We start from the raw sequence: 72,089 nt of genomic DNA on the forward strand, positions 1-72,089 counted from the left end.
TTTTTTTCATTCTTAGCGTATGGTGACGCATATTTTACTCACAACGAGACACGAAGTTCCTTTGAGACCCATGTGAATAACGTTTCAGTGTTCAAAGTAATTGCCCAATTACGTGCTTCTAGAGGAGCCCATCTGCTTCGAGCAAGAAAGTTAGTACACTATATCCCAAAATGGGCAAATCATTTTCTTATATCAAGAAGTACAAAAGCGGCGCATTCAGCCTCTACAGTGGAAATCAACGCCGCTTTCTCCACTAGCGCTACACTTACACCCTACCGTGATGTATTTCTACAGTTGGTCACGGATTTCGTGGACACAATGTAACGAGAAGAAAATATTTATGCAAAGAGTGGTAGCTTAACTCAGTTGCAACTTCTTTATTGAGGCGTCGCAGCTAAATCCTCTGACTTGATAGCCAGAAAAGCTGCACTGCTTTTCTTTTTTGAGGAACGGACATGCCATATTATAAACCTGACGGTTTAACACATGAATTTCCGAATTCAACAGCGTACGTCAATCCTGTGAAAACAACAACCTAGAACAATCAAACCGTGACCTCTCCTACTAACCGTCCTCCCTCTGAAAGCTCGGATGCTCACTTTGACGGCAAAATTTTTGTCAATAAATCAATGAAACAATCGAGGTATTCTATGTACAGTCGAATCATGAACTGTTCTCGCGAGCAGGCACGCTTCGAAATGGAGCTGCACATCAGGCACCGGCTATAGGCTACTCCTACTGCAATTTCCGCTACCCAAAGTACGAACAATCACAGTAGCCAACGAGCTGAATACGGTTGTTTTTCACAGGAAACCCTACGCGACGATGAGTTGAAAGATAAACCAATCGGACGCGTCATCACTCTGGGTCCAACCGCTTGCTCTTTTACGTGTTTCCCCGGAGAAGGCCGCTCCCCGGGCCACATGCTCGGAGGCAAACAAGCAAACCCCGATTCGCTCCGTTGCTCGCGGCCGTCCCTCGGCGAAATCAAGATAAAGGATTGGTGTAGAGCAAGCCCGGAACGGTGCCGGCCGCGGGCCGGTGGCTTCGTCTATGAAGACAAACGGGACGCCAGGCCCGAGCACGTGTCCTCTCCACGCCTGGTCTGCGCAGCCGCCTCCTCGTCCTGACGCCTCTGCACCGTTGTAAAGGGAGCGCGCCGTCGGCCCCAGCCACATGCGTCCTCCACCGCCCGCTGAGAGCTTGGGGATGCTTCCCGAATGCACAGCGGTGCTCCCCTGACGTACCTGATATCATGTGATATGTGAGATATCTTATGTGACTGCTATCATTTTTTGCATTATCTACATTGGTACAAATTCACCATCATATGAACAAAAATGCACAAAAGGAACGAATGATTGTGCGCTACTGAGCGAGAAGCTACATCAAGTGGAGAGGTAAATGACGACGAAATCATTGTCAGTCTATTTCCTTACACGTATGCGCACAACAAAATATGATACTATATGAGGCAAGTTGAAAGAAAAATCTGACGAACTCGCCTCACGACGACAGTCGATGGTATTGCGATTTTCATTCGTGCAATCGCGCGACACGCGGTATTTCTGAAGTAACATTTACTTAGCATCTATAGTGGTCGTTCCCACAATTCACTTGCCTCGGCTGCATGCGACATACTCTGCTAACGTCCCCCTCTGCCTATCGCACTAGCTCTCCAAGGTCGTCCATGATTATAGGATATGACAACTGCATAACGCCGACGCTGTGAAGACGATGGAAAGACGAATAAGGAATGACATCTATGGAACAGCAAAAACTATAATTACGATAGTGTGATGACGACGACATGATGACGACGACTTTACGACGACTATCTGACGACAACCCGATAAAGAAGCTGGAATGACGATGAGATGAGGTCGACGGCATGACACCGGACGCATGGTAGCGACTGTCTGACAACACAATGACGACCATGGCATGACAAAGGCCGCATAATCACGTTTGAATGACGACAGCATGATCATGATATGATGACGTCGATGGAATGACGTCGATATATGGATGAAGGCAGTATGGCGACTACGGCATGATGGCATCCGGATGACGTTACCAAGGTGATGACGATGATAAAATGACATGGCGATGACGACGGCATGACACCGATGGTATGGCGACCACTACGTAACGGCGATGGCTGACGATGACGCCATAACGACATTCGCATGCCGAAGTTAAAGACGACGACTGAACGACCACGGTGACATCGCGGCGACGTTATGACAACGACTGTATGACGACAATGGCATGGAAACAGTAAGAGGACAATGGGATAACGACGATGTCGTGGCGGCGATGGCATGACGCGAGTTTGATGACGAAGCTGGAGTAATGACAGTGGCACGACTATGACGACATGAAGACGATGGTCTGACAGAGGATGCACGATAGCGACTGTCTCACGACGACGCAATGACGATGACGATATGACGAGGACAACAACGACAGCAATCATTCCTTAAGGTCAGTGACAACAGTAACGGCATACCGGTGACGACTATAAATGGCTAAACACAGTCCGACGTAGCGTGAGCGCGCGGGCGATCGTGCCTCGCCCGCGCGCCGATAACGTCGGACTTAAAGAACGCCTTAACGATCACAGCACGACCACAATGACAACACCGACGACGGCATGATGGCACAAACATCGTGGACCCGGGATCGAGTTCCCAATTGTGACAAATGAGATTTCCTAACGTGGCGATTTCTTTTAAGGAAGCACAATGATTACAGATGAGGTAATTACAGAAGCTACAAAGCAGGATAATGCACATTGTTACGCAATTCTTAATTTAAGTGTGGGTTTGCCTCAAGGCTCTCCCCCTCCACCTTCGTGATGTACAATAAGTGACAAAATAATAAAATGGCCGTTTCTTTTTGCAGCGTAGAAAAAAAATTATTTTGTGGCCGATTACTTTGATCATTGGTTATTGGCATTGGTAATACACTTATCGGCTGACGCCTTGCTCGCAGGCTGGTTTGTTTCTGTTTCTATAGTCGTTGCATTTAACACGCCTCTTTCGCTGTTCCACAGGTTGCTTCTCAGGCTGGTGGTCTTTTCGCACGTCTTCATGTATCATTTTCGCAACAACTGTTCGCTTTGGCTAGGCTGGCTGGTACAAACCCCGGGCAACCTAAACGCAAATCTCCCAAATATAAGGTAAGTATCTCCACACTCGCTTCACTTCTGTATACTGCTGCACAGAGAATAAAATAAATAAGAAACAACGACTTAGTTCACGACGATAAACAACAAACAGCCTTACTGGTAAAACCTGCTCGGAAAGGTAGCAAATGTACGGAATAAGCAAAGCTCTTAAAGACTCTAGGTGGTTCCTTTTCACTGTTCACAGACAAAATTCCTCCAATTCGGACATTAGCCTCAATGAATACTTCAACATGTAGCTTGGTAGTGTTTCCGAAAGAGGAGAGTTCGGCGACCCGGAAACGACATTAGCGGTGAGCGGAACTACTGCTTAAGCTACGCGCGACTGGGTTGCAAAATTCACAGCAACGAGAGCGCTTGTTCTTCGTGCGTGACCGGTGGTTTGTGTTCGAATTATCGACGCTGTATTCTTGCCTGGTGAGTTCTCACTTACCAATGCATCTAAGATAGGCATCCAAAAGCGGCTATTTCAACAAACTAAAGAAGATCAAGGCGAGGCGCTGCTGCAGCTGCTTAGGACACAACACACTGCTTCTCTGCGCTGTAGGTTTTCAAGCGAAGCTGTTAGCCGCTAGTTAGTCTGGATTTTTCGCGGCGCGTTTCCCTGGAAATATATACCTTCAGGACTAAAAAAATAAACCTTCACTGATTTAAGCGAAAAGTGCATACATTCTTTGGTATCGCGCATACAACATACAACACAGCATTTTTTTCAATAAAGAGCAAGCACAAAACGAGCATCAAAACCACATCATTGATACTAAGACCCACCAAATCGCAGCGCAGAGCCCGTAGCGCTTCCCGAATATGTTTCCCGGTAAAGATCACTATAGTCTCTGATATATAAATGAACAAAGCTAGCAACTGATTTCATTGTTGTTGTAGCACTGATGTGGGTAGGCAATGCATAACTTAGGGCTCGCGAGAAGCAACTCAAATATGAGAAGCAGCAAACGGAAAAGAAACGGCAATACGACCAGTGGCGGCTTGCTGCCAAAATTACCATTAGACCCATAACTATACCATTAGACTAAATTACCATTACTACCGTTACCCTAAAGCAATAAAGCATTGCATACTCCTCTCAGAAGCATTAGTGATAGTTTTCAACAACATCGCTATAATTCCACTTTCGCAGGGCCGGGATGGCCAGTCAAATCTTCTGCTTGTCTTCTTGGATGCAGCATGCTTAACCATTGTACGTAATGTGAGTAGCATTCTTTGTTGTCTTAGATGAAATTGAATATATTGGCGACATTTAAAAATGTATAAGAAAAATAACAGAAATGCTGATTTAAAAAAGCCCCCCGATAGGAAACAAAATCAAAATGTGAGCGTTGTCTGATCGAGCACAAAACCACACTACAAAATTTTCGTGTAGTTATTAACCTCACAATGCAAACGTAGGCATCAAATAGTTATATACAGGGTGTCGCAGCTAACTTTAGCCAGAGTTTAAAGATATGCGAATGCCACGTAGCTGGACAGAATCAAGACAATATTGTTTGCTGTCTCTTGGAGATACTGAAATTATTTTTTCTCATTCCTCCTTTACTTCATTAATGTTTTGCGTCCATCCATCCATCCACCCATCCATTCCTCCTAAATGGATAATTATTCTTAATTAATCAATCAACTTCTCAAATATCATAATTAGATGAAAAGTGTCAATTAATATTGTAGAGCAACATGAAAAACTCCTGACGCAGCTTTTTTTTTTGTTGCTCAATACGGGCTACATAAAAGTGTTTTTCTGAGCCTGAAGGAAGCCCACAAATGCACGAAAAATTGCCGCGCGACTGGCCGCTCGAGGCCCTTTGCGTGTATTCGCAGGCTTCTTCGCATGCATCAAGTCGTCGCCATGCCATCGAGTCCTGATCATACCCCTGATTTCGAGCAAACAACCGCATTTTCAAAAGGAAGTCCTGGAAGCATTACAGCCATCCCCATACGCCAGAGCACTTCGTACCTTTTGTATCCCCATGGCGCTCTGCGTTTCATTATGGCTGCATTTCTCTTCCCCTTTACTGTTATTGTTTTTTCCTTGCGTTTCCACAAATCTATTGCTTTCGTTTATCCATATCTCAAAATATTTATATTCTTTTACCCGAGGTATTTCCTGGCCCTGTATTGCCACTGTCTGTTCACTGTTTTCATTGAATATCACACCTGATTTTCTAACGCTAAATTTCAAACCTAAATTCCCCACCTTCCTGTTCACAGATGTTAGCCAGACGTTGCAAATCACTTTGCTTGCTAGCTAGCAGCACAATATTGCCCGCATAAAATAAACCTGGAAGCTGCTGCTCTACCATTGTAGCCGCCTGTTTGCATAAGAGATTAAACCGCAAGCTAGCTCCGTTTTTACGGTACCGCCGTCTGTCGGGCGCCACTTTACTAGCCCACGGCAGGCAGCGAGGGGTGGTGATGGCGTATGCAACGTCACCTCTCCCCCGGTTGGCGGGAGATTTGAATTTCGAAAAAAGCATTCGGACCCTTCAGCTGCAATTTTCTCGTAAACTAAGTCTTGGCACGAAACAAGCGTTGTGAGGTTTCTGGGATGGTATTTAAACAGTCCACGTTCACTTAGCGTTTGCCTTTAGTGTCCCTTTAAGACAAAAAGAAAAAGACTAAGAAACTGACACGAAACTTCTATCGCACCACGTTGGCCTTTCAGATACAAGCGCATAGCAGCCATACGGCGTTCATTCTAAGCTGAGCCACGTAAACATCCCTGTTTCCACTTTACCGGAACACTTTAAGCACAAAGCTACAAAACTGCCTTCAACCCTCACGCCGCTAATCGCCCAGCAATCGGGCCATCTGCCCTCGCTGCGGTCAGCTCACAGCGGCAGCCTGCAGAGACAAGACATAAATACCGTACATCTCCAAAAGGGGAGAGAAAAAAAAACAGGCGAAGTGCAATCCAGAGTCTTGCTACAGAAGAAGGAAAACAAAACTAGAGAACGCGCGGTAATGGCCGGAAAAGATTATCGCTTGGCGGTGGCTTCCGATAGAAAGCGGATTAGCTCTAAACGTTCGCCCCTCGTCGCTTGACTTCTGGGAATTTACTGGCGCTCGGGCGATGCGTCTCGCACGGTGTTTTTCGCTGCGCGCGACTTTTCTTTGCGTCGGATGTGTACGTATCGGTGCCTCCATTCTCCAGCACTCTGCGCTTGCGTGCCGTGTGTGTATGTTTGCGCTGACGTTCTCACCTTCTCCGGGCTCACGTATACAGCTCAGACTCCGAGTGCAGACGGCTCCGTGGTTTGAGACACTCGGGAGTGTTAAGCTCTCACCAGGCACCGCCGGAATCGCTCACAAACGGACCGAGTATAAGAAGCAGAAGCTTGCGGCAGAAGCGCAGGCCCGAGCTTTGCTCGCTTCGTTTTAGCAGAAAGCGCTAGACCTTGTCGGGAGGAGCTTACGGTAAACGGCTTCTTGCTTTGCCAGCAGACACCTTGCGTCTGCGGATAAACAGGCGGCGGTTGGCCTTTTAGCTCGCCCACGCTCCATTTGCTCTCGCGCGCATCGTGGGAAGCGTTGGATGCCCGTTTTACTTCGCTCGTGGCAAAAACCACTTTGCGGAGCTATCCTGTCACTCGAATTTCCGGCAGCTGCTGTTTCGCTCACACATTTTCTTTTAAAACCCTTCTATGCATCCTCCTTACGATAAGACTTTTCATTCTCTGGTCAGCTCAGCCGGCTTCCTGGCTTCACTGCTGTAGCACTGCGCAATATAATCGAGGGCGTGGCCGTTGTCCATTTCTTCAATATGCAATAATTAGGCCACCGCAAAGTTCTATAGAACTGTTCATATACTGATCAGTAGTCGGGGTTCGAATAGTTTGTGTGAGTGACCAAGTTTCTGGCAATAGTCTCCTCCTGGGAGACGACTTTTGGTTATTCTGTAACGGATATTTCTACTTTCGCGCTATCATTGAGTGTCATAGTAGTCTTTACAATGAAACAGTAGACGGCCTGCATTCAGAAAGCAATTCGTACACTGGTACGGCTTGCAAAAGTAACTGCCGGCCAATAGTATAGTCGAACGTATAATCAGCGAAGGCCGATCACAACTTCTACGAATGTGAAGTTTTGTTAACTGGAGCCCTGAGGATTTTCAACCTGCGATCTTTCCATGCTACCACATTTTTTATGTTGCCACGTTGGCGCTATGGTATCAAAAGAGGTCGCGATACCACATTGTAGCTCCATCGCAAGATTTATAGCAGCTGCTTCGAACATTGATCACCATTCTAATGCGAACAACATTCTTTGCCTACTTCAGCCATTTTGAATCCGTCTGTCCGTCCGTCCATCCATCTGTCTGTCTGTCTATCAGTTTGTCTGTCTGTATAGCTAGCTAGCTGGTAGCCAGCCAGCCAGCCAGCCACTTTAGCCAACCCAGAGGCCCAAGTTGCCTACCTTCTTGGGCCACTAGATAAGTGCTCCTGGTTGTTACGTTACCGCGGGCGCTTCATTCTTATTACTTCTTCGCCATATCTCAATCCCGTCATGCCTTCGTCGTCACGCCTTCTACCGCGACCCAGTGGCCCAAGTTGTCTAATAACTTGGGCCACCAGCTATAGCCTCGTGGTGCCGTCGTGGTCATGATGCCTTCGTGGTCGTTGCGTCACCGTCATTCCAGCTTTGTCACCCGAACATTGTGACAGACCGAACGTACGAAACTTTTGTTCCGTGTGGAACCACTCAAGAGGCTTTCCTTTTGTGTTGCTCAGTGACGCGATATTTCAGTCATGTTTTCACTTGATCAGACGGTATTCCGTCAAGGGCTTGATTTTATCAACGATCTACAATATATTTCAAGAAATGCGGCCGGCAGGAGAGTAAAAAAAAGGAAATAAAAGAGAAATAAAAATCTTGTTGGAAGCGCGAGGGAACAAAAATAAAATTTCCTTTCTCGCATTACCACGTAGGTAAATAAAGTGCCTAAATTCTTTGGATTTGTATGATACAGTCAATACAGGCTACGTATTTCATTTGAATGTTCTACACATGTATAGGTCCTTGGTAAATGGTTTTATGTACCACACGCAGTTGAACGTAGTCAAACTTATTTATATGAGCGTTACAGGGTGAGCAATGTACCATAGATTTCTTGAGGAAATTCTAATTTGCTTTAGGGCAGGCGCAATCACGAACATGGAATGCACACGAGATACTACACACAGCGCTAACTTTCAATAACAAACTTATTTACAGTTTCATCGCCATACTTATACCCCTCGAAATGCTAAAGGAAATGTGTACACTAACAAAACCACAGAAACCATAAGTAAGCATGTCATTTCGCACTTGCTCTTGTCCATAACTGTTTCTTTTTATCTGGATTGACAGTTTCCTCTATGGCATTGCAAAGCATGAAAACCGTCAGATGCCACGTTCTTCACTTTCTTAATGAGCTCCCGTAACATATCATTTACGCCTGTAAAAGTTTCGCCAATGTAGTCTTTTATACAAGTAAAGGGAATGAGTTATATGGTAGTATGCAGTGGTATTAAGCCCGTAGTTATGGAAGCTAGAAACATAGCAACTTTTGATGACGCGTGCGTTAGTAAGCCCTCAATACTATTATCACCAAAAGAACTCAAATATCTTCACGTTCCTTAAACGCAACCCCTTCTAATAATCAGTGTAGCTTCAGAAGTGCCTGCCTGCAGTTTCTGTGACTACGTTTGCGCTTTCCTAGCCATAGACACGCGTTCTATGACGTTTGGAGTGGTTAAGTACGGCTAGGAAAACTGAACAATAATCTGTTGTTGGAAGTTGGCGTTATGTGTCGCCTCGTGCGCCTTCTATGTGCGTGTCGTTTTGCTTGCGCTAAAGCAAATTAGAATATGAGCTACCTACAAGCCCAAGCGCTACCCCCATCGACATTGTTATGAAGATTTAATGATATCATCCATTTCTTCACGCCTTTCTACGCGGAATTCATTCAATTATCCGCTAAGTACGAATATGCTGGTAGCTTATCGATACCAGATCGGCCTTATTTTATTAACTCCGGTTAACGTCCGTCACCAGTACCTTCTTTCCCCCCGGAGGCGGGTTAGTCCCACATCAGATGTTAACCACAACGCGCCAAGGTTTCGGTTTATCCAGGGGCCCTATTCAATGCAGGTCCTTAATATCTCACGTCGGCCACCAAGCTGGAAGCACTTGAACGTGATAGCCTCATTCCGAGAGCATCTCTCGTCACAATCACGCTGAAACACCCATTTGGCGGTAGCGGACCAAGAGATTTGAGGATGTTACCTGAGCCTGAGAGAGGATAGAAAGGCATTTTTCATTCGGCTCAAATCTTTTAGACCGAAGAACCACAAACTGAATCTCATGAGCGTGCCACAGAGAATGACGGAAAACCATGTACCTAAAGAATGAGGAAGAGGAACAGCCCAGAATAAAGAAGGGTGCCGCAAAACCTGCAAAAATAAAAATAAAACTTCTTTAGCCGCAACCATCGAACCGTAGGGTGCGTTCCCTATCACGCGCCGTGATTCTCTGCGATCGGTGGTGAAGAAACACGAAAACGAAAAAAATAAAGACAACAATATCATCTCATTTTCCATATCTCAACCACAGCACGTCAATTCGAGCTGGATGCCCGGAGTAAACAGCTCGAGGCAAAGTTCTTTTTTGCCCATCTTCTTTCCCACTCCTTCTAACATCCCCCCTTCATCTCTCCAGAGCCGCGAGTCCTCGAGGTATACGCTAGGAGCTCGCATTCATCCCTCCAGCGCTCGCGTTTGTTCGCGCCAAACAGGAAAGCTGCGGCACAACGCTGCGGGGAAAGGCGAAGCACGCGAGGTAAAACAAACGGAAACCAATCAGAACCAGAAGCGAGCTCCGTTTGATCCACTTAGGGCAACGACTACGACGCCGTTGGGTCGAGGGAGGAAGCACCGGGTTTCTCCCGACATTTCCCGCCTGAGGCCGTTGTTTCGCCGCGATCGCAGCACGCGCTGGGCGCGAGTTTGTTCCTCCCGCGTCAGTTTCTGCTGCGAGTTCGTGCATGGCGAACAGTTGTAGGGGAACGAGGAGAAGAAGAAAGGCAACAGGGGTGCATGGCGGGTGCAGCACGCCCAAAGCAAACGGAGTGAATCCGCGGATAAGCCAATGGATGTTTGCGGCCCCGCACCGTCGTCTCCTTTCGCTCCCGAGCAGCTGCTTTCGTATAGCCGGTAAAAGGAGCCGACGACTTGCTGTCTCTCGTGTTCTGAAGTGGACCATTCGCCTGCATCTGAGCAGTTCAGAGATGCAGTGCGTGTGCCACGTACTGTGTGTCCACCCCAATGTGTTAATTCATAGGCTGTATCCAGCGAATATTTGACCTTCTTTCGAGTTCTTTAGAACGACAATCAATCGCAACAAAACGTCTTTCACTGTATAATAAGCAAACGCTAATAAAACAACCAAATTTTTTATTTCTTTCCTTCTGTATTTCCTTCTTTCTTTTTTTCACAGTGCGAAGACGTCGCAGTGCTAGCTTACGCAATGCTGGAGGCCGCCGCTATTATTCTAGCTCTTTCTTATCCTGAGCTTTGATTTGCGCAACAATTGTGCAACAATTTCGATTTGCGCAACAGTGTTCAATAAAAGCGGCTTGGCAAGAGTATTATCTTAAACACAGAACCCTTAGGCGTGCAATCAATGTCGCTCAAGTGGCTACGCAAAGGGCGACACGAACTCATTAGTTTCCGATGATATGATTCCTTCTTTTGTTGTGAATAACTGTTACCCAACAAGGAATGTCGATCACACCAACGCTTCAACAAGAAGCCTTCAAGACGGGTCTGAAAAATGTTCTGTCCTGATGAAGGCAACGCAAGGCATTCGTTTTTCTACCTGAGTTAATCAGCTCATGCCTCCACGGTCCGGTGAGCCGGAACGCGGAGGCATGAGGCATCTCTTTATTTTATTTTTTATTTTATTTTATTTAGAAAGACTTCACAGGCCTGCGAAGAGGCATAGGGTGAGGAGGGGCATATGGCACTGTTTATCACAAGATACAACGGGTAAAAAGATATCAATGCATAAAGGGATTCAAATATTGGCACAAAACGATGAACTTTGCACATTTACAGAAATATGTAAAAAAGAAAGAAAAAAAGGAATGATTAGATAAGCATTGTATAAAAACAGCAAGAACAGCAAGAAGTATCACGTAAAAGGAACAAGATACCTTGCGTCGAAATGTTATACACAGCGTAATGTTTAAAAAAAAATCAGGAAAAATACACACGGCATGACGCGCGGCAAAGCGTAGAAAACGCAAACGTAGTGGGATTGATAAGTACCCGTGTATTAACTCAAACCTATGCACAGTGTGCGAAAACATGTTTGAACGATTTACTGCGAAAGACATCACGATTCCTGAGCGTAGCAATGATATCCGGATGGCTGTTCCAGAGACGGATAGCGCGAGGCCGTGGTGAAAAGTTAAATCCTTGCGTCGCTTCGTATACATGGGCGTAGCTGAAATTATTATGCAATCGGCGCGACGTGAAGAAGTGGTGTCTCAAGCGTGGTAGGGATAATCCGTCAGAGTAGGTGAACTTATGGAATAATGACAGCAATGCCATATCACGGCGAGTACTCAACGATTGTAATGGTAGTTCGGCTTTGATCTGCGTTACGCTAGACTGGACGCTATAATTATGAGTAACGAAACGACTTGCCCTGTTCTGAAAGATTTCCAACGCTTCAGTTAGGTATTGCTGCTGTGGAGACCAAATGGGAGACGCGTGCTCAAGCTAGGGTCGCACGAATGTTATGCAAGCCATTTTACGCAAGGCAGATGGAACACATCGCAAGTTCAAACGCACAAACCCTAATGATTTGGATTGCACTGGTAGAGACACACGTTATGTGCTCAGACCATGATAGGTTAGGGGTGAGGTGCACGCCAAGATACTTATATTGTGCAGTCAGGGATATAATACTATTGTTAATATGGTATATAAACTGCAAATTAACAGATTTACGGGTGAAAGCCATTGTTTTACATTTGGCACGTTTGGTATCATGAGCCATGTAGCACACCAATGGTTCACTATCTCTAGGTCTCGTTGGAGTGCTATATGAATATCACTATTGGTTTCTGGACGGTATATTAGGCGATCATCGGCGAACAATCGTATGCAGGATGATATGTTGTCAAGCAGATCATTTATATAAATTCCTTCCTTTGCTTTATTACCCGTTATTCTGCGCACACGTAGTAAACCATACGCGTTCAGTAAAAGGCAAGTGTACCCCTACTTCTTTGGACATACTCCCATAAACTAAAATGAGCAGCTTTCCTGGTGAAGGAAATCACGCACGGCTATTTCTCAAGCCACCTCATCAAAAACGCCTTTCGTGCAAGCAAATTATCCAGTCTTGTACACTCTCCAGCAAACTCAATGAATACGAAACTGGGCTCTGTAGACAGTGTGTCCGCGCCCACTTTCACTTTGATGGACTGAAGTTCGGACCTTCTATATTTACTAAGCGAGCATAAAATGGTGCCGATTTGGAAAATCAACTCAAATGCAGGGTAGTGTAGTGAAGTGCAAAACATATAGCAACGATGATCATGACATCCATGCATAACAAGGATGCCCAAAACGCTGAGATGGGCAGTGTTCCTCCGAGCGTAGCCAGTGCCTGTCCTTCGGTTCCTCCTTGCTTTCGGGGCAACTGCAGCTAGTCGACGACTGCCTTCGGAATCTCTTCTTCCTTCTAACGCATCGCCAAGCCGCCTCCTCGCCACCTCTAGAATTGGTGGCTGCTGGCTTCGTGCTGAGAGAGAGAGAAGCTGGGTTGGGGGGGGGGGGGGGGGGGCTGACCGTGCCACACACGCACACTCGGCACGGGGCGTTCGCACGACGACGCCCGTGTGCCATCTCGAGACTTTCTTCCATCGCCGGTGGCGAAGGCAGGAGAAGTGCTCCAGCTTGGCCCAAACTTCTGGGCTAGGACTCGGAAGAGCTCTGAAGAAGGGTGAGCCACTGATTCCCTCGGGGCCCACAAGGAACGCCCACCAGCATTCCCTTCCCCATTTCCCCTATCCCTCACCAAAAAGATCGGGAGGCGCGCGCGCGCTTGACTTGAGATCCCCAGCCCCCAGGGGCAAGGCACCGACGACAAGGACAAAAACTTGGAGGGGAAAAGAAGGAAAGGGAAGGCGGAAACAAGTCGAGGAGCACATCGCCAATGAAGAAAACGCGCTCAAGTCTGTCGCTGATGCCGGGCCCTGCGCGTCCCTCACCCTTCTTTCTTCCTTCTTTTTTTTCCCCTGATTTTTTTACTTTTGTTGTTGTTCCTGTTGTTTCGCCTTTCTACGACTTTCTTGCAGCGTCGCAAAACTTCGTCACCACTCCTTATTTTTCGGCTGGTTTGTTTACAGCTCCGTGAACTGCTTGTCTTCGCCTGATGCGCTAAGATCGCGAAGCATTTACAATTATTTACGCCTTCCGGCTACGGTGGCACGTATATGTACATCTACCGTGCTTCTCGCGATGTAATATTAATCGTTAGTTTAGCTTTTCTTTTTTCGTCTCTTACAACGTAGCTCAGAAAACGCATTAACTTGATGCGAATGCCTGTGCGTTAACACATTGCTGCACCTCCAAAGGGTCGATTTCATGGCAAGAGCTGCGCGCATTGAGCTTCGCTTTGTTTACCCCGATGCACAAGAGTCGGAACGTGCTCTGAGAATGTGCTCGAACTACTTGCTGCTTTCGATTGAAAGGCATTTTCAAGTGGGGACAAAAGCTTCCTCGAGGACAAATGACATTATTTTTTATTCTTTCAACTTCAGTTGTTGTTTTTTTTCGCTTTGACTTCTAGGTTCTGAAGTGGCATTGAACAATTCTTTTCCACACAGCCGCCTTATTTGCAGTCAGCTCTATATTCCTACTACTGCCTTCAATGTCTCCTATACAACAATAAGAGCACTGAAAAGCACAACGCTGTCCTTGTTTACTAAGCACAATTGGCACATACGAATCTATCAGTAGTTCTCCTGTTATCGGCTCTAGGTTATCCAAACGCCGTTACTGGTTTATTATCATTTCAGACACTTGTAGCATTCAATTCAATTCAATTCACTTTCAGCATTAGTGTGCGCGTTCCTATTCCCTCACTCGTTTCCGCCCTTCATTTTATGTAACAGATCATGTACTATACCGTGCCAAATTTGTGTCTAGGCAGGCTTCAAGTTATCATCAAAATATATGTCTACTTCTTTCTTTCTTTCACTCTATCTCTCTATCGTCTGCTCAATGTCGCTCTGGCACAAATAGGGTCTAAGAGTAGGGGAAGGGTAGAAGGCATTTATGAAACAGTTTTTTTTTGCATTATATCTTTTGAGATGGTTGCGTAGGAATGAATTTGCGCTTACATGAGGTGGCAATAAAGAACAACGGTTTCATCGGTATTGCCATCAGCGGGAACAAACCTTCTGATAGATGTCATCACAACAAAAAATACCTGTAGGGATAAGCCAGTTAACTTTGAGTAGCACGCTAAGTATGTTTGTGTCCCATACTCTTTTCTGTGTCCTCTGTCGGTAGCGCTGTTTTTAACGTTATGGAGAGTATATATTGCTTGCACGCAATTTTTTTTACTCTCATTCGAGCATGTAATTTCTAAAGCGACATTAATCAAGCGACTTTTAAACTGGGCCACCAAACTTTGACTCTTGTTTATTCCTCTCTCACAGAATATTAAAAGGCTTTAAAGCTGCACGCGATTTTCAGCTTTATGCTGGGTCAGGACTAAGACTTGGCTTATTTCTTGCTGGTTTGGCGTCTCTTTCACTGCCTGGCGCCACCCTCCATTGAGTGAGACGCCATCAAGTGCAATTAGTTTCGTAGATGAGGAGGCACCACCATCCATCAGCGCTTATAACTAAAGTCAAACGCTGCCCCCATTATAAACTCTCGCCCTCTTTTCTCGTTTCTTCCATACTGTTTACAGCGATGTAAGTAATCCATACCATCCGCAGCACAGAGGACGAAGTCCAAGAAGAAGAAAAAAACACGTAAAGAAATGCTCTCCTCCGAAGAACGATAAAGAAAATTCACCCTCGAAGAATTCTTAAGTGCGTACTTCACAAGTCCATTCTTCACAGTGGGTGTTCAAAAGAGGCCTCATCTAATGGCCTTCCCCACACGCCACACAACTTAAAGTTTAGCAAATTGAGGTACTACTTTTTGGAACGACGACGCTTCTTGAGCCGGTGTCCTTAGATTGGAATAGGTATAGCGCTTACTTTCTTTGGCGCATTATCGACGAATTGAGCGCAGGTTTTACAGCGACAGCTATGGTGACGACTTTACACCCACGTCGCGTAAACGTCGAGAAAGTGACGCACATCGAACGCACGTAGCGGAGTCTATATACGTAAAGCCTAGCCATTGTGAAGAGCATAATTGAATGCTTTAAAACTAAGTGTGATGCGCACAATTGCCTTCATTTTCACCCTATGCAATGTGTAATGTCACGTAATGTTTCCGTTTATGCCCTACAGCGTTCAGGCGCCATGCCCAGAGGCAAACACCAGTTCAAGCGTACTCACGCTGTGAGACGTCGACGCGATGGCGTCACCAGGACAATGTTTGATACACGTCTGGCGAATAGCGGTGGTGACAAGTGCACCCAGTGACCATAAAACGGGGTGGCATAATGATACGATATTTAAGAAAATAAAAACACTGTTGATTATCAGGCGTTCTGTCAGTAAGAGGTCTGTATCCTTTATAGAAACATGTGAGCTGACATTTTATGTAGAGGTTTAATGTTGCGATTTATTGGTTGATTACGCAGAACAAAGATGCGCTCACTGGCACTTTGTCGGTCGAAATTTCGCTCTACATAACCTAAGTATACGGCGAAATGCCGGCCCACTCACGCAATATGCAAGCAGGATAAGAAAAAGTGGCTTCAATTTAAAACTATTTTACCTATGCAGAATACAAATGGTGCTAACGTGGACTTTCGAATGCATGTAAGCTCCAGCTTCTCGCTAGTCGCTAGGTTACTTACCGTCGAAATCACTATGAACCTCCAGCATGCGACGACAGTATCACACGAAACATATTTAATTCATGAAAGCCACCAAAGCTCTTATGCCGCAATGAAGCGAATGAGTGAGATTGAAGAACTGCATTCTTCACCAGCAAAAAGTCACAGTTTCGCTAGCAGTGCGAATCCGAAACGTGATAGCTGGTGCGGTAATATGTTTTGCACTGTTTAGCAAAGTATCGGCTGACGTATACTATGTTGCAGATAGGTGCGAACAGTCTCCCTCCTAGAAGAACAATTTATTAAGTGACTACTGTAGCCCCTGTCTTAGTTTGTAAGTTGAGGCTTCGCGGTGGCGGAGAGACTGCTATTTCTTCCGTATCTTTCCTATCCTGCCTTTCGCTTCTCACTGCTGGCTTTGTTTATTTTTTTTCCACGCTGGTTTATGCGTAAGCTCTGCAGAGCCTGGTGTCAGTCAACCATTTTATCGGGCGCTCAAGAGGCAAGCACACTATATTGTAGGCACAGTACCTTTTGCTGTAGCATTGGCAGAGTGCCTTGGAGTATAATCTTTGACTGTCATTCTGTACTTGCGGAGCCTAAATCCTTGCGGAGCACTGTGGCTTTTAATTAAATCAATTACATTTATTTTCTTTCGGGGTGAAAAGGTTTCTTTATAATATTCTCGCAAAGTGAAGACACCGACGACCCAAGTGGACTTCAAAGCGTCAAGAGGAGTGAGCCTGTAGCTGCTATTGTTGTAAAAGACTTCAAGCATTAAGGTGGAATAGCTGATACCCGCAGCCAGCAACAGCAGCAACCTCTGATAAAGAAGAAAGGGCAGACGCAACTGCAGTTTACATCTACGTAATGCGAAGCATTGCGCGTGCTCCACGAGGCGCCGACGCGCGTCGAGCTGGTTATGCTCAAGCGGCCCTATAGACGCGCTTTGTCGTTTTCTTTTTGCCTAGTGTTTTAAGATGATGATGATGACGGACGGACGGACGGACGGACGGACGGACGGACGGACGGACGGACGGACGGACGAACGAACGAACGAACGAACGAACGAACGAACGAACGAACGAACGAACGAACCGACCAAACGAACGAACGAACGAACGAACGAACGAACGAACGAACGAACGAACGAACGAACGAACGAACGAACGAACGAACGAACGAACGAATGAGGGTTATCAGCATGATAGCATTTCCTGTCGGCAATGCTATCATGCTCATAACGCGCGTGCCGTTCGTTAAAGAAAGGAAACGCATCAAGGCAGATGACGATTATTGTTGTGTGGCAGAAGGGGCACTCCAAAGGGTGTAAACTGTTCTTAGAGTGTGGACTTAAAATTGGTTGATGATGATTATGTAAGAGAATAGGCCGCCGCGTCCGCAGTGTATAAAGTGAATCGCCGTCTCTTGCGTCAGCCCTCCTTTACCGAAGAAAGCAGCGCTCGGGACTAAAACTACAGCTGCGAATGACACCTCAAAGTGCGGACTATGGGTTCAGGGGGGCTATATTGAGGCGCTGAAGATAAATAAGTATTGGAAGAAAAACTATAATAAAAGCCGGTTGACTTCTCTCCTTGTGCCAGTGGAAAGAGCATTGACGCATGGTTAGAAATAAAAAGAGACCGGCTCGAGAACTCCAAGTCTATTGTTTCTACTCCTGTTCGCTCTCCGATTGACCATGGTGGTTATTTTTTTTTTATACGCACGAGCTAAGAACTGCGGACAGGCTAGCTCTCAGAGATGACGGCAAACGACGTGCCCTAATCATTTCCTCCTGCTTGTATTTCTTTCTTTCTTTTTCTGTTAGAAATTTGAGTTTGGCGTTGCAGCCAGATGCGCGGAGCAAGGTGTTGTCGGCGGCGCTTTTCTCTACCATCTTGCCTCCGCGTCGCAGCCGTGCTTGCATCTATCGCTCTGCAGTGTTCGGGGCATTCGCTTAGGTGCCCGCATCCCGTGAAGCCAACTTTTCTTTTTCTCGGTTTGCTTTTGTGTCGTGCATCTCTGTTTCCTCTTTTTTTTTTCTCTCTTTCTCTTTGTATCTTGCTGACACGTGTCTACGCTGACGGCTGCCTGCATAAGGTGGTGCCGCATCCATCTTTCATTCTTGCCTCTCTTCTCTTTCTGTGTGTGGCTCTTCTTCCTTGGTTTCCGCCGCGGCCTCTGCTTCGCTCTGCGGAACGTGGGCCTCCTTGTTTCAGCAGGCAGCATCCGCTTCCCCAGCCAACGGTTGGCCGGCGGTAGCCACTAGGGAGATGGATGAAAATAAACGACTTCCCGGAAATGATGGCTCCCGTAAGCAGATAAAAATGGCCGCGCGTTCACACTCGAATGAGAAGAAAGCGTTTCACTAGGCGCGTTTACGCGCTCTGCGGTCTTCCTTCCCTCTTCTGCCTTGTTTGTTTATTATTGCCCGTGTGTTTGTGTGCAAGCATGACTGCGTGCTTCTTGTTGTTTGTACGGGTCTAGCTGCATGGATCGTCTGTTAGTTGCAGCTTCGCATGCCCTCAGCGCTCTCTGGCCTGTTCTTGAATCAATAGATATCTCGCTCGACCTTATTTTTATTTCCTCTTCTTTTTCGTTCCCGGCGAAGTGTAGCGTATAAGAATGAATGCTTCCGCCCTCGGATCGACGCTTATCTCAAACCCAGCGAAAGCGCTCAACCGTAAACATGAGAAGGCCGCTTGCTCAGATGAGGGCAAGAGAAGGATTCTCTCCAAATGCGAACACAGCTTCCCTACGTTGTTTTCCCTGACCAAACTTGTGAACTCCGTTCCGCCATATTTATCTCAATTGAAATATGTATTTGTTTGTTGTCTTGTTCGTTTGTTGCTTGCCTGCGTTTGTTAGGGAAAATGTCATTGGCGTACGTGTCCTAGTATTAAATAAGCGTTAGAGTATCAAAAAGAAATATATACTCTTTTTAATCAAATATGGAGACGTTGGCATGTCTGACGGCATGGCATGCAATTCCAGGTGTGTCTTAAAGACCTCATATACACAGTGAGCATAGAAACACACAAACGGCATGTACATCCACAGGCATGCACATGCACTCAACCTGCCCAAATATCTGATTAGGGTCCGTAGTTATCAGCTGTAGTTCTCGGAGGTCTTGCCAGATACTGGAATGAGTCAAAACTTTCATGTGGTGAAGCCTGTACACGCACAGATCACTGAGCATCTTAACTCACTGCTTCTTTCCAAAGTATTCATTTATTTGCGTTCTTACTGGCATCCACGTCACCCTGTGATTACTGCTCTGGCCCTGTGTTCTTCTGCAATGACTGTTGATGATATCAGGTGCAGTTTCTAAACCCCTGTGTAGCCCATGCGATACATGGCCTCACATTATTGCATGCGTAGCTTATTAAGGTAAGACCAGCGATGATACGTGAAAGGCAGGATAGGACAGGATAATGTAAGAAAGAAGAAGAAGAAAAAGCCAGGTCCCTCAACTTCTCCGCGAAAAGGAAATGTCATCTCCACAGAGGTTGGTCGACTGTAGTTGACAGTGATGAAAGATTCCTTCTTCTTCTCCTCGAAACCAGACTGTTCGCGCGTGTGTATCTTCTTTTGTTTACTCCGAGTCATAATAGACGAAACGGAGAATAGTTTATTACATTTAATATTGAGCAAGCAATCGATTCGAATGCTTCCTTTTATGGTCTAAACTGCCACATTATTTCATTTGCATACAAATCCTACAAGACTCAGCGGTAACTCCCGCTGCGGGAAGATCTTAGCGTGGCCCATGGAGATGTCATTCGCCAATTACCAAGCATGGGGCCAAGCTTTGCGTTTTACAGCGAAGCTGTTTATGGCTAGGAGGAGGAAATAACTTTATTGGGTCCTGAGGAACCCCTCCCCACCCACTCTTGGTTTAGTGGTCGGCAGGGGTCGCGGGCCGCACCCACGTTGGGACTGGAAGCCCGTGAGCCTCCGCCCTTTCGTGAGCCCTCTGCACGGCCCGGAGCTGGGTCTGGTGGTCGTCGCTTCGCAGGGCTTCCATCCAGTCTTCTGGAACCCGCTGGCTAGGGTTCGGTGAAATCTTCATGCGAGCTAGCAAAAACTATCATCACCAGCAATGGCTCATGCCACTGCTCGTGCGTTCATAGCCGTCTTCTTCCACAGCTGGCTTGTTCGCGCCCATCGGCGCAACCACGTGAACGCGCTCGTGCCACTACTCGCGCGTTCGTCGTCGTCGTATTTTTCCACGGCGGGCTCCGTTGCCGCTCATCGTGCCAGAGTTCCCATTCTGCCCCTCCCTCTGCGAAGGCGCTGATGACACTGGCGCACTGCCAGTCGGCGCGGTGATTTCGGCCTCAAATCGTTTGCCTCAATGTATCGCGAAATGAAAACACTAATGCATATAACGAATGTATAAAACTAATGAACGTGGATGTATAAAAATAGATCTGTGTGCGTGCCTTTCGTCACGATGACCACAGATCGACACAATAAATGTGTTCGTACCTTTATTGAAAATTCGGTGTCACCTCTTTGCGATGTGCTACGCAGCTTCGCTGGTCATCTACCTTCACAGAGTGGAATGGCTCACGATTTTTTAAGCGATGCCATTGAACTCGGCGTACACCTGCTAGATCGTTGGCTTGCACGAAGTGACGCCTATAGCACTAATTGATGCCTACGATGTAGTACTTCAACGGACGCAGTTGCAATTCTGTAAGGTACAAAAGAATACTATAGTTGTGATTTAATTACACCTCGCAAACAAATAGCATGACACAGCGGGACGGAACAATCACGGCATGGATCTGACAAACTACGTCAGCTGGCACACGAAAAAAACCACCTGCAAGTTTGCCAAAAAAGAGGAACGCTTGGAAGAAAATGCGAAATTCAGCACGAAAGCGCGCTTGCGGAATTTCACCCAGAAATATTGCCGTATGCAGTGCCATCCCTATACGCAACACCGTATTTTTGCCGGTTTTTTCCCTGCCTCTTTCATATTCACCTCTTCCACACCACACAATATCTCTCATACTGTCCCTACTTTGGAGCAAAGCCCACAGTATATTATTGCACCTGGGAGTGCCTACACCCTACGTGTTACTCTGCTATTCCTTCACCTTCCTCCTGGGAGACTGCGCTGACCAGATTAGACCCGCAAGAGCAGCGACGGCTGATCCGGTGGGCACGCGGAGTGGCGCGAGCCAGTGCGGCTCTGAACTAAGGGTTCCACCCTGCGAGAAAGTCACCCAATCTCATTACAAATAAATGTTCTCTCTCTCTCTCTCTCTCTCTCTCTCTCTCTCTCTCTCTCTCTCTCTCTCCTCCCCTCTCTCTCTCTCTCTCTCTCTCTCTCTCTCGGAGCAGGAACCACGAAGATGAAGTGACTGCGAGCCAGAACGCTATTTTTCTAGCTCAACTATTTTGGCCTCATTTCTCTGTATATCACGGGGTAGCCAGCATGGGCTATGGCCCGGATGCAACTTGACGACCCCGCGCCTCTGTTGGGGATGGCGACTTCAGTCGTGGCTGCGTCTAGGAAGCGCACTGACCTCTAGAGTGACACCGGCCACGACGATACGAGTGTCTACTCGCTTAGCAGTGAGGACTTCTCCGATGACGACTTTCAGCTTGTGAGGAGCCGCAAGGCGAAACGAAGAAACACCAGGGCCTACCTGTCTTCAAGGACGTTGACTGTAGGACCAACTCGGAATACTTCAGTCAATACGATTCTATTTGTACCGGAACTCGCTAAAGACAACCTGAGGCGACTCAACAGAAAGTCTGTCTCAGTGTTCCTTGAAGCAGTGACCACAAATCAAGCCACGAACGTCAGAGCCAACAAACGAAAAAAATGTCTTGGCTATTGAAGTTGTGCATGAGACTGCGCTGCGAACTTTGAGCAAACTTACGGAATTTGGTGGCATGGAGGTCTGCTCGTATATTCCTCTGGACAGTGGCACCACTACTGGTGTCATCGACGACGTGGACGTCTCCATCTCTAGCGCTGACTTGATGATGGCTTTGCCATAACTCACGTGTCGACTCGATTCATCCCGCTGTGTGAAGGTAATTTTCAAGGGCGAATCTCTTCCCTCACACGTCAAGGTGGGCCACATTAGACATCCGGTAGGATCATTCATTCGAAGGCCACTCCAATGCCGAAATTGCATGAGACTGGGGCATGTTGTGTGCGCGAACATGAGAGTTTACTTGCGCTACGCAGAGCCCCACGCTGCAGATTTCTGTGTAGCCACGGTTCTCAAATGCCCCAATCGCATTGGATCCCATGATACTATCTCAAAGTACTGTCCCAACATGAAGAAGGAAATAGTGATCTTGAAGCAGATGGTGAGGAACAGTTCGTCTCGTCGGGAAGCTGTTATGGCCCTTAGAAAGCGACGCTCCCGACACTGCCGACGCCATCGGACTTCAAAGAGCGCAGATGCCTCCGTGAATGGCGCGCTACATCCGACAACTCCTCCTCCTCTGCACCCTAGGCCTGGCGGAGTCGAGTCTAAGGTCGTGCCACGCGACACCAATACTGAAGCTTGGCCCGCGCAACCAAAGCGACAGCCCCTGCCACAGCTGAAGCCACAGCCGAAGCAACCACCGGGGCCACAGCCGAGGGCACAGCTGAAGCCACAGTTGAAGCCACAGCTGGTGCCTCAGCCGAGCCACAGCCGGGGCTACCACCAATGCCACAGCCAATAACACAGCCGATGCCACAGCCAGATCCACAATCACATCAAAGGATACAGCGCACCGCGGCGGAGTCCCCAACGCAGACTCCCGATAATATTTCCAAAGACCGGCAAGTGATTGTGATGTTTCGGTCCCTCGTTACTACTATTCATGCACTTTCCAGCAAGTTGCATACTTCGTCAACGCGAAGTGCAGTCCAAGTGCGTGATGCTCTTAAAACAGTGCTTGCTAGTCTCGAGTAAGCCCCATGGCTCACCCGCAGCCTGCTATTCACGCAATGACCACTGGCTCTTTGGTCGACCCAGATGTCACCAACGCACATCACCAGTTATGGAACTACCCTTTGGTGTCACGGTGCTTCACTGCGCACACAGTGATTATTTTCTTCCTCTTTTCTTCTTTCTATTCCGCCTTTCTCCCACCCCCAGTGTAGGGTAGCAAACCGGACGCTCGTATGGTTGTCCTTGCATTTCCTCTATTTGCTACTGCTCTCTCTCTCTCTTCCCGGTACAAAGGCAAACTCTGCACCCCATACGACAACATTTAGTATGTACATTACAACTGGAGAGAGAGAGAGAGAGAGATAAGTCATAAGGGAAAGGCAGGAAGGTTAACCAGGCTGAGCCCGGTAGGCTACCCTGCACTGGGGAAGGTGGTAAAGCAGATTGGAGGAGGAGAAGGAAGAGGTAAGTTCACACTTGGCACAGTTACATAAGCAAGCGTTCGTCGCTGTGTTAGTGATGAGTATCATGGCAACCTAGTGCTGTGCAATACACTGATACATCACCTTCATATTTTGATTTGCATCTGCAAACGGCATTTTCTATTTTCTTAGTGCCTGTATTTAATGGTTCAATGCATGCTACATAGTCCAAAGTCCCGCACAAGTTGAGGCGCTCGCGTGTGAAATAATTACTTCCCGCCTTCGCCCCTCAACCAATTCTGTATCGGCACATTTTATTTTTTATTCTATACTACTTAATACTCTTTCGAGGGCTATTAGGGGTATAGTGAAATAAATATTTAATTAATTAAATAATTAATACGTCAGCGCGACGTTACTAGTTCCCCCTTACACACGGCGCTTCATAATACAGCCACCTACCAATACCGCGGCGACCAACCGCGGCGAAACGTCGTCGGCCCGAAATTCTCTAACCAATTCGAGCGCTCTGCCATGTGGCTGCACTATATGACGCAAGGCAAGCACCAAAAATGTGCAAACACAATTCTCGGCGTTGCACACGGCGCACTTCTGCAAATTCATATCCCAAAGGAGCCCGGAGACCGCAATTACAAGATGACTTAACCCGCGATGATCGATTTGTCTTCCCATATGGCAAACACGGAAACAACGGCGCAGGTAATTCAATAACGGGAAGGAGAGGACGTAGCTACACGTCGCAGGCGCGCACAGCTCCTAACGAGACCGACTCGCGTCTCTCGGCACGAGGCAAAAAGCCGCGCCGGTCGGTGCCCACCAGAGAGAACCTAACTCGCCGATACCACGTCTTCGGCTAGCAGGCGAAACTCCTTGGCTGTAGCTTCTTCGTATTTTTTTTCCATCTCGCTCGCCCCGCACAGGAAGCGAGAAGGAGACCGCAGGGACGTGAGACAGAAAGCGCGCGCTCTCTTATCACAAAGCCCTGGCACCCTCTCCATTTCAGCTTTCGCTTTACTGACCTGTCCTTTTGCTCTCCCTCGGAGGGCGGCGGGAAAGCAAGAAGCCCCCGCGACTTGAGGAGGAGAAAACGGGAAGAAACGGGACGAGTCGAACGACAAGGGCAACAGCGCTCGGGCGTTTTTCCGCGAGACATGCCGGATCAGCATCTCTGCTCCTGCCTCCCGTTCGTTCACGCGCGCACGCGGGCCGCCTTGCTCCGGTAGCTGCAAAGAGCGGTGTCTCAATGTGCGCGTTGCGGAGGCTCTCCCGAGGGACGCCGTATCCTACCAGCAGGCATTCCGCGGCTTGTCACTCCTGCTGTCTCCCTTGCTTCCTTTCCTTTTTCTTTCTCTCTTGTCTCCCTGTCTCTACCTCCTCTCCTTGTACACACTCCCTGCACACCCTCTTCCCCCAACTCGCCAACAGCCGTCGATGCGGCTCCATGCCCACCGACGCGCTGATAGTGTATCCGAAAGCACAACCGCGTGAGCTTGCCGAAGATATCTCCTCCAGGCGTTTTTCCTTTCTTTCTTTATTTATACCTCTGCACCCGGCTCTCCAAACTCCTGCGATTCCTTTCCCTTCCGTTCTGTATTTCTTTACTTCTTTCATTTTTTTTTCTTTTCCTACTTCTCTCCGTATACCTTTTGCGATCTTGTCTCCCGTACGAGGCGGACACGGTCCGCTGCCCAAAAAGCGTCCCACGCACCCAGAGCCTGCGCTGGCAGCCCGCGGGGCGACTGCTGCTCCTGACGTTTGTGGCGGCTGCGACGCTATCTCTACTACGGGAGAGCATGCACTCACGCACGCACACATATACACAGGCGCGCGCGCACTGACATCCAAGGTGCACGCGCCGCGGCGGCGTTCGTTCCTGGCACCACCGGTCGGTCGGCCGGTCGGTCTGCAGAGAAGAGAACGACGCCTAATTTAATCAGAGGCGCGGTCGCTCAATAGACCAACGCTGGGCACGACAGCATGCTCGCTGGTCGCCTGCTCTGTGTCCACCTTTCCTCTCTATCTCGTGATCTAGCTTGTTGGTCCTCTTGTCTGCACTTGCGTGTTGCTTCTGCGCCATCTTTTTTTTTCTATCTTTCGATGTGTGTCGGGTTCGTGTCCTATGTTGCGCGCGGATTGTCCGCAGAATGCAATGGCTGGCAGATATAGACTTGACCAGTCGTCTACTAAAACAAGGCAGCTGTTTTGTTTTCCATTTCTACCTGTGCGTATTATGCACACGCTCAATGCACGTTCAATGCTTTAACTGTGTTTGACGAAGGTGAGAACAAAGAACTTGGGCCCGTTTCACAAAGCACTTCGTAGGCTAAAGTTGACATAAAAATTGTAACAGCGCAAACACATACAAACACAAAGTACCAAGGACGAGACATAAGCGCTTGTGTCTCGTCCTTGGTACTTTGTGGTTGCATGTTTTTGCGCTGTTACAATTTTTATGCCAAGTATGCACCAACTCGCCCAGAAAGAAGTTTTAATAGGCTAAAGTTGTTCATAAGAACAAGCGCTATCCAGTCGTCATAGCAAACACTCCTTTAACGGAGGCGGTGACACAATGACGAAATGTTCTTACGAAATAAATTCTCTGCGAATTAGGCCCCTAATATCCTGAAACTAAAGCCACTGCAAGTCAAAGGCGAGTCACTAAATCATTTTAATGAAATTTCATACACAAGAAGCGCGAGGAAGTGTGAGACGTTCAGTAGTTCAAAAGCATTATTAAAGACACCCAGTTAAATCAGCGAATTCCATAAGGAGGGGCACTGCTGCAAGCACAAATTTTATTATTATGCACTTGAACAGGGATGACCAAACTCGACAGTGTGCGCATAAAATGAGTAGTGCGTAAAGAAAACTACACTCGCTGATGGTCTCCGCTCGCAGCCTTGCGTTTAAAATTGTTTCTCTTATCATTCCTGAATTATTTGCAAGTCTGCTATCTCTACCGGGAACGATGCCAATAATCACAATAAATGTCCCCGATTATATCGCTCTATATTTTTTTTTCTTTAAGTACAATTTCCCGATATCCGCTTAGTCGGCACTAAGTTTAGTTGGTAACAAAATCTTTCAGCTTATACTGCTACATGAACTCCTGAAAGAGAAACGTTAGAAAAATATGAGTCTAATTAGGATGTGTTCAGATGCAAATAATAGTAAGTTACACACAAGATGCGACATTCAAGGAGTAAAATGTGAACAACGGCAAAAAAAAGGAATTACATCCTAATGGCAGGTCGTTCATGCGGCGAAGTGCTCGTGCAGCGGCCTTCCTTGCCTTTTTTTTCACTTGCTTGTTTCAGGACAAAGCAGTGAAACAAAAATAACTGATATTTGGTGTAGCGTTCCTAACTAGAACGGCAACAGAAATGACATCATCTAAGTGAGACGGGTGTCGTCCGCCATTTTATTCCAACTTCTTCTTTTTCACTTCTCCTCTAGCACCTTCCTTCGTCTTCTTTCATGCGTCCAGCGAAGACCGCTTCACTCTTCCGGATTTCTTTTAATTACACCTCCTGGGGTAATACTTGAATACGTTTCCAATAGCGGCGCACTCCGTTTGGCCCGAGGCTCCGGCGTACCAGACATTCTTCAATATTCCATGCTGGCATGCAGTCTTAATAACTTGAAATGTTCCGCAATATTTTGAACTTGAGGGCACAGCTCCTTTCCTTACAAGGACATAGTCTCCAGGCTGTATGTCCGGTATCTCGCTACTGTGCCTTTTATCAAAGTTTCGCTTCATGCGGCGCTTGTAGATCTCCTGTTCTTTGACAGTTTTCCTTACTTCCGCAAGTTCGAGGTTCTCTAGGAGACCTAGCTCACGATCTGCAGGAAGTATGGGCGCTGTACCTGAAGTTACAAAATGAGGGCTGCAGCCTAAACTCGTGGTGTATGATCTGTTGTGATGCTTCACAGCGGCCTCGAGACAGCACTTCCAGCCACCGGCAAAGTCTGGATACATCTTCAGATACTGTTTGATGTCTCGTATGGCACGTTCCGCTAGGCCGTTTGCTGCCGGGTGGTATGGAGAAGAATACTTTATCATGATGCCGTGCTCCTGGGCCCACTTTGATAATTTGGCACTCCGAAAAGCCGGCCCGTTGTCGCAGACGAGCGTCTTTGTGTGTTTAAAACACTCAGCTTTGAGGAGGTCTATTACGCTGTTTGCGTCTTCTTTGCCAGCTTTAGCCGCAATCGTCCGTGTGCACTCATCTATGGAGAGCAAGAAAGCTTGCGTTCGCTTGACTCCTTCCCCCTTCTTTTTGAGCTCCGCGAAGTCCAAATGAATTACTTCGAACGGGATGCTTGAATATTCAGGGTTTGTCATAACGTCTGTCGGTTGCTTGAATTTAACTTTGTTCACCTGGCAGAGGTGGCATGTGCGGATGTAATGCCTGATGTCGTTTTTCATGCCCGGCCATGTGAATCTCATGAGCAATTTCTTATAAGTGCGCCAGAAGCCATCATGTCCACCCGATTCAGGGGTGTCGTGGTATAGATGAAGAATCCTTGGAATCATAGTTGGTGGTACGTGATACCTTCCATTGATAAACTGGAGCTCTTCTGTACCTTCCCATAGCTTAATATGATTGATTGTATCTGGATTAGTGCTTGATTCCTGTACAAGTAATCTTGATAGTGCGTCAGCGTCAGTGAGGAGTGGGCCAGGACGGTGCGAAATTACGAAATCAAATTGTTGCAGATAGTTCACCCATCTAGCAATGCGGCCTCTTGGCTGGGCCATGCTCAGAAGTTGAGTCAATGCTTGATGGTCCGTGAAAAGTATGAATTTGGCACCTTCCAGGTAAGTACGAAAGTACTGCACAGCTTTTAAGACGGCCAGAGCTTCCTTTTCTGTGGTACAGTAATTGATTTCGGCGGGTTCCAGGGTATAGCTGTAGTACCCCACGACGTAGTGTTTGGTTTGATCAGCTTGTTTGGATGGCTTCTGGTATAGAACTGCACCGGTAGCATAATGTGATGCGTCCGTGTTCAGCACGAAAGGCAAGGAAAAATCCGGTATTCGCAAGATGGGGTCCGACGATATTAGTTTTACAAGCTCACGATAGACAGCTTCGCACTTCTCGTCCCAATGAAAAGGCACGTCTTTCTGAGTTAAACGTGTGAGGCACCTTGTTCTCAGTGCGTAGTCTTTGATAAACGCCCGGAAGTGTCCTGCAAGGCCAAGAAAAACGCGCAGGGAGTGCACATCATAAGGCTTTACCAGCTTGGAGATTCTCTCTACCGATTCTTGCTTGGTGCTTTTAGTCTGTCCATCAAACACCCTGCCAAGAAATACTACGGTATCTTGAAAGAACGCACTTTTCTTGAAGTTGATTTTGAGTTGGGCAAGACGGGTGTCGTCCGCCATTTTATTCCAACTTCTTCTTTTTCACTTCTCCTCTAGCACCTTCCTTCGTCTTCTTTCATGCGTCCAGCGCAGACCGCTTCATTTGGTAGGACACAGGCTTAAAATGTGATCTTGCATCAAATGTGAAAGAACACGAAGTAACTGCAAACTAGAAATATTTTTAGGGTACAGATAGCGTCCAAAATATGCTGGCCACACCATGTTTTCAGCGCCTGCAGTGCATAATATCATGCCATGCTACATGTCTTTCTATTACTCTCAGGGAGCCATGGCTCAGGTGCTCAATGTGGGCTTCACCTGCTGGGTGAAATGAATGAAAAGGCAAATCAATGCATAAACATAAGACGTATATTTTTAAATAAAGAAAAAGAAACGATGTATAAGAAGCTCAGATTCGTAAATAATGCATTTTTCATAGAAAATAAAAAACAAGAAAATACACCAATTGCAGATCATTAGCAGAACAACAGACGACGTCAAAGTTAAATACAGGTTGCGATGCCGTCTTACAATTGTCACACCAGGTTTCTTTGACGTCACAAGCTGCGACAACTTTCTGTCGGTGTGGGTAAGTTGTTTATAACACAAAAAAACGTAACATGCCGCCTTCAGATATGAGTGCGAAGTCACCGTGCCAATATTTGGATATTTTTTGCGCGTAATGAGTACCCGAACGCGCGCGGACATAGCGAGGTGTGTAACGCTACTTTGATATCATTTGTGTAATCATCCCTGCTGCGTACTTCGTAATTACCCAGCTCCATCTTGTTCCTTTTTTTTCTATTTGTGAATGAGTCACCACTGTTCGGAATATCTCTGTCCGTAAAGGAAATCTACGGTCTTTGTCAATTTATTCATTCCAATACTGCCTTCGCAAGATAAAGGTTGAAATACGTTCTGAAATAAACCCCGAAAGAACACAGTCAGTAGAAAGAAAACGGCACTGTTGCTGCTGCTTACTAAAAAAACACCGCCCACTCGTTTTACTGTTGCTATCCTCGTTGCTGAGAGCACATACGGCAGGAATGCCGAGAAGGCACGAAGGAGTCTCGACGCGGGCCAGGAAACGGGAAACCTGGGGCCGAGAACTGAGTGACGAACTGACTCTCCGCCCGGGTACTTATTTATAACTCAATTTCACACCTCGGCATTCCGAAAATCTCAGGCGCGGAGAGATGAAAAACATGCTAAGAAATCGCGGTTAAGAAATGCTTACCGAGGCGAGAGGAGAAAGCAAATACACGCGGAAGTGAAAGGCAAGCGTGCACGTCGTTGGCATCGCATCCCAGGCCGAGGCGGAATACAAATAAACAAACCGACGCACATCACGGCAGGCTGTCCGCTGCGCCAGCGAAAACCCGACGACAAAGCAGAAATGAAAGATTTGCAAACTTTTGCTCTCTTACTTTCGACATTTCGTCTTTCCGTCTCTTCGCGGCGCTCCTTTTTTCATTTCTTTTGTAATGTCGTCTCGAAGAAGAAAGGAAGAAAAGACGCCCGAAAGGGATTTTGCACTTCCCTTCCAATTCGTGGCTTCACCGCAAAAAGTCAACGAAGCGGTCAAATCTTACTTGGGTTTCGGCGCCATTCCCGTTCCGCCACCGCCGCTCCCATTCCTTTGCCCGCTGACCACTCGCTTCAACAGATCCCGTTCTCCGAGGGCTTAGTTCGGCCTCCCTCTTTCTACCTTGCTCGATCGCTCCCATCTCGCTCTCACGTTTCTCTCATCCTCGCCATCAGACCCTCTTTCACGTCGTCTGCGTTTTTATTTCTCTCCAAAAAGGAATATCCATGTTCAGTACTTTACTTACTTTCTTTTTCTCGCGCATGGCTTCTTCTGACTCTACATTCCCATCGCCCTTCTTTTTCTCATTCTTAAGACGAATGAGACTTGTTCTTTGGTGCAGAAAACAAGTTCCTCACTACCTCCTGAAGGGCCATCTTTCTTTACATTTTCTTTTCTTTCTTCATAACCTTCTCTGACTTTTAACTTTTTCTTTATCTTTCTCTCTTTCTCCTAACATCGACACTGTTGATGGTGATTTCTATATTGGTATTAGCCGTGCTGAAATATCTTGGCATTTGCTAGTTGGACGTCTTTCGGCTCTTCATCGCTCATAATGGATCGAAAGGCCATCGGTAATCGCCCCTCGTTTCGAAGTGGGGGCCCAAAAGAAACAATAAGGAAACCGAAGAAAGGTTGGGTCCAGAAATTGGGCATTTTCAGTTACGACAATTCTCGTCTCGCAGCGGCGACAACCTCACTAACATTCAGGTCTCTTTTCTCCCGTTTCCTTGGCAGTAATTGCAGGAACAAATCAGATCGAAAATAAGACAAAAAAGAAGAAGAAAACGTCATTTCTCAGAAGTTTCCGCTAAGAAGCAAGTTCGTGCGGTCAAGCCATTCTGAAAATAACGTGCGCTGCCAGTAAAGAGTGCAATAAAAGGAAAAGAAGCAGAAGCACTCTATAGAGCGCTCAATCACATAGTTTCCGCTCGGGTAACCGAGTCAACGAAATTTGCAGGCCAACAGCAATGAGCCAGTTTTGAAGTTCCAGAGACTTTCTGAACAAGAGTTGCGAGTATTTTTCCTACAACGTTACGCAATCGCTCATGACGGCGTCGGAGCCTTCGCAGTTCTTTACTTATCAAAGGACAACATGACGTGAATGCTACGCAAAGCACCGGAGTGCGGGAAGATAAGTGTGGGGTTAGCGGGAAAATGCACGAACCTCTTTAACTCTTCTTTCTAATAAACACACAACTGCCCAACTTGCGGTCCTTTTCGACAGCCATCTTCCTTCAGTCGGTTGCTTTGCTCTGCATTAACGCCATCAACTTCAACCAAGTCATAAAAATCGTTATGGTAATCCACGGGGAACATATTGTCGTTACATTTTCTCTTGTACATCGTCTGCTGATATGTGCTGATGAGCGTCACAAAACCGCGGTGCTCTGTGCAGCTGGAATCAATGGCACTTTCCAGCGCTTCAACCTCTAGTGTCTCGAGTCTTGGACGCGAATAGACTAAGTTCTTTAATTAATAGCGCACATGCCTCTTATTCACGCGGCGTCCATTTCGCATGTTCCTGAGTCACCGTGTGAAGAAAAATCACTCCGAGAAAAAAAGAGATTTTGGCTCGTACCAGTTCACTTAACTTGAGTGCTCCAAAGCACTCGAGTTTATGGCCAACGCACATTCTTACCATGTGTATACGTGGGTCACTTTTGTGGCACTGCAACTGCACTGCGGTTGAGCTGTTGTGGCACTGACATTGCACTTCTCTGGCATTCTTGTGGAGATCCCGTGGGACGGTTCCGGCACTAGTGCGGCGCGCTTTTACCATGTTTGTTGTCCGGCAGTGGCATGACGCAGCAATGTGGCGCAGCCGGAACCCTGGTCACGCGTGCAAGCGCTCATTTACGACTTGAAGAAAGGACTGTGTGTACGTGAATAGGCTTGGCGTATTAGCAGCAACTTCGACGTTGTTTCACTAAGGTAGTAATCGGCGTGAGGTGCGCAACAACATGGCGCTAGAGTGCATTAAAGGTAAGGCTAAAACAAAAGTGACGCTGATGTATCTTTCAAGTACGTAATTACTACTGCCCATTTTTCTCGTGGTTGCAACACGACCCTTACCGCGAGTGATGGAACGTCAAGACCATAGGCATAGGCGCCGACTATGAAAGGCGGAGGAGGGGGGGGGGGCGGCGCTAGCCTAGCTCTTTCCGAAGATTTTAGGGTGGGGCATAGGCCTCCCCAATAAACAACGTAATGCAAATGCAAACAACGCTTTGCAAGATGAATTTCCTGGCATCGTCAAACTTAGCAACGTAATTACGAAGTCGGGATTACGACGCAAGCAATGAAGCCAATCACCTTTGGAGTCTTTCATGATGTCTGCTGGCCGGTGGCGATAAGTGTAAACCTACATTAACGTCCATCGATACGGGTATGCCTACGTTGTGAGGAAGCCGACATCCGCCGAAACTTCTTCACAATTTCTTATTCCGCTATTACTGAAGTGCACCCGCCTGCGTGACCCTTTACAGACCTCCTGTGCATCCTCCAGCGTGGACAACCTGCTCAGTCTCTCCCTCTTTGCCTCTTTCTGTTCGTTCTTTTTCTTAAATTCTGTATAGAGTAGTAAACGGAACGCTCATCTGGTCGACCTCCTTGTCTTTCCTCTCTCTCTCTCGCTCTCTCTCTCTCTCTCTTTCATATTCTCGTATGTGTAACTATACTCTCCACCTCGTTCATTTAATACCAATACATTACGTCCGGAGCATTGAGGAATATCTCATTCGCCCATTGCATGCAAAGCTGTACAAAGCTGAAGCAGTACAAATAAGTTTGAGAAGGGAAAGAGGACTATATTCAAGGAATCGACAACACTTCTTATCAAGATTAGCTAGCTGCGGCGCAAAGTTTGCTCCGAAAGCTACACAGCGTGCTTCTCGAGCAGATGGCGGGATTTTGGACGTGATTTCTTAGTCAATATTTTTTTTTTGCGATAGGAATTATATGAACATATCACGCGAATTTCCGCCATCACTGTCACCGTCGGCTTCGCCGTGATGTTCCGTATCAAGTTCAAGTGCGATAACATCGCGGCCGCCCGTCGCATGCACTACGTGCGATCGTGCAGCTAGCGAGGGTGAGCCGGTGATGGTAGCTTGATGCGGTGTCCTCTCGTTCTCGCAAGTGGGGAAGGTGGGGAGGGTACGCCGTCTTCCCACGCGCACAAGGCAAGGGGGGAAGGAGGAATGTTAATGCGCATCTACTCCAGCTTCGGCGGCTGGTCGCGGCCGCGTGCGTCCTATATTGACGGCAATCTGCGCGGGTTTAGTGGTTAGTAATGTTAGGTTAGTTAGGCTAGTTAGGCTAGTGGACTTGGGAGATCATGGCTTCGTGTGCGCTATGTTCTGGCGCGCGTAGTTTGCGTTGAAACGAGAGGTAGTTCGAAGGGGAATTCGACGGCCGATGCTGCCAGTGTTCATCACGCCAGCGGTCTGAGAGCGAGTGTCTGCGACCATCGAGTTAATGTGTTAGTTTGTTTTTAGTTAGTAAACAAATGTGTACAGCATTTTATACAGCTAACACAATGAGTGACCTTACTTCGTATAGCTGTCTAATAATTTGCTATCGCAATCAATCGCCTTTCGGGCGAAACTGCGACTTTCATTAACTACATATATAAAGTCTCCTTGTTTTGAGTACGATAATCGCGAGATATCTAGTCACTGCCAAACGAAACAACCAAGAAATTCCCTCTCGTTGACGAAACGAGACATGGCGCATTGCGTTTAGCAGAACACGTAACAATTTTGCTTCATTCCTTATTCGTACATGGATTACTCTAAAGCAAAGAAGGCCTGTTGGGGCTCGTTGTCCAGCTCAATTTTTTTAACATCACCGGCGTCAAGTGATTCGCGCGGCGCCGAAGCTAAACGTGTCAAGCAGGAGCAGGATCCCTGCCCTGATAAATACCTCAAAAAAAGAAGAAAAATAACGAAGAACCGACACTCGAGAAGACATACGCTCTCATAGCAGGGAAGGCAATCTATATCAAAACACAACCTACCATGGCACGCACAAAAAAAATCAATGAACGAAAAGAAAAGCACTTATAAAGAAATTAAAAGTAAAACCTATGCATAAGCAAGCTGGCAAAAAAAAAGAAAGAAGCCGTAAACGGCTTCCATTCGCCAGCAAAAACGCAAAGAGCGCGCGGAATCACTTTAAGAAGGTAAGGCATAGAGCCCACCGGCAAATTAGGTGTATGCGCCCGGAGGCAAAACTTTGCATTCTGCGGAAGACAGGTTCCGTGGCTTTTGAAATTCAAATGAGCCGCACCCACAATGGAAAGTAATAAGAGAGAGAATGGTCGCCACAGGGAGGGACACGCTTGCCTTTTAGGGAGATTAAATTGATTCAAAGCGCATTAGGGGCGAAGCCGAGCTGGACCTATCGCGCGACGTCTCGCGACAGGGCTTCTTTGTTTATTCTCTTTTATGTCCTGGAGCCTCGCCAATTTTCTGGCTATCTCTTTTTATATACATATAGAGCCTGGGCGTTGCGCAGGATAGCCAGAAAGTTCATTTTCACTGAGTTCATAGTGTTATTAACGTCTGGTGCTTTTATCCCTCACTCTCCGGCCTTGCTTTCAATGTTTAGCCATCAATTTAATCAGGGAATATCGCAATATAATTATGCGTTACTTATAAAGCCTGCTTGCTTTCAAATGCTTCCCGCATACTACGCGTTTTCGGATAGAGTACATTATACCTTATGAAACGGAGGTCACAGCATGATTATTACTTATTCTTCCTTTTTTTATATATAAATGAAAACGGTAGCCTTATTATAAACAAAACTTGCTAATTTTGCAGTAAACGGACACATGGCTCCTGTTCTTTGTGTTGCCATTACATCCGCACATTAGAAGCGCATTCGGTAAGCGGCAATCTACTCATCAACAATTTATTATGGAGTTAATCGTTTGCCTGCAATACTTTTGTATTCTACTGACGTATGTGACCTCAGTCAATCAAGGTTTCCCTCCATAGATGAACCCCATTAAGATATGCTTGGTTTAGATTAATTAGGAAGTGAAAACGTACGATTTTAATGTTCAGTAAATGGCCCTGCAAAATTTGTGTGTGCGGGAACAATGCAGAAGCAAGTATTAATACATGATATTCATTCATTCATTCCATAATAACATTTTATATACTTGCGAAAAAAATTCGCACAATGCGTAACTTCGTTCAGTCACTATATTATTGGCCCTCTTTGTATGTAGTAATGATTTCATCTGGTTTAGGTGTTTTCCAACCACCCTTTCCCCGTCTTTAGGGCTCGTCTAACAAATATAAAAGAAGAAAATACGCTTGCATGAGGGATAAGCTTCTGTGATAATAAACGCCCGGAAACCACATTTCATCTGTGAAGGCGCCAACAGAGCGGGTTCGCTGCCTTCAACAACAGCTTCAACATTGTATAGTTCGTAATGTATATGGTAGGTATTATAGTTATTAATGGCTCCCACTGACGCAAAACAAAATTCAACGCAGTAATTGTCCATATCGACGCTGTGCAAACACCCAGGAAATCCATCTTAACGAACCTAGAGAGGTCAAACGACATCAGTGATGCATGTTGTGCTTTTAGTATCTTCCAAATGCCATTTCAAAAGTAAAGTCATTACTAGCACTGCCTTAAGGAAGTTTGCCTTGCCTGCAAATGCATTCACTCTACTCTAACCATGAGTATTAGGCGTTACAGGAATCAACGTTGTTTCAACAAGCAATCATTCGAGAAACCACTTCCTCCCGCGCGCTAATGAGCGTGGCTGGCCTCGTGACACTTTCACACCTAAATTCCTAAACCAGTTATATGAACACATCAGAGATACCTTCATACAATCCACGTTTTGCTCAGCTTTCGGCGGTGCACTTCTACAGCCGGAATAGTAATAATGGCTCGAGACCATTCGGCCACGATGTACGTTATCACCGACAACCTGACAACGCACATTCGCCACATTTGCCGGATGCAGTCAAACCATTTTGTTTGTCTGCCAGAATGATGAACCATGGGTGTCTTTCTCTGCAGTAGTAAACACTCATCGCGCCTACCACCTCAGTTTCACCACCTCAGAAGGTTCACCTTTAGCCATGTGATGCCTACGACAACCCGAAGTGCGTATTTACCTTCTAGCAAGCTACTATAAATTGTTTGCGTGCATTCTAGTTTGACTGAGTCCGTATATGCACTGTCGGTTCTTCCACTCGGATCAGGTACAGCGGCGCAGTGGTTAACTCATCGAGATCAATCAGACTACAGGGTTTATTTCCTCGTCACGATATCGAGGGTTTCGAAGCTTGCTGCCTTCAGAGGCGCCGTTGACTATTTTACCCAACAACTGGCTATTAGGCGCGCAATACTGCGCGACGCAAATGCAGCCTAACAGGGTCTTTTGACAGCTATTAGTCGACGGTACTGAGACCACTTGTATCGGAGATGTGAGAAACGCCTCACCAGGTGATCGAGAAAGGACACAGCATCGTGTTACAGTGGCTGCAGGGTCATTGCGGTATCTCCGGCAACGACCTCGCCGAGAAAGCTCCTAAAAGAAAGCATATGCAGGAACAAACCTTGTTTCAATAACTTCATCAAGGACTGACGCAGCCGAGCACCTAAGCAAGGTAGCGCACGATTTGACATTGCAGAGGTGACACACACTTGACTTTCCTCACCATCGGTAACATTCACTCGACCCTTCTGTGCAACAGCGCCTGTGAGAAAACAGTATTTCGTCGTTTACACGTGAGCGTAGCATTCACCAACGCGTACTCGTTCTTGATTGGAATGATCGAGAACGATGAATGCAATGCCTGTGGTGGCGAAGAAACTGTAGAACACCTTCTGGGCTAGTGCCCGTCCTTCGAAATTGGTAGGCTTGCCTTCCGCACAGCTTTAGATAATTTAACGGAAGATGTCTCTTGTTGGACAAGATATTGGGACCATGGCCTCGCTTATCACCGCTACAGAAGCCACAAAAGCCCTTCTGTGATTTCTGGGTGCTACAGGACTGAGAGACCGCCTGTGATAGAGCGCTGAGAATTTTCGCTACGTCGCCGACATCAAAACTGGACTTCCTATCTTTCTCTTATTCTTTCCCTCCCTCTTTCACCTTCTCCCAGTGCAGGGCCCCAACCATGGTTCATTCCTGGTTAACTTCCCTGCCTTCCATTTCTCTCTCTCTCTCTCTCTCTCTCTCTCTCTCTCTATGAAAGCGTACCTTGCGTTCGAGGAAAGCCTCATCTCTCAGTTTTTAGTGTTTGCAGAAGTCATTTCTGATATATAATTTCCGCGACCAGCGACGTAAGTGAAAACAACAAAATTTGATAACCGAACCCCCGGCTTTTGACCCGTCACCCGCTTTAGGTACTGGCAATATGCTGAACGCTCTTCTTCCCCACTACCATCTTCAACATCAGCAATCATGTAGTGAGCAAGAATGTAATCTACTCTGCATCGCGGCCATTACCAGCGTACATGAAGCCTCGGGCTCGCTCCTTCCCGACGCGGGAAGGATCGGCTGCGTGGGCCGCCGGGGACCTTCTCCGTCGGCGTCGTCGCTGCTGGGAGGCGCAGCTCAAAAGTTCGGAGCTAGAAGACCAGCTCTGCGCCATCCGGCAAGCCGAAGATGCCGCCCGCGAGTCCAACGGCTTCGACCCGCCACCTGAGGCCACCACATCCAAGACTGCCGAACCATTCTTCTTAATGAGGTTTATTTTCTTCTGCATTGTGTGCATGCAGACATCTTTCCCAAAGCCATATTATCCAGCCGTCGATAGGCGGAAAAGGACGCAGCTAAATGCGTAACCCTATTTTTCGCTGAAGAACGTGCGTACGTTTGCCACTTCGGCCCAACTGAACTGCAAGTAATAGCATCGCGTAATTCCTTACTCGCCGTATGACCGTGCGCTCCCGGAGAGATAGCCATCATGACTTTTGTGGATGCTGGAGAGGTTAGCCGATAGCCGTGTGGCTTCACGTGCTACTATAAATGAAATTGGGCAAAATTATGGCTCCAGACATCATGAACACTTAATGGCAACAGGCGAGAGACTTGAACACACTCAGTGCTACGATTACAAAAAAGCACAGTAAGACAACAAATTCCTTGATGAATACGTGTTCATTGCCCATCGCTGCATTTCTAACCCAATATTTTGTTGAAAATGGTCAATTAGCAAGGCCTCAAAGCCGTCTGAAGCCAGAGAGAAGTTTAGACAAAGTCAAGTACTACTCATCCTTGCCATGCTGGCTGACCCGCCATACTTGCAGCTCCAGGAGACACCATATATAGCGCCAGAGTTCCCTCTAGTAATCTTTCTGGAAAACTCGTGCTTCATAGGCCGATCACATCCGCAGCCCTAGACGCGTCCCCGATATTCGCAACGTAGCCGGTCTGGTTTCCCTGTGCGAGACGAAGCAATGTACCGGTGTGCACCGCCCGATGTTTCCGAACCGTCTTATGCTTTGTTAACTTCTGACCGGAGCCCGTAATCAGGTGCGTCCACTTGGCGTGAGCCGCTCCGCTGATCCTCGGTCGAGCGACTTCGGCACCCCGCCGGCGCCACCTGCGACGGTCGCTTTGGCAGGTGTGAATTTTTGATGGCGCGTTCGGTCGGCTGGCGACTCGGCAACGACACGGACCGCACGTCGCCTGCCTCCGCCGCCCGACGAAGAGGACGACGCGCGGACGCACTTTTAGCTGCGAATTATTCATGGCCGCACGGGCCTTTCCGCGAAACCTGATCGAGGGGAAAACGACGCAGATGTGATAGAGGCAGTCGAGGGAGGAGGATTGGCGAAAGCGGCGAGAGGTAGAAAAGGTGGCGCTTGTACGCTCTTTCCCGTGGGACGTGATTCACAACTCTGGGCCTGCTGCCACCACCGCCGACAACGTGTGAACTAGCGTGGTGCCTTGTTTATACTGCACATGATAGACACGCGGAAGACGTTGGCGCATGGATTCTATGACAAACATTACGATGGTCTGCTCAATGTTAGCTGTTTTTGTCAGTTTCTATGTTGTTAAAACCTTGATATTTTTTATCTCCTACACACACGCGCACGCACGCACGCACCCACAAACCCGTAGGATGTCATTGCGCATTTGTGCCAGCTACGAGGCGTTCCAACATTTAAATTATTCACATCCATATATTAATCTTGTCGACGTCATTAAAGCAACGATGCAAAGAGAAAGAAGAAGGTCTGATAATATCACATCAAATGCAGAACAGTGCAACAGAATCATTTGTTGCTAACACTAAACATCGATTCAGACACTTCTAATTCTCACTGTCTTTATAGATTTTCTTTTCGCTTTCACCTGCTTTAATACTCATGCCGAGTTGTTTTTAGTATGCTACAAGAGCGATGATGTGGTGCAGAATTATTTTGTACCTTTTCACGACTCTATGCAAGGTCCCTAAAGCTGTTTTTTTTAATTAGAGACAACAATGAAAGCTTTTATTGGCCAGCACCATGCAATGTTAACGTTACAACGCGTAAAAAAACACGAAGCAAAAGAAAAAAATTAGCAGACTTTCGGCAACATCGGCAGATTTTGAACATTGCACTTCGTTAAAAAGGTGCCTTCTCAGCTGAAAGCCATTACGTGAAGTGAAGTCTGCTCAGGCAAACGAAAGGGGAAAACGGCACTAAATGTTTTGACTGGGACGACGAATGAGAAATGTGTCGTCCTTTGTCACGATCGGTCTTTTGTCCCGCTGTCCTCCAACCAACATCCCCCCTCCTCCCTCTCGCACCTTTTTTTGTAGCGTTCATTGGCATATTCCTTCTTCGCTATGAAAAATGCGCATTGTAAGGAGTGGGCATTAAGATTGTTCAGTTGTTGTTCGCCTACGTGCACCGAAATGTAAACGCGCGTGCGTTTTTGCATTCTGTTCACACTCTAACGTGACATGCACGGCCGGTATAATCCTTTCCTCAACTTCGGACTACAAAGGAGCGTGGCGAGTTCAGTCTTGCACCATTCACAAAAATTAATAGGCCAGCGACCGGTAATGCACCAAAGTGTACAAAGGAACATCTATATAGCACTTAACAAAAAAAACCAGTAGGGCATTGTTAACTTATTGTTGTTCTTCTATATTTCCCGCGAAAACACCTTGCATTTGGCCATTTCTTTCCTTTTTCCTTGAATTTCCCCAACACCGTGCTCTCTTCCTTCATAACGGCGAGCCTATGATGTGGCAAAAAAAAAACGAGAGAAACACCGTCCTCAAGCAGGGATCTTTTATAATCGAATCTCGCCGCCCAGCGCTCAATCTCAGCGTCACGGCTAAAGCGCCGTTCGCTTCGCGACGTGCAGCTTCACCCGGTGGTATATAGTCTTCGAGGGCGGTTTCGCCGCGTGGTACCCTCGAAGAGGAGGACCTGCCCCTCCGCCCTCGTCTCGCGTTCACGCGAGTCAAGCAAGAGGGGCGCGTAGGCCGAAGAGAGATCGATGACGTAATTCGCTCCTCCTCCAAATTGCTTCTTCCCCCTATTCTTCTCCAATTTGTACTCTTTGTACACCACGCTCAATCTTGGCCCATTCGGGGCCCTGACGCCCTACACAAAGGGGCCACGTACGAGAACCTTCGTATACGTTCCCTGTAGTGCGTGCGTGCTCCTATGTACGTGTTTACGTGCGTACGTGTGCGCGCGTGAGCCGTACAGCTCTTCCATTGTGTCCACGGTCTGGGGACCGTACCCGACCAAGCCTGACAAGCTGCACGTACCATATACGCACACTCATCGGCACACAACGCCCGACTATTGGCGTCTCTAGAAAGAGGCCACTGACGAGACAAGATCCCAACGCAATCTTCCCCGGCGCCGCCCAGAGCTGCCTCGATCTTCCTATGTTCTCCCCCGTCGCCTATTGCGAATGTGTCCAAGGCGTCTGTGTGATTAGCGCTTAAACGCGCCACCTCATATGGAATAAATGAAGGTCTGTGGTAGTTGGCCTGATTGTAGAACAGCAAATCTTGGGATTTCAGCCATCGCAAGGGTTCCTAGCTTAAAAGGCCGTAGGCCTTTAGGTTGTTTTGACAATCTGTGTGCTTTGTGCAAGACGCACCTGAAACAAGATCCTTTAACAGCCCTGTCTATAGTGTCTGAAAAATTCCCGCTATTCCGCAGCTTGATGTCTCTGCGCCTTGTTACGTGACTTCGCAAGCGAAGCTTTGTAAGATATACTCAGGCAACGGAGTTTTCGTTGTAAGCTATCATGCTTCTTTTGAATTAACATGTAAAGGATGTTCGGCGAACTGAGCCCGAACTGAGAACATTATAATATTTCAACGCACCATGCAGTGATGGTAACGACAACCGCTAACCGACTATACCGTTCTATAGAGCCTGCCGCTCAACCTTTCGAGCTGACAAAAATGAACATCGAAAAAGAAAAAGGAAGAACCTTCCTAAACTTAAAATGCTGAGCCAGACAACACAGCAAATTTAGATTGACCATTGTTATTCCCACCGTCATCGTCAAGTTTTTTCCCCGCAGAAGGCCTTGCCATCGCAAGCTGGACATTAATGATTACAATCCGTGCATGCCGCGGGCACACGGAGAGCATAAAGTGTATTATAATGCATCCAATACATTGTACAAAGCGCTACATCAAAACAGAATGGAAATACGGAACGCTGAAGCCCTCACCCAACATTGCACGCAACCATTCCAGATCATATATTCTTGAGGTCGTATATTCTTGCGCCAGAGGTATACAGCACGACGGAAGCATCGACGATCAAGGTGCGACCGAGAGTGAGGCGTACAATCAGTGAATGAAGAAAACTGTGAGTGTCTGAGAAATATTGTTCAGTTGTTTCGTAGCAGCGTGTGTGACATTACTCTTTTATTACACATCAAAGATGAACGATGACACGAGGTGCTTTATTCTGCAAGCTCCAGTCCCTAAAGTGATGCCGACGTGGGCATGCCGACGTACTTTACAAAATTGCGATGAAATCTGAGGCATTAAAGGTGTATTCTAGCCCGCTTTGGCGTGCCAAGAAGTAATCATTACGTCACCTCACTGGCGCGACCAGCGCGCCCCCTTGCGTGGCGCTGGAGGAGGCAAGTAGGCCTAAGCCAGTTAGTGTCAGTCCGCTTATTGCGGGCGTCTGGGCGGACACAACCGCCGGCCTGATCGGCAGTCTGGACCACGCCCCCGGATCATTTATCAAGAGACGTTTCGGCGCCCCGACCTGCCGCGTTGTGCGCTTGTTTTCTTCGTTGCTTTCCCGCCTCCTCCTCCATTCTTGCGAACCTCGCAGCTCATTCCAGCGCACCGAATCCGCTATCTAAATGGCCTTTGCGTGCCCTGTTCAATTCACCGTGATCGAACTGACGCAAAGTATAAGTGAGCGAATGGAAAACTGTTCAGGGGGGCTTTCTACAAGAAAGGCACCAGTGCGCACCACCGTCTCACGTTTTTTATGGTATACTAACTCCGCAAGATAACTAAAATGCGAAACTTCGCCACTCCACCTGTATACATCCCACGAGGCCAGTGAGCCAGTAAAGACGCCCGCAAAGTTTGGCGAACACACCACTGTAGCGTCTTCAAGAAATGCAGCACGAATGCTGGTAGAGTAGCACCGGGCTTCGTTGGTATAGCTAGAGAGGCGAGAGATAAGGTGGATAAAGTTTGATACATGAAGATTAGCATCACGGCCAACGGGACGCTCTGTACACAATGTTCGTCAAAGCGGGCATAAAAACAGAGAACAAACGGTCCAATTTTACGAGAACAAAAAAAAAGAAAGAGCAAACATTTTTAATTTTAATAAAGCAGGGACGTTAGCAGGTGGGGTCTTGTCCCTTCGCGGCTACTCTACGCAGTGGAAAATCGTAAAGGGAAGGAAAATAAGAGAGGAAGAGAAAGAGAAAATAAAACTGCCCTTGCTACTATATGCACTACCCCAGAGCAGAATGTACATTCAGACCATGAACTTGACGCAGACAATCAAGTTGATGATTTGTTTTGTATCTAGAGAGGGTCTTAATACTAATATTTGATGCGTAAAAGCGATCTCATTGTATGCCCTGTGCAGCAGCATCTGCATGCAATGGCGGCATACTCCGACAGGCACCCCGTGCCTTTAGTCTTTTTCTCTACTAGAAACATTTCAAAGATCGGGCAGGCTGCATCACGGACGCAACCGAAGTAGGGTACGTCAAACGTCTTGTGCATTCTGCAGACGGCGCATGAGCACTGGGCTACATAAATGACGCAACCAAATGCACGAATTACGCGTATTCCCGGATTAGAAAATTTACATGCCTAACTTGTGTTACAGCCAGTGCGCGTCTGGCGGTATAATTTTGCAACCGGGCTCCCTCCCTACTCGTAATAGGCCTGTTTGTTTTGCAGAGGGTGTCCGGGCTCTAGGATAAAGAAATGACCGCCCTACTGCTGGCACTCGAGACTGCCCTGCGCCGCTCGAACCCGCCGCAGTCGTAGGTAGCTGGGGCACCTGCACTTGCGCTTCTTATGAAGACGAACACGTTCTGCCCTATGCTCAAAGGGGCTGTATTTCCCTAAGTCTCTCTACCTGAGTCTGGCCGCGCTATTTCTGGACCCTGCGCGTCGAATGTAAGGGAAAGGGCATAGCCGAGCAAGCGTTAAATTTCTGTAACAAATCGCACACTTGTAAGCCTTAGAACTCCTGACGAACACCAGTATGAATTTGATAAATCGTACCTAGTATTGCATAGTGAACTCTATCAAACGCGATCATTCCTGCTCGGATGTGCTAATGTACTGCCATGCTACGCCTCTGTCAACGACGTGCGAGAGGTTAAATTTAGCTGCGATTGCGTCATGCGTGGCGGCCGAACGTGGGGCCAAAGGAGCTCGCGACACGTGCATGATCTAATAACGACTTTATTCCTCAAACCAGCGATAACAAAGTGAAGCGTATGACGTCTATTCACGCATTAGAAAGCTACATGCCCAGCTTATGATGAAGCTAGCGGGGGTTATACTATGTGATCTTGGAATCGTGCTCGCTTCCTATTTGCAGTGGACCCGCCGTATAGTAAAAATGTGGTGGGCGCGAATCGGCATCCCTCTGTCTTGCTGCCCACCCCATTTCTGGGCCCTGCGTGTAAAACGTGAGGATTCCATAACCAAGCAAACGTGAGATTTCTGCAACAAGTGCGCACTTGTAGGCTTTATGACTGCTGATGAGCACTGGTTGGAGTTTGTTTGTTTATACCTCCTATGGCTGAGTGAGCTCGCTCTCAAACGTGACCACTCACGCTCAGATCGACAAATTTATTGCCGAGCTATGCCTTTCTGCAATGATGAGCGAGCGGCCAAATTTCGCTCTTATTGCTTCATTTGCGGCGCGACAGCCCCGCCAGCTGTGCATGCGACACATGCATAATCTAATGAGCTTTTCTTTCCCCCACACAACGATGCCAAATTGGGGTGCGTGGGTAGGACGGTTCTGAAGATACAAGCAGTAATGCTATAACATGTTTACGTGGCATATAATTTGAGCAAGCGACCCCCTCTGACCAATTTTCAAGACTTTCACGTCAGAGAGGGAGAGAGACCGAGAAATTTACAGAAAGGCAGAGGTCGGCCTGAGCTATAACTTGCTGGGGCCTGCTACATTGGGGAAAAGGGCCAACGGGACGCTTTTTTTTTTCATGTCAGAACTTTCATGGAAATAAATTCAATTCGATTCGAGCAGCACAACGGCAAGGCCAGGCCAAGGATGCTCACAGTTCACGAAAACGGTTGCCGTCCTTGTTTCTTCGAGTCGCCTGCACCTTCAGCACAGAGCTGCACGTACGAGATTTCTCTTTCTATGAGCTACTTTCGCGTTTAGCACAAGCCTCTGCGTCTCTTCTTCCTAATTTCTGAGTGTTCGAGAATTCAACCACGTTGCTTAATTACATGGTTCCACGCGTAGCGATCAAGAGTGCTGCAGAGCGTTTATGACGCCGTGCAATATGTTAAAAAGCTGTGTACTCCCGCAAAAATTACCTCATCGCGTTTTGAGGTCTTCGACAAAGCACCACTAAGCTTTGCACCATTAAACTCGGTATATCATCATAATTTTCTTTTCTCTTTTGGAGAACAAAGGAAGAGACGGATCAGCTTTTCTTTTTTTTACGCGGACAAAATAACTTGAGGTCGTCAGGCCTACAAGACACACATATTGGAAGTACCCAACATGTGCTGGCATATAATGTCATAGCGTTGAAAGACGCACCTCATTCCTCTTGCATACCGCTATTGTGTCCCTCTCCATCCCACTATGTTTCTACGTAAAGAACCACTTTTTACCACCAAAACTGCCGTATGTTTTTTGAACGATGTGTTCTTGCATGTTAATAGCCCAATAGTTTCGTAGCGCTTCCTCTCTCCATAAGATACCGCTTTGATAATAGTCCTTGTATAGCACATGCCTTCAGGTCCTTGCGCTTCAAGGCCTCTGTTAAGGTAGTAGTGCTGTTTGGAATATTTTTTTTGCCTGTGACCAATTTTAGTAGATTGTAATTATTTCACAATGTATCTTTAGTGTCCTTCGGACGCTTCATACTTATTGCCATAATTTTATTACATGTATCTTTTACGCAATTTAAAGCGACCGTCTTTTGGGCCCCTTTACGGCCCTGCTACATTCATTGCTCGTAATTTATCGCTTCACTTTGAGCTCATTACCACTGCCCTGGCGCTCTTTGCTCATACTTCACTCTTGCGCGACAAAACACCATATTCATCAATTGTAGGATTTTTTCTCGCAGCTGCCCTGTTTGCGTAGTGCAAGAAAAAAAAAGATTATGCCACTCAAGCAATGACAGAACGGAGTAGAAACCAATAGATTTGTGGTCTTATCGACGATGCTGTTGCACTGGTCAACAAAACATTGTGCTTGCTTCAAAAGCGCTGCCATGTGCTGTTGCTCCAACATCGCCGTAGGCTTCCCATCGCGTCATACTGACCACCTATAACAATTAAAAATAGTGCCTATTTGTGATGTGGTTTAGGTGTGCTTGCTCAAAGCAAAGAAAAGAGTGAGGGTATTCTTCCTTACACCTGTATTATTGAACTGTCTGCAAGATAAAAGCTACGCCGAAGCCTCTGCAAGAAGCTAATGGACTTTGGACAAGTCATGGCAGAATATTTTTGCGTATTTGCCACGCTTGTACACAAAACGAAGTTTTCTTAATTTAGAAGTGAATGCGTTCCTGGGTGTCTGAAAAGTACTATGAACTGCGCAATGTTTGCAGCATGATCACACAGAGAGAGAGAGAGAGATAGGAACTTGCTAATAAATCCAAGATAGGTTTGCCTTTCGCCATGTCTAGCAAGCTACTGTAAATGGAATTATTAGGAAAAGTATAATACACACAGTGCACGCCAAAGACACACGAAATGCACCGCAACACGCAAAACACAAAACTAATTAAAGTATCCCATTGAGACCAATGTCTCTGAAGAAGGTATAAGAGGAAGCTTTAGCTCGGGTGCTCCTATTTAAATACATGTAAAAGCAGAATTCGTCTTTCTCGGCAACCACTACACCCAATTTCACCAGGTTTGTTGCATATAAAAGAACAACTTAAGGTCTAGTGACTGTTGGTTTCAAATTTTTTATTTACTTTGTCAATATTTTATTAAAAATTGCCAAAAATATAACATTTTGAGGAAACAAAACTATCAAGTTTACAACATTGTAAGTCAGCAATGAAAAACAATATCCCAATTCTGTGAATTGCATCTCATAGAACATCTAAAGCGGACAAAATTGATGTGTTACGCTTGAATCCTCAAAAATTTAGCATTATGAAAATACAGCTTTCGCAGACCCCTTGTACACAACGTAACGAATTCACGTAACCTATAAACTGACATATCGGATTTGTCCACTTTGAATGATCTAATGGATGCCATCTACAGAACCCCGATTTATGTTCCTGATGCAGAGCTATTAACTTGTAAACTTCGTGCTTCTATTTTTTCAAACTGTCAAATTTTCGAAAATCTTTTTTTTTAATTCAGGCCCTAAATCGAAATTTCGCTTCCAACTGTCACCATAATTTAGATTTCTCTCTCAAATGCAACAAATTTCATTAAAATTGGTCGAGGGGCTATCTCAGAAAAACGTTTTTACGTTTTACATGTATTTGAATAGGCCGCGTCGGAGTTGGGCCCGAGCTAAAGCTTCATCTTAAAGCAGTTTCTCTAACCTAACTTAACCTAACCTAGCCTGACAAAAAAATCAGAGGACAGCTAAGCCCTTCTTATCAGCTGCGAAAGCAGCAATGTCCAATCGAGCGATTTTTGCGCTGCGAGTAATGTGCCATAGCGGTACGTGCTGCCCCAGCCACAAAGCAGCAGTAGCCTGCGGTGCCAACCCCACATGCCACCGACGTTCTGCGCGACGAGAGACAGAGGGAGCAGCAGGCGCCACCAAGGCCGGCAGGAGCGTGTAGAAGCAAGGCCCAGTGGCAGTGAGAGAAAGAGAGAGATACTGACGGCGCGACGACCTCCGAAAGTGAGAGGGAAGGTGACGTGGCGTTGCGGCGATATCCTCTCCCCTTACGCAACACCAAGAGCTATCGCGTCAGCAGGTGTACTCTTTCCCACCTGTGCTCCGTCGACGCGCTCTCGCGACGTGGCGTCACAGCCAATGGGAATTCACATGCCGTTTCACTGTTACAGAAGACAGACGCCGGCTTTTTCGCTCAATGGACCATTTTACACTTCCGCATCGAAAAGCAAAGTTGGGAATTTCATGTCGTACTCTTAAGGTTCCTTCTGAATCGGTGGTGCAGTTTATAGCTGAAAGGCACATGTGGTGCGAACGCACGGATGTACCAGCACAACTCTTGAGTTCCCAAGTGCAGGCATTTTCTGCAAGATAAACATCGTCTCATCCCTGGTTCCTGCGCTCGGTAAGTGTGTGAGATCAACCGACAATCAGGTGAGTGAAGAGCGCTGCTTTCTAAGGCGTTTATCATAAGGAAATTAATACGAGGTGAAGATATCACGTCGGCAGTTGAACGAGTCACGGTTGTTGTTCTTGTTCTTAATGTTTTTGTTCTTGTGCTTTTTGTTGTTCTGCTTATTGTTGTTGTTGTTCTTGTTGCAGAAAACGCCACAAGCAGAAAACGCCACAAGCACAGCTGAAAATCCCACTGAACACTCTCTTGCAGTTAAGGAACGGGGCGCTAAAAGTCATGTATGGAATGGAGCAATCAGAACTCCCAAAAATTTTTTTGTTTTGTTTCTGTATGCTGCACTCACAAACCCAGCTTAACATTCCCTATTGTTTCTCTAAATAGATCTTCATGATGGCTCATCGAAGGGGAGAAAAGAAAAGCTAAGAAGCTAGCGCGAAAATTTTGCTGTTCATCTAATGTAATGCCCACAATAAAAAATGCTTAAGTAACTACAAAATGTAGGACAACTATGAATCTTTACGATGCCCATGGTACTTTATTTAAATATTAACACGACAGCGTTAAGCAGCTCGTGTCGCAGAAAAGCCGGTGTGTCATCGGTGTCGTCGGCGTTGGTCGTGAGCGAAAAATCCCGGAAGACAATTCATACATAAAAACAACTTGCAAGATGGGCTGGGCGGGAATCGAACCAGGGTCCCCGTAGTGTGAGACGGAGACGCAACCACTCAGCCAGGAGTTAGATTGCTCATTGCGGGACAAAAGCACCTCTAGTGAATGCGGTGTTGCCTTAGAAACGCGCCGTAGAAACTTATACTGCGATGTATATCGGTAATTATGAGCATATAAATTAAAGTCGCAGCGAAACGAGTAGCGAAGTACGTTTCCGCTACATTTCTTCTGCGCTTGGCGCACACGCAGAGCCATCTTGCGGCAAACACATAAGACCCCCTCCTCGAAATGTACGGTGCTGCCCTGACAGGTGGCGCACCACTCGCCCGCTTCCCCCTTCGATTCGTCAAGAGCATGTCGAGCGAATGAGTGGGTGGTGCGAACGGGGCGCGATAACGTAATCGCGTTCCACTCTTGAAGGCGAAGCTTAAGCGTCCTCCAATGTTTTTTGCTCCTGTTCCTATACTCACACTCGTCTTTTGAGTGGGACTTGAAAGACTATAATTTTAATGATTAGTTAGGTTTTTTGTTATACAATTCTGTCAGCATCGTAGAGACGCACACAAAAATAATGTGACTACACAGCAAGAGCGTTTACTGTGGTGTGTATAATGAACCGTATAGATTAGCCACTCGTCATAGAAAGTATCAACAACAGGCAGCCAGCATATGCTTCTTTAATCGCACATGTCAACATTTCGAGCCTATCATCGTGGGTTCGCGAAGCCAGGGGATCAACCATTTCCAATTATTGTAAGGTAAAAAAAGAAAACTAAATATAGGCATTGCTATCACTAAATATAACGAAATCAATATATCTGTCGTCTTAAAATCTGATTATGTTAGCAGTGACTGCTTCTGCAAATGCAGTGCTCATGGTAACTGCAACGTTGTTATCACACAGACCACAACAACCAACAGCTGGGCAACCCCGAAATGTCTTTGAGCGTGTGCAAAAATTGAGGTCCGAAAGCTATGTGTTAAGTGCTAGAGAATATGTTTTACTTTCCTGTTGCACGGAGCTAGGCTGGGTCGTGAAGCTAACTGAATGGATGGTAGAAAATGTCGTACAAGCAAATCCTAAAAACTACGAGACTGCCAAGGATATCATAAGGTACCTGCGAGACAAAAGAAAACAGCCGGTTTACTTTTAATAACCTTATTGATTTAGTATTCATTGATCAAATTTTTTACGCCATGAACAAAACTAAACAGCTCCAACGACTTGCCATATGAATACAGCAGTCATGCCAACCGTTAAGCATAACGCTGCGAAGCAGCTGTAAGTAGCAACAGGTCTTTTTCATGCTGAACGGAGATGAATATTTCTGCTTCCAAGTTGCTGCTTCTGGTACTCGTTAATGAACTAATTGTACACGTAAGGGCTGCTGATTGATATTTCAACGTCAAACGCTGGTAAACTACTTAAGCACTCAACAATTTGTGCCTGCTTCTAACCATGAGAGGCATTGTTCTTGCAGCAGCACGCGTTGTCCCGCGGGCAAACTTTGCTTTACCCCGATTGCCATATGGGAAACGTAGTCATGTACTCGTAGCGCAGGGCCATGTTATAGGCAAATGTAAACCGGAAGCCTCTCTCACTGTGCGCAGTACTCCCACATTGATTTTCCAAGCTGTAACAGGTTTCTACGTTATTTCACACGAAAACAACCTAAGTGCACAATGCATTATCGTGATAACGAAGATAGTCTCCTGCTTAGCCTTCCCTGTGGACGCGCAAGAATGACGTCGCGCTTGGACGTGACATCTGACGTTCGGCAACCAATTCACAAACGGGACGTCCAATAGACGCCCGAAAGCTAAGAACTGCCACCAGCGTTTCTTTTGCTTTCCTTCGCGCAGGGTGCCAAACGGGACCCGGTCTTGACGCTGACAAATCAAACTAAGGGAAGACGTGGAATTCGAAAAACCCATTACGAACTTTCCACGAGACCTGGTGCTGTCCACCGCCGTCCTTTTTTGCATTTTCCTGCGCTGTTTGCTCAATCTTTCCTCCCTGGGCAACATTCGGCCTGTCGGGGCCAGCTAGTAGTCAGGTGCGGAAGGCTGATCGCACATTCATGTACGCGCGTCATGGTCGAACCCCCCTGAGGCGCCAGCTTCCGGCCTGTCCATGTCCTGAAAAGGCGACAGCTGCGTTTGCTTCGTGGAAAAGTGAACGTCCTTCTACGTGCTAACGACAGCAGCAGCAACAACGTCACCGGCAACAAACGGGAAAAAGAAATCAGAACAACCGACGCATCGGGAGAGAGGGACGCGGGAAGGAACGACCGCGTTCCAAACATCAGCGTGTAGGACCGCTGGTTGGTCGGCCGGCGTCCGCAACGCGGGGTTCGACCCGGCGTCACGGTCTGAGAATTAGCACGCGGGAAAGCAGAGCCAGAGAGGAAAGAAAAGAGCGCGCCGGCACGTGTTACAGCCGAAAGAAACACGCGCTTCTGCTGGCTGCCTTTTCTTCCGACCGCCATCGTATACCGCTAATAAAAACCGGGAATTCGGGCTCTGGCGGGTTTAAGGGGCGCGAGGCACGTCAAGCCGTGCGTCAGTATACAAGAAATGGAGAAGGATGGAGAGGAGGAAGGAAGGAGGGCAGCCACGAGGCACCGAATCTGCGGCACCATATTCGCGGCGCGCAACCGATTCTATTAACGCCGTCGTCGCGCTGCGACTCGGTATTGGCGATGTGCTCTTTTCCATCCAACCACTACCGCCCACTTCCACGACGCACCTTGCTTATCTCTCCTTTTTTTTCATCTTTCTCTTTTCCTACCTCCCTCCTCAATATTCCCCCACCGAGGCGAGGAGCATTCCCCGGAGATGTCCCCATTTTCCCGCGAATCGCGTTGCTTCCACCCTGTATTTTCCTGTTTTTTCTTTTATTTTTTTTCTTCAGTGCGCGTTAGTGTGGCTCTTTCCTTCATCTCTTTCATCCCATCTCTTTCTCTCTCCCTCTTGCTTGCCGCCGTGTCTTCCTTTGGCGGGCGACACCTTGTTATTGAAATCGACGGACGCTCCTAACAAAAGCCGGCGCGTCCGTTGTCGCCTCAATTCACGGTTCGATGCCATGCTCTTCCTATTTTTTCCCGAAAAAGGGGCTCCGTCTTCCCGGTCTCACTTTTCTTTTTATCTGTCTTTCTCTCTTCTTTCGCTTCTTTATCGTTCTCAGCGTTTTCTTTTTTGACAGATTTCTGTTCTCTTTTGCTTCCTCAAATAATTCCGGCAAGCTGTCATGGCCACTGCTGATGATCAAGGGAGTCGGCTATCGACTCCGCGTATCTATCGAGTCGCAAAATGCGAATAGGTTCCGTTACGCGGGGAACAGAGAAACTATATTGGTGGTCTGGCCGGCACCCACTTCGCGCCGGGACATGTGTGTTGTTCATGAACGTGGCAACGGGAGCGCCCGATGTTTACCCCTTTGATGAAAAGGCAGCTGCATAAACATGCTTCGGGATGAGGCTATAAACAAAGGTGGGTTGACAGACACAACAGCACTACGAAACCATGGCCATCAACTACACGCATCCATGTGGAGGCTACCTTAAAAGGCCCTACCTGGTTCGGGCATTTAAAGCAGGTAAGCGGTCGTGTCTATGAAGTAGCACAGCCACGCACAGTCCGAATCCTCCCTGAACGGTGCTTCATAACTTATAGCGGGGCTAGTAAGGCGCCCATTAAACTTTGGAGAAATAGAAAAGTGAAGTCGGTAGTCATCCGCCAGTGATTTCTTTTGTTATCGTTCCTCCTTTTTTTTTTACTGGAATACGCCTCACGTCAATTTGCATTTCAGCAGGCTAGCACGATCCTTTAAGAAGCGCCCCTTAAACAGCTATCACTGATATATCGAGGCTTGCCTTCGCGTGCTGAGTTCCGTCCACGTCAACTTGTCGCATAGGTTTATACCATGGCCGGTAAAAAGATACAATTTATGCACTTATTGTGATCACATGAACGATTTGGATTGAATGTTAAAACGCTGGTTAAAACACTATATAGATATCTCCGAAATACACTGAGCTCGGTCTCCAGCCCAAAACTACATTGCTCCATCACTTATCCCAGCATTATTGCTGCTTAGAAAATATGGACCAGTGTAGCGTGATCTCTGTTCCACTTCCAGTCTATCATTTTTCTTTCTTATCTTCCCCCTTTCACGACCAGCTGATTTCAGTGATGAAGCAGGCGGATTGTTGTTGAAACTACTAACGAAGCTCAATACGGAAAAGAATTATAACTGAATTGTTGCAATAACTAGTCCAAGCCTTGGTCTCTCTTATTTTCTTGCTTTGAAGATATCAGCTAAACGCGCGTAATCACTGCTGCACGACTGTACGTCATACGTGAAGCCGTCAGTGGCCTTTGCAAGTGATGGCGCGAGAAAATAAATGTCGGAAAAGTTTTCGCCCAAAATAGGCGTGCTTGAGGGCCGTAACAACCAGAATAGTTGTCTAGGGTGGCAGTACCATGTTTGGCACAATGTGCCGGCGTCATCTATTGGTAGCCGCCAAGTCGATTTGCTAATGAGCGAGCCATTGTGTGACTACCAGTGGCCTGAATGCCGGGTCACTGGTAGTCACACTGTCCTACATGCAAGAACTACGACGAACTCAATGAGCGAGAGGTGCGCGAAGCAAGTCATCGCTTTGCATATTAATGATTGCTAAGGGCCCCGCAACGTAGGGAGCAGTCGGTGAGAAAATGAGCGTGATAGCCAATGGCATACCTCGAAGAGTGAGAAGCGGCGATCAGCGTATCGGGCAAATGCATTCCGAAAGCAAATTGCAGGCGCTAACGCACTGCTCAAGCTCCGCTGCTGTCCTCTAGACAAGCGTAGAAGTGCTACATGTCATGAAGCTTGTGCACGGATCGCCGTCAAATGGACGTTAGAATAAAACGTACGTTTTTCATCGAGGGCGACAAATAATTCGGGTCAATCAGCGTAACGTTGATACTCAAGTTGAAGTACCACTTCTGTACGCTTTAAGCTTTGTCTAATATTTCGAAATTTTCTGCTTCTTTTCCAGCTGCAAGTTCACAAGGCCAGCTTTCTACACCAATGGTTATTTCGAATAAGGCTAATGTGTCCTTCACTCCCGCAATTTAAACACGGCAGTTATTCTCAGCGCCTTCGTGTTAGAGTCAGCAGCCATTTCCCACTTTCACCGAAGCTGCCTTAAGAGCAAGCTTTAGCTCGGGTGCTCCTATCTAAATGCATGTAAAAGGAGAATTCATTTTTCTCGGCAACCACTGCACAGATTTGACGTGGTTTGTCGGATTTAAAAGAAAAATTTAAAATCTGGTGTCTCTAGGTTTTGAATTTTTGATTTAGGTCGTAAATTTTAATAAAGATTTGCAAAAATCGAAAATTTTCAGAAAGCGGAATTATCACGTATACAACTCTGTAACTCAGCAAGGAAAAATGATATCCCAATTCTGTAAATTGCGTCTGATAGTACATCAGATTCTTCGGAAGCTTCAGCTGGAACCCAACTCCGACGCGGCGAATTCAAATACATGTAAAACGCAGAAACGTTTTTCTGAGTTAACCCCTGGACCTATTGTAATGAACTCTGTTGCATTTCAGAGAGAAAGATAAATTCTATTGACTGTTGGAAGCGGAATTTCTATTTATGGCCTGAATGTTTTTAAAGATTTTCAAGAATTCGAAAGTTTGAAAAGCATAGAAGCACGAAGTTTACAAATTAATAGCTCTGCATCAACAACAAATATCGTGGTTCTGTAAACGGTGTCCATTAGATCATTTAAAGCAGACTAATTCGATATGACAAATTATGGCTCACATGAATTCATCACTTTGTGTACAAGTGATCTTCAAAAGCTGTATTTTCACATTGCTAATTTTTTTTAGGTTGATGTGTAACATATAAATTTTATACGCATTAATATGTGCTATTAAATGCTATTCACAGAATTGTGATATCATTTTTCGTTGCTGACTTTCAGGGTTGTAAACTTGATAGTTTCGGTTTCTGAAAATTTTCGATCCTTGCCAATTTTTAATAAAAAATTGACGACCTAAATCAAAAATTCAAAAAACAAGTCACTAGATTTGAAGTTTTCTTTTAAATTCAACAGACCTGGCCAAATTTGGTGCAGTGGTTGCCGAAAAAAAACGAATTATCCTTTTAGATGTATTTAGATAAGAGCACCCGAGCTAAAGCTTCCTCTTCAAGCTCCTTCATGAGGGCAAGCTATTTCAACGCGCTCAATGTATCTTCCTGGAACCACATAAAATTTACGATTGAAGGACTCGTGCGCCAAACATATTCTTTTCCTACCTTTGTCTACTTATAGCGCCTAGTTAGTGTCAATGCAGATAAAGTGACAACTGGTGTGATTGACGTAACAAAGTCGCAGCAAAGCTAATGAAAGACGGAGCAGTGGAGAGCTCCAAGTTTTGGCTCTTAACGCGTGTTGAAATCAGGGAATACAGGCATTTCTTTCGTTTCGTGCCAATCAAATCTGGGCCACAATGGCCGGAAATCAAACGCACTGCCTCGTGCTCATTGTCGAAAATTGCATCTTCTGATTGACCACGGTGGGTGCTGGTCACGCAAAAGCACCAACAAGCTACGGCCTATATGTGTTCGTACATACAGTTGCCTAAGCGTGCATTTCATACACGAGACAAACCCATATCGAGATGCCCCTTCACACGCACGGTTTGTCGTTTCAAGCAATGGAACTACGCGACCCTCTTTTATTGCGGATCAGTACACACGCATCCATATGCTGAAGCGCAAAGGTAAAATGAAGCAAGCGAGTGAGAACAAGCACGGGTGTTTTGCCGGACTTCCTCGGCGCTGGGCGAAAGCTCACGGGGAAGCGCTCATCAGGGCCGCGGGAGCAGAAGCTCAGTGCGCAAGGATCGCCTCGGCCTAACGAGCCACCAACAAAGGGGCCGCTTGATTCCATTACGGGACCGGCGCAATTCCCTTTCCTTCCGGGCCTCCACGGATCGGCGGAGATCAGAAACTCGCCCGCCGCACCACCCTTAACTCCCCTGTTTACGTGCACTGACCGCTGCGTTGAGAAGGTCGAAGCACCACGTCTGTACTTACTACAACAAGCTTTTCAGGAATGCCAGAGGCTGCTATTTCTGAAAGTGCGGAACGAAGGCCCCTTACTTTGCGTGGCCTGCTGCGCGGCCGAGTAAACTGGACCGATGACGGAGACAACGTAATAAAAGGCGGCGACTTGGTGCATCCATCCAGTTAACCTGTATTCTTGTGAGTAGTTTGAAACGTGGATAGATCCTTGGATCAGTGTGACGTTACAGCACGCACACGCCTCATTGCATTAACCAATAAAGCTAACTAACAGGGGACCCCTGCAATACATCTGAGAAAATATACCAGGGAGCTATCGTTTGACTCTCACGATCATGCTCCAATCGTTCCCCCCCTCCCAAAAAAAATTTTTTTTCATACATATTTGACTTGCAGGACCGGCCATTCACCGCCAATGCGCGATCGACGCGACCTTCTGCCCTTCCCACTCTTTTTTTTTTTTCAAAAAGCGGCTCTCTCTACCCAGCTAGCTCAAATATTTATTGACAAATCAACCTTCTTCTGACAGTCACACGCTTAAAACATTGAAGAGCTACAATTCTAGCTACAAGATAGTTGTATAAAAACCCAGACGCTCTATATACCACGATTCCTAAGGAGGCTGAAGGATTGCTGTTCAGGATGGCCAGCGTGAGATTGCCATCTTTCGGCACATTTTGACGGCGAGGTTTAGAATACTATGCTTAGTTGATTTTTCCTTAGATTTTCGTAATGTCTCCGCAAGAAATTTACGTTAAGAAATTAGCACGGGAAGCCGGCAACAAACTTAAAGGTCGCTTCGAACCATGTCTTGTTTTCTTCCTCCTCGTCCACCTCTTGTTCGTCGTCTTCGTCTGTTTGTGGCTGTTTTGAAGCAACAACGGCAACAGTCATTTGTCCCCTTGCTTATCTACGAAGACCCATAAGACTGAAACTTCGTGGAATACCCCGACTTTCTCGAAATGCCGTCTCCACCGACTGTGGCCTATGCACTGAAGCTGCAGATTCCATCTCGCTTCTCCCGCCGTGATGCAATTTTTTGTTCGCCGCCTCTGGTTAGGGGTGGCTTTTACGAAAGCCAACTCATTCATTACTTCAATGTCGTACACACCTATTTCTGACTCATGCAATTGTGAAGAGACGGTCGAGCATATGTTGGGCTTTTGTAATCTTTATGATATCGAACGCCACGTTCATCGGAGTGCGTTAAATCGATTAGACAGCAAACCATTTTCAAAGCAAAGATTCTTGGACCATGGCCCCACGCGTCGCAGGCGTATATAGAAAGCGACGCGGGCACTGCTACGATTCATGAAATCGATTGGCCTCAGCGACCGATTCGAGGCGTGAAGCGATGGTCAACCGCAGGTGTACACACTGAGAGTACCTTCTATCCTGCCTCTACTTTCCTTCTTTCCATCCCTTAAACCCCTTCCCCCGTGTAGAGTAGCAAACTGGACGTGCGTCTGCTTGACCTCCCTACCATTCCTTCCGTCTTTTCCTCCTCTTCCGCATAAGTTATGTTGCTTGTACATATCAGGCATCCACCAAATCACATTGGCCTGGCGGTCTGCTCTTCACGCGAGCTGTCAAGCAGTGCTAAATATGCATACGTACCCGGAAAGTACGTCTGCACTGCATATCAACTTCTGCAACCCCGTAGAAACTGAAATCGCGAACAAAAGCAGGAACGTTCATTTAAAACACCTACACCCACCCGTCTATCACCCCTTTTGCCCTCGCAGTGAAGCGGAAGTACCCGCGAGCCCGAAGACTTTGCATACTGGTTTATCTAGCAGAAATCGACGATATCGAAAGTATAAAACTCACAGAGAAAGTCGAACCATGGGGCTGAAGGAGTAGGCGCGAACGCACCAGAAACCGCGTCGGCTTTTCGTGAGGCACGCACATCGAAGCAAAAATACACCCGTAAAAGGTAAATGCGGCTGTATTACATAAAAACAAAAGAAAAAGGACTGCCGCTTGAGCGGTGGTTGAACTTTTTATTTTTCTGGAAACTCTCCGCAATTGCTGCCGTTCGTCAGTTTCTTCGTACACTGCGACTGCCAATAAGAGTCAAATAATCGAATTTGCGAATGAGTGGCTGGCAGCCTTCGCGCTGATCAAATTATATCTCTTCCACGACCGAACTCCGAACCGAGAATCACAGGAGTGACTTCGCTACGCGTCCCCAACTTCGCCGATTGTTTGCCTCTCCCTTATTATCATTTTATATTTATTATTGTCCCTTCGTTCCTGTACATAATGCTGTTATAAAGTCAGACAGTGCAACTTTGCCTCCCCTTCCCCTCCACCCGCTCCTCCAACCCATGTCCTTTTTTTTTTGTTTTTCTTCCTACCACCAAATCCCAGAGTACCCCTCCTAAAATATATTCATAAATCGACTTCGTTGAAGGAGATCAGAATGTTCAGTGTGTTCTTCATTCTTTTCAGTTTAACTTTCCAGCACACGTACGTAATACAGTTGGGACTTACATACAGAACATACGTATGCTTAGGGCGTGCAGCGAACTAGTCTACAAAAAAAAATAATTGTTTCGTATTATGAGCTTACTGCGTCTCAAAATTCCTTGTGTTCGCGTGGTTTGTCACGAGCAGTAATCGATTCCGTACGCTAAGTCATCCCCTTTAAAAAAGTCACATACGATTGATGTTGCGCATTACACGCCATTAAGCGTAGCACCACTATGCTGCTATGCAGGCATCGTTGCTGGATTGTGCCAGTTCTCAATTCCAGTCATCTGAGAAACAAGCACGTGCGCACCGCATTTTCACGGTGTACAATTTTCGGACTATAAATTTTCTGAAGCCCATAATGTCGCGACGTACTAGCTACTTGAGATATAAGTTCCAAGAGGAACGTTTAGTTCGGGGCCTCCTTATCTAAGTACAGAGAAACCGAGAAATCATGTTTCATGGCAACCACTGCTGCATTTAGAAGCAAAAATTAAACTTAGGTGGCACTAGGAATCGGATTCTTTTTTATGTAGGTCGTCAATTTTTTTGTTTTAAGAATTGCTGAAGATTGCAAAATTAACAGAAAGTTATTCAGTTTGCACCTCTGTAACTCAGCAACGAAAAACTATATAACAATTCTGTAAACTGCACTAGCAAACCTAGCAATAAATCTAAAGCAGACATAATTCATGTATTATATAAAACGCTGTGAATTATACGTACCTGTGAACCTGTGAACATTAAAATTCGTAAAATGCAACCAGACACGACCCTGGGGAGGATAGGACGAGAGCATATTAATAATTTAGCTTTTCCTTTCATTTATATAAGTTTTCCCCGAGCGTTGTATCCCTTTGTGGAATGCAACGCCCTTTTGTTAACCCCTAGCAGCAGGTCAAAAGCCGAGACAAACGTGGAACAGTCCAACTCGACAAGCAGCACGTTTTTTTTTCTTTTTTTTTGAGATAACAGTGCAGCAATTTACGTTGCCGATCTCGCCTACACATAGCAATTCGTCTCAATAAGCCTACTCGAAGCAAGTATTGTCCTTTCCAAGTTGTTTCCAAGTATTGTCCTTTCCAAGAAGCAAGTTGTCCTTTCCCCATCATATTTGCTAGAATATATCAGGTCACGGGAGGGTGAACTTTTCTAGCGAGCACAATTCCTCATAAAATTTCGCGCAACATTCGTAAAGTAACATTCGTAAAAAACGAGACCTAATTCGCAAACTTTACGAAAGATTCGGGAGGATTAGAAGATATGATTATACCACTAATATATGAGTGGAACATCTTCAATGCCGTCGTAAATATTGTAAAAAAATCACGTAGGCTGCAAATTTATTCATCAAGTTTGTTCAAAATATGACACTCTAACGAATGCACTTTACAGAGCTGTGATATCTGTTTTTAGTGCAGAGTTGCGGATTTGCAAGATTTATGCTTCTATTTCTTGTTTATTCGAATCTTACTAATTATTGACAACTTTTGTAGACCATTCCATGCCCTAAATAATAATTTGGCTTCATACAATCCATGTAGCTTTATTTCCTTTCTGAAATGCTACAAATTTCATTCAAATCGGTCCAGCAATTGTCTCATAAAAGCTTTTCCGCGTTTTACATGTGTTCGAATAGAGAATTCGGAGTTGGGCCAGAGCTAAAGCTTTCTCTTAGCACAGCTTTTGACACTCGAACAGGCCTTGTGTCCCTGCATGCCCAACGTGAATGAAGTGTGCCAATTTGGATTATTACATCTGCACATATCGCACTTGGTATGTCTGTGGGGGTAGAAGAAACAAAAGAAAGAAGCTACCGGCAGGAAACAAAAGAACGGGCTAATATTAGCGTGCGTTGTGCCGAGATATGTCTGCAGCCTCTTACCCCATGCCGCAATGAAAATCTTGTGAGTTCTATAGACTGTCTGTAACGGTGTGCTTCTAACTCACTGGTGTGCGACAGAAAGCTATGACACCATCTTGCGGGGTTCATCTTTGACGAATATAGTGATGCCGCCACGCGGCACCAAATGGTTTTACTTCTCGTTATAAGTTCCGTCTCCCTGGCGCAAGTATCTCAAGTGCTATCTTTTGCAAGTCTTGGAATCCTATCACCAGCAATAAAAGCAGGAAAAAATTTTCACTGTCATGTGTCGTCGCCAGATATACGATAAAACGGAGAGTTGTGTCACATCTCAGAAATACGGAGAGAGTTCCAACGCTCACAACGGAAAAACTCAGTAGCACAGCGAAAAATGAAGAGCCACAGACGCAGTAACGTTCTCTCCGCCACGCGTAATTCCATAACACACCAAGAGACATAACTCATCTGCTGTCTGCTGAATCCATGGCTGTTCTGATAGTGACGAGCTTCGAGCACCTAATATGTATTTCGTCTGGTTTCTTTTTCCGGTTATTTTTTTTCATCCTTAGCAACTTGAGCCTGCGAATAGCATACTATTAAACAAATGTACACCTTTTGGGGTGTATATTTTCCACACAATAATAATCGTCATCTGTCTTGCTTGCGTTTCCTTCTTTGAAAAAGCTGTGCTCGCTACTTTCCTGTCGAGAAGGCTCTGTCATGCTGATAATGGGCATGCAGTTCGTGACTTGGAAGTACCGGGCTCGCTGCGTTAAAGAAAGGAAATGCGGACAAGACAGACGACGATTATTGTTGTGTGGCAAAAGGGTGTAATTTTGCTTAAGGGTGTAGCGCCGTGGTGCTAGACTGAAAAAATTACGCGACTCATAACTGAACCCTGTTCTGACACGTTAGCATCGGCATCAGCCCAAAGGTATTATTTAAAATATGAAGCCATGCCGTAAGAGATGTTGTGAGAAAACAGTCCTATTGAGCTCAACTTCTAAGTACTTTATTGCGCTATATTGTTGGCCATTTGCCACAACTCGCACACAAGTCAGGCGGGTACAAAACGTGTCCCTGCTTCCGAAAGCCCTAGCCAAGCCTATTGCATCACTCTCCTTTTTCACTTTTCTTGCCACGCTTGTTAGCACTTTCCAGCGAGAAGCTTCTCTATATATTAGGAACGGGCAGCCTGTCTCCCCTGCTCTTTGCAGTCGATTCAGGAAAGCCCTCCTGCAGACTGCTTTCTTCCTGTCTGGCTTTTCATATTTTTTTTGACAGACATAAACGAAAAGGTGCAGACACAAATGGAACCACCCTTTACGAGACAATCTTTTTTATTATCTACAGTTACATGCCGAGAGGCGGCAAGGTTCCTTTATTCTCTAAGACCTTTCTTTAATTTTCTCTGTACTCCCTTTTTTCCCCTATATCTTCCTGTCATAATTTCTGTTTCATCTTCTCTTTCCCATTTCGGCTTGGAAGGCTCTCTACACTCCAGCTTGTATCTCCATTCCGTACCGTTTCCGTTCTTCCGTAAGAAGCCGGTAAGGCGCCTTCACCGCATTGCACTTTGTCGCTCCTCTTCTCTTCCCCCTTCTCTTCTGCAGTGGCTAAGTGCACCTCTCGATGCCGTCGCATTCGTTCTTCCTTAATCCGCTTACAAGCGACTTCCTCTCTCTCTCTCTCTCCCAGCCAAATTCTCGTCATCTCTTAGTTTCCGTCTCGCTGCTCTACCCTCGTCATTCTTTTATTTTATTTTTTTCTCCTTGTTCTGAGCAGCTCTCTTCGCCAGCCGACATAACTCATCTGCTGTCTGCTGAATCCATGGCTGTTCTGATAGCGACGAGCTTCGAGCACCTAATATGTATTTCGTCTGGTTTCTTTATTCGTTTTTTTTTTCATCCTTAGCAACTTGAGCTTGTCGTTTCATGGTTTGATCATACGCCAAGGTGCGCCAGCACCCTAACTCTCTCGCTGTGAATGCCGCAGGTACTATCACAACAATTCAGATTAGAAGGTTTCTACAACTCTCGCTAATCTCTGGACCTTCAGTCAAGACAACCACTGGTCTTAATCATAACATACCCTTTAATATAAGCGTTAATAAAGAAGCGAGTGTTTACGAGGTCCTCAGTGGAAGGGCATGAAAAAAAACTAATTTGGCACTCACGCACTGAAGATACCACAGTACATTAGAACACATACGCGCGCTCCCGTTGGCCATACGAGTTGGAGCAGTGCCCTGTGTGCCTTTTGCGCTGAAGCATACTGGCACCAGCCTTTCAGGTGCCACAATATAAAAAAGTCCAGGGCCGAGATACTTGAAGATGAAACAGCATAAACCGATATAGGTCCCAGTGCGTTCGCATCTACTGATGTAACATGCGGCGCAATAAGCTCTTCGGATATGGAAAAAAGAAAAGAAATAGTCTTGCAACCAAGAAAAATCCCAACACAGTGCCAACAGAAAAAAAGATCATCGCACGCCGTAAAAGCTCACGTGGTGCACTAGGACGTTGCGAATGGCCTGTACTAGATTGTGCGTCAAGTTATGATTGATTCGGTGGCGTGTCTAATTTCGGTGGCTTCCACGTGCATATTCAACAGAAGCATTACCATGAAAAGAAAGAGAGGTAAATAATATTTAAATCGAATTCTGGGGTCTTACGTGCCAAAACCACGATCTGATTATGCGGCACGCCGAAGTAGGGAACTACGGGTTAATTTCGACCAACCAGATGTTTTTAAGCTGCACATAGCGTACGGTACACGAGTGGTATTGCATTTCGCCCCCATCGTAATGTGGTCACCGCGGCAGGGATTGAACCCACGACCTCGAGCTCTGCAGCGCAACGTCATAGCAACTTGGTATATAGAGAGAAAGAGTTTAATGATACCTAGAGAGATTAGCCTAGTGGTAGGCCTGGCACGCTACTCCAGGTGAGAGGGCGAGGGATGAGAGAAACGAAATAAAAACAAAAACAAAGCGCGTACGCTCACACATATTAACACAAATGAACTAAAAAAGTTCACTACTCCCGATTCCATCCTTACGAGGTGGTCAAGACGCCTCTCTAGGTTTACCCGTTGCAGATGGCGCTGCAGTAGCCTGGCAGACGTTGAACGTCGACCTAAGCCAGAGCCCGTATTCTTGCCAAAACATTACTTTGGTAAGAGCATCTTTTCTGTGGCTGGCGCTCGGGCATCAGTCAAAGAAAACTCCTGTTTGCGATCGGCGGGATAACACACACGCCAAAGGCCAGTCCTAGACAGCACTTACGCAAGGGAAGTCTCGTGAATACTGGCACAGATCCTGCAACGATTCTTGATGCATTTTATAACTAGACTAAAGATGCGAGGCACAGGTTAAACTAACCTCTGTATTTTAGCATGCTCGTCCATACAACACACCCCTTTTAGAACTGATACTTACGCGCGAAACGGGAAACAGACAACACAAAGCGAATGAAAATAAAGAAAGCATAGCACTCAAGCTTCATTCGTATTCCTTCTCTTTGTGTTGACTGTTTCCTGTCTTGCAGAATAAGTATCAGTTCTTAATAATGAACCAACTAGGTCCGCAAAATGTTCCGTTGAAGAGAACCTTCATGTGAGAATGGGGATGACCGCGCCAACCCACGAGACAAGTGGTCACTGCGTTTCATTGACACTTCATGGCGATTCTTGAGAACCATAGCGTCTTCCTCGGCCTAAGAGCGGCGCTCTTCACAACTGGCTAAAAAATAAGATAAAGAAGAAAGTCTGCTAGGGGAATCTCAGATAAGCATCACCATCAAGAACAGAAAAAAAGGGGAAATAAATAAGAACACCGCTCGCCGTGAAATAGGCTACGGAAACATTTGTCCTCTTATTTTTTACTTTACTTTAACCTACCTGATTCTCGACAATTCCCCAAGTATTTCCTAAGGACCTACATCTACATAAACATGCAGGGCGGCAGGAAAAAGGCAAGATGGTTAGATATTGAAACAAGTAAAAAGAGAATGAATAGGTGTGTGTGCAGTTACCGAAACACACCTTAGAAACTTAGAAGAACCACCAGTAATTGAGAATTATGTTTGGGAAGGGTTCAACTAAAGTCAAAAGAAAGGAAGAGGTAGTCTGGATGCTCATAGAGCAGGAGGCTAAATGTTAAAAAGTAAATTCAAAGTGCCAAGAGCATCTTTGTTCATCAGGCACAGTGAGTGGAAAGAAGGCTTGGCTGGTCGTAACGTATTTGTGGCCGGAAAAAGAAATTCCAAGGAGAAGAATCAAGAATTAGTTGAATACCTAAATGCTTATTTTAAGGGTTTCTGTAATAATACCAAAATTATTCTGTTAGGTGCCATGAATGCGCACATACAGGACCCAGTCGGTTACACAAACAACGACGGGAAATTAATTCTAGAACGTGATTGTCAGATCACATGAGAAGCCGGAAATAGGCAATCGACTATTTGCTTATCTGATGACAAAAGAAGTTATGACAAGTTGAGAGAAATGATCATTGACATTGAAGAATATAGCAGCATAAGGAGTGACCATAAACGCATCATTCTGAAAATTGAATGCGTAGTTGCGAATGAGTGCAAAGTACCAAGAATGGCCAGTCCAAGTTTGTACACTGAGCAAATAGTAATTATAGTCAAAAGAGTCGAGAAAAGACTTGGGCCAACGCCAAACAAAGGGTGGGAACAAAGTTGACTTTTAAGCTTAATAGCGACAGAAGTAAGGAAAGATAAGAAACACGCTTGTTGGTTGTTCCACTGAAAGGGGATGGAACAAGGAGATAGAAGAAGCGATAGATGAACCACAGAAAGCATCACGAGAGCATAAGCAGGTAAAAATAACCAGAAGCACAACTGCCACCGGATGAAGAAGACAGAAAATGGAACATATATGGGAAGAAATAATCTATAGTTCAAATACTGGTTCAAGCAAAGATTAAAGTGAAAGTGAGTGTAGGTTCTCAGAAGTGCATAAGAAAATGAAGGCCATGCCTAGAATATTTTAGAGCCACATTAATATATCAGAGAGTAATGCTGGAACAATACAATAATAACCGCAACAGGCCAAGATGGAAACAAACTGGAAGACGCGGCATTAATTTACATCCTAAAAATAACAGACGAATCATTCAAAGGTATTGTTTAGGCGGATTCTCAGATAAAATAAAGCATAGATGAGAACCACAGGGAAAAGGAACTAGATGCTGAGAAATTTCAACAGGAAAAAAGCCGTAGAAAGAATTCCTAGAGAGAGAGATAATTTATTGGAAATGCAGGGAGGCCGGCCTGACCTAGCATGCTCTCGCCTGCTAAGCACACAGGCACAGAGTTAGACAAGATTCCCGTCAAGTTGATTAATGAACTAGGACCGATAGGTAAGGAAGCTCTATTGAAGGTAGTCGAAAAAAAGCGTACAAGATAGGCGAATACCAGGCAGTTGGCGACAAACTAGAATGAATTTCATTTATAAAGAAAAGAAGGAAACCGATAGAATTCACTTAATTATATAGACCATTGACCATTACGCCTGCAACATACACTTTAGCGAAGCAGAAAATTCAATTAAAGCGCTAAGCATGGGCCAACCAGAATAGTGCATAGTGGCAGAACTACAGAATGGCTTCAGAATTGGTAGACATTTTGATGATAACTTATTTGTTCTTACTCAATGTATTAAAATATATAGAGCATATGATTGGTGTTCTTCGGCATTACCGGAGCGCCTGCGAATGTTAACCGCAACATTTCGTGGGATATTCTGGAAGGAGAAGGCTTAGGCAACGACTGTATACAGCTTTTTAGGGACATTTACCCAAAAAATGCAGTTTGTGTTGAATGGGAAGTGATTAGGACCGAGGAGAAGTTTGATGCCTCCAAAGGACTAAGAGAACGGGTCCCTTTACCCCATCTGTTGTCTATGAGGCACATGGTAAGTATGGAAAGAGTGTTTGAATGAACAATAATCGCGTTTAATCTCTCATGCAAACAGGGGGGCGCGATAATAGAGCAGCAATTGCCACGTTGTTTCAGCGGACGACATTGGTTTTCTTGCTGACAAACAAATTGATATGCAATCTGGAGAATATGCGGACAGGAAATCGAGATTTTAGGATGAAAATTTAGCATTAAGAGACCGATCTTATGGTATTCAATAAGAACAGTGAACAGTCAGTGTCAATATATGGCCAGGAAATAATTCGAGTAAAAGAATGAAAATACCTTTCTATATGAATAAGCAAAGGCAATGCATAATGGAAGCACAGTAAAAGTAATCATAGCAAAGGGGAAGAGAAACGCGTCCATAATGAAAGACAGAGTGCTATGGAGATACAATAGGCGTGAGGTACTCCGAGGTGTAAGAAAAAGTGTAATACTTCCGTTACCTGTAATCGGAAATGCGGTTATTTGCTTGAAGTCAAAATTACAATCAGGGGCTATATAACGTAAAACTATACCAATCTGTTTTTATTCTAAACTCTTGGCGTCAAACTATCATAACCACCGACGCAAGCATCGGGACGTAACCCGAAGCGTTGTTTGAAAACCCCAGTCAAACGCGCTTTTCGTTTATAGGATGTCACTTTCTTTTGCTTCCAAAGCAAATAGCATTGCATACATTGAGCAGTTTTTCTTATCTAATTGGCTGAGAAGTGACGAGGAGCCCGCTAAAGTGGAGAGTTGCGATGGGGCCGAGCCAGCACAGTGGAAGTAGATAACCGGGTGAGAAGGATGGTGCCGACAACTGTGACTGGTTCGCTTCCCCTTCCCTTACTTAGCTTGCGCTTGTTGGTCGAAAATCGTGGCGGCATGCAACGGAATGTTAAAAATGCCGTTAAAACGAATCCTCAGCAAAGTTGAGTTGGCAGAGCAGTCGTATACCTGCCTAAAGGTACTCGATAACGTTATACTGCCACGCAAAATCTTTTATTATAGGCAAATAAATCCAAACTCCCCTGCAGCTCCGAGTAGCCAGTGCCACAGCGATCGGCGGGCAGCAATCTTCCATTCCTTTGGAACGAGGCAGTTTCCAGCTGTCCCGAAAATTTTTCAGTTTTGTTCGGCATATTAATACGTCATTAACGCGTGCACGTAACTTTGACGCGGTGAGTTTTCGTGGTTTTGTACCGTGGCGTGAGAGACAGGCAAAGCGGGCGCAGCCCGAACAAGTTTGACCAATAGCAATTGGTCAAACCACGCCTTTTTCGCTAATGGCAAAAGAGGCATCGATTAAGAAATTGTTATTTTGCTTTCGTTTGGTCTTATCAGGCATAATCAATGTGCACAGTTATATAAAATGGGGCGTTATCGCGGTTGTCGTGACATCTTGTGACAGACAGGCGCAGTGTGTGGTGGCTCAAAAATTTTTCGACCAGTCGTGGAGGACTGATTGCAGAATTGTAATAGAAAAGGTTGGAATATCTTTACGTTATAGCGCCTCAGGACTATACGGCAATCAATGGTCAGTGGAACGCCTCGCATTGGGTGCTCATGGAAATACTAAATGTGAAGCCGTACAGGACGATATGTGCTGGACAAGTTTTGAAGCGAGGGGACCTCAAAGTAAAAAAGATTTCAAATAATTACTGAGGAATATGGAAGAAAGTAAATGGGTTGCGAAAGTGTAGAAGTTCTTGTACAGAAAAAACATTGATTCACAGTTGCGTAAAAGCACTAGGAAGCTTACCAGCAAGTATGCGACCGGTGTAGTGAGCAACATGGCAATAAAGAACGTCAAACGCAAAGTAAAGAGGCTGAGACAACCTCATGAGTGGAGGCAATAGAAAAGAAACCGGCACGAATAACTACGTATGAGGTAAAACTAAATCACGACAAATAATTTATGATAACTGAAAGGGAAGCTCTACTTTTCGAGCTGTTGGGATGTTGGATCAGGATGCCTTAGAACACGTAGTTATAAAGCGAGATACACGAAGGAAGGAGCATGTGCTTGCAGCTGTAAAGCTGCAGAAACGATGGAACACGTTTTATTATAATGTGAAGATATCTACCCGGACGTCGGTTTAGACTCCGCTGGCTTCATTGAAGCACTTGGGTTCAGGGATAGAAAGTGGGAAGTAAACGTGTGTGCAACAGGGATTAGTAAAAGGTGATTGGAGATTTGGGGGCGGAAAAGTAGAGAGAATACAAACAACGAAGGCGCACAAAAACGAAGTTCTCAATAATGGCTCACAAAGCTTGATGGGAATTTTTGGTCTTTAAAGAAAAGTAACAGGATACGTAAGACATTCAGCAAAATAAGGTAAAGTGCTTGGCAGCGAGGCCCACCGCCTCCCTTCTAAGGAGACGCTCATAGCATCAATCCATCCATCCATGGAGTGAAAGAAGGATTTCGAGTCAAGGATCGTCCGAGAATGCGGGGCGAAAACTATTTGCAACTTTTGGGGCCTATAATGTCTCCAAGCGGTATGGTCATCTATCTTGTGCGCCTTTCCTTTATTTACCGTTGCGCGCCCAGAACTTTGTGGCCACTAATAGCGCGCGTGTTCCCAACATGACATGGCATTCTTGACAGAAAAATAACGAACACACAGTTTTCAAGATAGGAAACCCAAGCAAGACAGGTGATGATTATTTTGGGGGGGATCGAAATACGTCCCAAAGGGCCTCAACGTTTATTAGAGTGTTTGTTACATCCCCTGCAATCATGACAGGACGCCCGCGCAACCGTCTGAAATTATGCTATTTGATCATCGCTTCGGCGATTACTAACAGTGATAACTCTGACGATACTGAACGTAAAGAAAATGTATCTGCGTTTAATGTCCACCCGCGTCGCGTTGAAACGAAGGCCGTGCCTACACTGAAGCATTCGCTTAATTATGTTACATTTGCCTAATCACGATACGTTTTATAAAACAATTACATCGCACTTACGTCATTGGCAAAACATTTGCCTAAAGTAACATTTTATTTCCGTCAGTATGTACAGACCCTTACGTCGTCAGCGTCACGTTTGAATAACAACTGAATTAACAATGAGCACACATGACGAAAAGCTTTGCTTAATTTACACCGATTCCTACGCAAACTCGGGATCTGTCGGTTTTGTGTATTTCTCTTCTTTTTTTTTTCTTTTACACTTCTGACAGCACCCGACACCGGATGCCTGAATGCTTGTAATGCAAGTTCACCACCCCTGTGGCAACTGTATGTTGAAGACAGTCGAGTGATGCGCCAGACTTTGAAAAACATGGCAATTGATAGACCACAGGATTGCATGCGCGTGAGAGAACGGCTGCGTGAACTCCTGTACTCCTATGTGATGGGTGGCCGTCTCAGATATACTGGACGGTGCTTTCACCACTGGTGCCCATAAAGACACTTCACATGCTTGTGACGTGTTCGTGCGTGCATAGCACTTGTTAATACTTTCTTCTTGCTTTATTTTTTTATTTCATTCTTGCGTGAGAAGTGTATTTAGAATTTCGGATAGCTAGCTCTAAATAACCATGTCTAAAGTTCAACGTGACAATTAATGTTATTTACATGACCTATTTTGCGGCATTAAAAAGAAGAAGAAGCGTGGTCGCATCAGTGGCATGCAAAGGTTACTCGAAACGCTGATATGAATGCCCTGAGCAACATTCTGCGCGTACAGAAAGACGGTTGTTCTCACCTGAATTCAATCGAGGGGGAGGGGGGAGGAGGGGGGCGGGGGGGGGGGGGGTTCACGACGACTTTCATTTCGCTCCAGCACTGAACCATTCGTATACCGTCCAGAGAAGCGCTCTATCACCGTCCAATCTCCAAAGAGCTTCTACAGTTTCCTTAGCGTTGGGCGTTCCGCCGCAGCGTTTGCTTTCACGTCACATGTTTCTTAAATTGCACCGCACGCTCAACCGCCTCTCCCCACCTCCGTTGCCGTGCGAGGGGAGGTGCGAAGCGAGGCAAGCCGAATGTTATTGCGCTCCAATACGGCGGCCGCGCGAAAGAAACACCGAAGCCACAAACCGCGCAAGCGCGCTGCAGTATAGCTACAGCGTTTGTTTAACCAACACACAATTTCTCCGGCAAGGTGAGGAGGGGCCTTAAGCCTCCATTTTAAACGGGGCGTGGGTCAACTTCACTTGCCTACGGCTTTTCCGCGCTCGACGGCGGCTCATAAGCGCCACATCGGTAAACACCGGCGGACGCAGCCAAGCGGGTGACGCTTGGCAGCACCCTTCGCTCATAACCTTTATCCGTATTGATCTTCCGGTGCGCGGGCGGGAAGAAAGTATTTTCCAAAGTGGTCGCCAGTTTCAAGCTTTAATCCGCTTCCGGCTGCACTGCGTAAATCTCTGCAATGCATCGGTGACTCTCGAACATTTTTTTTTTTTTAATAAGGTTCAGCAAACACGAGGTTTTCCAAATATATGGCCAATAAATTTTTGCACTGCGCGGGAAACTTAGATTGGGAAGAAGGCGTACAAATAGATGCTTAAACCTTACCAACCTGCTGCCCAAAAATTAGCAGGCACACGATATCAGCACAATAGCAATTCATATCGATGTACGAATAGGCTTGCGTTATTTATATTACTGATAGCGCTCATCCGCACAGTTTGCTTCCCCAGAGCGTAAATATAGCGCAACGCGTCAAGGAGGAAAGGACAAAAAATATCTCAGTGCCCTTCCACTCTGTGAAGAAGAATGACCAGCGAATCTGCGTATGTGGGCGCCTTAAGGGCGAATTGCATCTGCGCTGCGGCTCCACCCGACATTGCACTATTTGGGATCAGCTCACGTAAAGGGAGTGTTTAACGCCTGCGTCTAATCCGCCGCGGTTCTGCCCCGACACGATAGTGGACACGATATTGGGGAGAGTATACCCCTTAACAGCTTCACAGTAAAAAAATTCACTGACGATTATAATTTTCTTTAATTCGAAATTTGAGCGTGGCCCTATACGTATTGTGATTTCGCGATATATCGGCTGGAGCGGTAAATCGCTTTCGTGCGGCAAACGGAGCGAAGTCTGACGCGACTGCCTCTCTAATCGGGAGATCGCGAGAGGTAGCGCGTGGGTGACGCGTGAGCGAGATTCATATAAGCCGCCGCAGACAGACCTCCGCTCATGCAGCGCTTTGTTTCCCTATGTGGTACCGGTGGACGCGCTCGCCGCACGCTTTATCGATGGCGTCATCGGTGAACAGACGAAGGCGCACTATTCTGGCGCCATCTCGTAGCGGTCGTCGCCGCAGAGCCCGTCTTGCGTGGCACTACGCTTTCGTTCTCGCGATACCCTCCTCCTCCATTTTCTTTCTCGCATTCTCTCCGCTATCACCGTATTTCGTGCCCCCGTGGCGCTCCGCGTTCGCGCTTTCATCCTTCGCTGTGCGGGCTCGCTCGGTTACGGCGAGGACGCCGACGCTCAACGCAGGAACGGGCGCCTATAAGAGCTGTGCTCTAAAATAATTTCAGCACAGCGGCTGCTGTTGCCACACGCAGTACAGGCGGAAGCAACGTAGTG

This window comes from Dermacentor albipictus, chromosome 1, assembly GCF_038994185.2.
Source record: "Dermacentor albipictus isolate Rhodes 1998 colony chromosome 1, USDA_Dalb.pri_finalv2, whole genome shotgun sequence".
NCBI classification, from domain to species: domain Eukaryota; kingdom Metazoa; phylum Arthropoda; class Arachnida; order Ixodida; family Ixodidae; genus Dermacentor; species Dermacentor albipictus.